This window comes from Rissa tridactyla, chromosome 3 (genome assembly GCF_028500815.1).
Source record: "Rissa tridactyla isolate bRisTri1 chromosome 3, bRisTri1.patW.cur.20221130, whole genome shotgun sequence".
Taxonomy (NCBI): Eukaryota; Metazoa; Chordata; class Aves; order Charadriiformes; family Laridae; genus Rissa; species Rissa tridactyla.
In genome coordinates, this window is record NC_071468.1 from 84,091,689 (window position 1) to 84,163,777 (window position 72,089).

Genomic DNA, 72,089 nt, shown 5'->3' on the forward strand with positions numbered 1-72,089 from the left:
TTCAGCTGTTCCTTAAGAATCTTGGGTGAAGTTAAGCCAGCATTAGAGATCTTGAAATACATTAGTTGTTAGGGTTATTTCATTCACTTAATTGTTCTTTCATTATTTCACTTGGTTTGTGTTTCTAGCTTTCCAGACTTGAAGTCCTATTCCTTTAAGTTACTAAAACTTCCTAGTGGTGTTTCATGCAACAGTATTGGAGAGGTCTGCTTCAAACTTCGGTACTATGTTAACTTTATTTATTTGTCTGAGAATACCAGCCTAGAGATGAGAAAACCTGAAAGAGTTCAAATTGTGAGTTTTATATGTGATAATTCAAGGTTTCTAAAATACCAGTTTTCTATGTTTTCTCTGCAAGCTTAGATTATGAGTAAAGTGTGGAAAATTATGAGACTGCAATAAAGTTATATACCATTGTGGAAAACAGGGAAGTTCCTTTGAATGAGGAGGAAAATATTATAGGCAGATAAACCTGTTCTGCTTGCGGCTAAGGTAGAGTTAATTTTCTTCATAATAGATTGTATGGTGCTATGTTTTGGAGTTGTGACTGAAACAGTGTTGATAACACACCCATGTTTTAGCTATTGCTGAACAATGTCTACGTAGCATCAAGGCATTTTGTGGTTCTCACCCTGCCACACCAGCAAGTCAGCTGGAGGTAGCCAAGAAGTTGTGAGGGAACAGCCGAGACAGCTGATTGCAATTGAACAAAGGTTTAACGCATATAATATGATGTCAAGCTCAGCAAGTAAAGCTGGGGAGGGAAGTTTGCTAGAGTTGCTATTGCTTGGGATCTGGTTGGGCATCAGGTTTTATTCTTGATTTTGTTGTTGTTGCTGTTATTGGGGTGGTTTTTTTGGGTTTTGTTTTGGTTTTTCTTCTTAAAAAACTGTCTTTACTCCAACCCACAAGTTTTCTAGCTTTTGCCCTTCCAAGTCCCTTCCCCATCCCTCTGAGGGGGTGTACTGAGCAAGTGGCTTTAGGGTGCTTAACTGCCTACCAGGATTAAACCACAATAACTGTTTATTTGGAAAAAAAAAAAAGTAAATAATCTATAACTGAGATTATCACAGAATTAAATATTTGCATATTACTGCAAAGCAGAATGATTATTTTTCAGAGCTACTCTTAGTAATAAATGTTTCCTAGTTCATCTATAATATTGAAATATTCTAAAATAAAAATATCTTGTTTTTCTTACTGCAGTTGTTTACAGGAAGAAAAGAAAAAAAAAGAAGCCTAAAGTCTCCTCTTCCAACAGAAACAATTTTCATGTCTTTCTATCCCCAAATAACTCTACCAATATGCAGGTGAAAAAGCAGATCATACATTTCTCCTCATTCTTTTAATAATAAAGTACATCCCATCTAATTTGGCCAGTCACAGTTGCTGACACAAGTGATAGATACATGATTGCCCTATCACAGGCAACTATCTTACAGAATAATTTGAATTAAGGTATAAAAAAGACAGATCCAGGCCACTGTTTAAATACAGAATTGTAAACTGACACTAAGTATTAGCTACTTAATCATGGTAGAAATGCAATTGCTAACAATCAAAAAATACAGAAATATAACAAAACCAAAAAGAACAATAACAAGAAAGCCCTCCTTGGTCAAATTAGAAACTCAATTAAAAAAATTTTAGTTGTAATGTTTTAAATGGACAAACATGGTATATGGGATATATAATTTTGTCAATTATTATTTGCTAGATTGACTGTTCTCTCTTGTAGCACTTCTTTATTAGACAGTTAAATGGATTTATTGTTGATACAGAGAAAGGCCATGATTAGAAAGTTATGGTTTCAGAAGCTGCAGATAAATCTCATGTGAAGGTTTTACTTTATTCCATAAATTTATACTGGAAAAGCCTTGTAGCAGAATTCATTATTTCTGTTACAGTGGAAAAATGCAGATGGACAGCATACAAGCTGTATCATCCAGATTAATTAGGAAAAAACATTCTGTAAGTATATCCAACTGCCTACTAAGCAGGTGCACGCTACTACATTAGCTGAATAGAAACCTCCTGGATTAGCATGATGTGCAATATTCTTTTGTCGTACTTGGTTGACAGCAAAGGAAACGGAAATAATAAAATGGAAAACAAAAATCTACTCAAACAAATCCTTAACTGGCAGTATTGAAACAGAGCTCTGCAATGCTTTATTTTCTTTGTTGTAAACCATTTAACTCAAAGAAAGTAAAAATAAGTGGGAGTTAATTTAACTGTTTCTATGGCATCTTCATGTGTCCAAACAGTAAGGAGCTGAAATTTAAAATAATCAAAGTGTAAATAAAATGTATATTTTAAAATTATCATAATAATTATCGACTGGAGCAAATTAGCAAGGGATGTCCTAGAGGGGTTGTTTGAAATGCTCGTGTCAAAACTAGGTGTTGTAGAAGTATGTTACAGTTATACAAACAGCAGGAATACAAATCATGGGATGAAATGTATGAACTATTTCACAGTGGAGGTCAATAAACATAATGTGAAATTTTGCCTTCACAATCTAAGAATCAGATGATTTCCTTATGTGCTTGATATGAAAATTCCTTATGTGCTGATATGAAAATAGTGTTTAATCAATAAAAAAAACATTCAGTAGTGATAGTGAATTGATAAATGTATAATAACATGATTTGCTTTACAATGTATCTTAATTAACAAAAACGGTAATGATAATTTTAACATGATCATAGGATATCATGAATCACAGCATCTCTAGACTAACAGTTACGGGATACTTAAAGATATAGGATACATTATACTAAATATGTAAATATAAAATAATTGACAAATTCTGAAAGAATTTTACAAAGATCAGTGAAAACACTTTCATCCACCACTGTAATGAAAATAAGTGAGAAAACAAAGGAGTATTTCTTTATTGACAATCCAAAGGTATATGTATAAACTTGCTTGTCATTTCTAAAACCACTTTTTAACAGAATATTATTTAATGATTTTAAAATTATGGCTACTAAGGAAGTGGATGTCATAGGGAGCATGGAGCAGTTCAAATGTTTTGAATGAAGGTTTTTTACGTTTTTCTGAAAGATGTTTATGTGACAAATAACAAGAATTGATGCCAATTACCTATGTTAAAAAAAAAGTAAGAAGGCACTTGAAATACTATAAAAATTTTAGTTTTCCCTCCTCAGATATACAACAGAGATATTGTAAGTGAAAACTAAAGATGGGTTGTTCATTATGAAAATGGAGATGATTGGATGGTTGGACACTTAATGACATATACTAATGAATCCTAATGAAAGCTAATTTTATTGAAAATAAAATTTAAGGAAGTTAAATATCTTGGAATAAATATGTCTATGGAAGACCTGAAGAAAATATCTTCCAATGACAGTGGAAGGTAGCTATCCATTGTGAGAGAAAAAAACAAATAAATTTTAAAAATCAGTAAGTGACAAACTGCCAAATGCTTCTATGTCTGACATAGACATATATAACCCACCAGTTCCAAATAAAGAATATATAATAAAAAAAATGTGAAAGCAAGCTATTAATATCTCACATAGTTAAATTAAGTTGATACTTCCAATTACAAGATCCTGTTCACAGGTGTGTAATTGCATTACCTCTTAAAATAACTAAGCTTAAGCAAGTTAGACGTGAAAAAAGCCTCATCTCAGACATACTGAATAAAGTAGTGTGAACACTTATTTAATAGCTAAAAACCCTGAAGATTTCTTCTTTGCTAAGGATGTTGCATCTCAGGACATGCAAACTCTGCACAGGGTTTGCAATTACTTTTTCTTATACAACCACAGTACACAGCACAAGAAAGAATAGAAAACTATCTATCTTTCATATGTATTTATTGCTTCTTTCCTAGTCCTCAAAGAACTGGCAAGAACTGGCCACCTCAATAACAGATGAGACTGGGAATCGAATTGAAGAGAAATGACTGGATTATGGAAGCCTAAAGGAGAAAACCTTGTCTCAAGGCTGGACATTTGGAATTAAATGCTGGAACTGCCTACATAGTAGATCTGAAATCTGCTTAAAAATGGATGGAAACTGGAATGTGTGAAATGGTATATAGAGTGGGTAAATCAAACCAGGATAGTTATAAGAAGTGATTGAAATAAGGTGTCATATCCTAGCTTTAGAAAGTCTCAATTAACATTCTCAATAAAGTTATGCGAAGATAGGTTCTGTGAAAGTATTCCTAAATTAAAAAAAAATAATTAAAAAAAGGAAACTATCTAGCTAAGGAGGAAACCATAGGGGAGTGGAAAAAGCTAGTGCCTATTCTTTTTTGTCTTAAATCTCTATAGTTCTAGTGTTTTTTCTATATCTACCTATATTTATATAGATCTGTATCTATCTACATGTACGTGTTTAATGCTGGAAGTTGCTACTCCCTAATAAAAGTGACAAATCTGATGAGAGGATTTCCTTTGTTAACATTGGTAAATCATGAAATATATTACATTCTGTTTCTCCCATCTGCCCCAGAATCCTGAAGAAAAACATGGTTGATTCTCTGGAACTATTCTCCCTGGGACTCCTCCTAACATATCATTTATGTGACTTTTTGTTCAGTTGTCTCCAAAAGTTATTTATAAAAGCACAGTTCCTCTCAAGCAGATTTTCTTTCACACAGTACCAAGTCTTTTTTCTTAATTTCATTGAATTAGTGTATTATGTTAATATCAGTGGTTCCTCTGTTGTACATATTTTGACGTTTTTGAACTATAGCCGGTGTTCTCCCTACTTTCTGCTTCAATAAGCTTTTACATATAGGGACCTGACTATGATAAAGGGAAGGTTTTCAGTAAAAGACTACATTTTCATGTAAGGTGAACGTCAGTCACTGGCATTTTTTCATGTCAGGGAAAAAGTCATTTTAGGTGGCCAGGCTTCTATTTAGCTCCTTGAATGATTCATCATAAATAATTTACTGTAATCCACCAATTTTGGGGGTTTTAGTATTTTATTTATTTATTTATTTATTTATTTATTTATTTTTATTACAGCTCACTGAACTCATATCAATTTGTCAGTATCTTTATAGAAATTTGATACCCAAAGCTGAATGCAATGTTGTAGGTCATATCACACCAGTGCCTCAGAAAGGGTTCTATTAGACCTTTGGTTTGTAAGGTAATGCATGTGCAGTCCAAAATTTGTATTAGCTTTTTTATTTTACTGCAGCAATGTTTCACATTGGAAACTGATATCTGATTTGCTGTCCAGTATTCCCAGAGTTAGTGCTTTCCAGGTTGTTGCCTCCCTTTCAGTGTTTGCAGGGTTTCATTTACCTCTTCGCACATTCTTAAGCTTGCTTTTTTTCAAGCTGATTTTTCTGCCCATGGTGCTAATTTCTGAGTCCCCATTGGTACTTTCAACTCTTCTAAATCTATCGTTGGCAAATTCCTTTAGCAATTTCCTTGTTTGCTACTTTCTGTTAAATAGAAATTTGAAATTATGTATCTAATTTCTAAGTCTTCAGTTTCTTTCTCAAGTTGGTATATAGCCCTGGTTTGAGTTAGAACAGAACTAATTTTCTGTTCAGTAATTTTACTTTTCAGTGCCATTCTCTTCTAACGAATGGCACACTCTGAAATTAACAGGGTATTTTTCAGTGTCTGTTTTCAGAGTGATAACACCTGATGTTTACAGTGAATACCAAGGAATCGTATGCAGAGAGGCTCTTGATAATTCTCATTCCTATAACAACCGAGGTCAGATAACTTTGTTATGTGCCACGGTAGATGGCTAGAAGTGGAAGAGTGTAAAGGGGTCGCATCTGTGGGGAAGATTGGACAGGACAGGTGACCTGAAACCGACCAACAGCGTATTCCATCCCATCTGCCTCATGCTCAGTAATAGAAGATAAGGCATCAAAGGGGTCAGCCTCTCCCTTGAATGACCAGCATCTGAGGCTCTATCTGTTCATCTGCCTTTGATCCCAATCCATGTATTCCTGAATCTAGTTGCTGAACCCAGTTGCTGCCCATTTCTGAGTCCAGTTTGGGACTTTCCCAGTGTCTGCTGGTGATGTGATTGTCATCGTGGGAGCTCAATACTGGCTTTGTATATATTGTATCTATTTTATTATTTTCTTATTATTATCTTCTCTTTTTATTATTAATGTTACATGTTCTTTTCAACCCATAAGTCTCTCCCTCCCTTATTCTCTCTCCGTTCTCTTCTGGGAAGGGAAAGAGAGTTTAAGAGAGAGCTTCTGTCAGTCATTTAGTGGCCAGCACAGCCTAAACCACAACTTATATGGAGATTTGCAAATAGTATGTCAAATGTATTCTTCATTCAGGTTTCATTGTACTATTTCTCTAAAGTAATTGTAAATGCAAAAATTTGTGAGATGGAAAATAAAAATCTTTCCTTATTCAATTGCTTGAGTTGAAATCCAGGTTCAGAATTGCCACTGACTTCAACAGCAGAAGTAGCATCACTACATACTATATCACTGAATAAAAAGAACACCTTGCAGGAGTTTTTTTTGGTTTGTTTGTTTTTAACATATGTACATTTTAAGAATGGGATTATTCATTTTATTTTATGGAAAAAAGAATACTTAACAGGTTTTTCTTTTACATAAATATGTACCCACACACCCTCACACAGGCAGAATATATTATTTTATTGGTTTGCTGAGCTAGCTTTCTGTGGATTGCCCTACTTGGTTAGATGTTCTTGATAATAGATATCTTCAGCCTCAAGGGTTGTTACTCTGTTCGCCTTTAATGAACAAAATAGATCTGTTCCTTAGCAAACATAAAATGGTTTTACCGAAATTAAGAGACTCATCGCTATTTATATGAGCTGAAGTTTACTTACGCATATGTGTGACTGAATTTTTTTTCACATTTCTATGTGACAGAATTCGGGAGATGCTGCTCTCTACAGTATTAAATTCAGCATACTGTCATACTACTTTAAAATGAATGTCATACAATCATATGTTAAGAATAAAGTGTTTTTATTGTCCACTGGGAAGTGGTATCCAAAATTATTATTATATATAAGGCACTGAAAAAATTGTATGTCTAAATCTCTGAATATCAGAATTATTCAAAATTGTTACTTTGGGAGTACAGGCATTTCAGTGCTATCTTAGTCTTGATATATAGACGTACCAATGTGTGTGTGTGTGTGTGATTTATCCTTATTGCATTAATAATTTTCATCTTTTATTGTATGAATAATGCATGAACTTTATTTTCTTTGTGCTTTGTCATTCAGAAAACAATATAAAAAAATCACACCTCCGGATCCATTCTCATTTGGACTGAACGCATTAAATATTATTAGCTCAGAAATATGACAGCTATGAAAACATGTGGAGCCCATGGATTCCAGCTGAGAATTGAAGTGAGATTTTGAGCAACACTACTAAATAAACCTGTTCACTAGGCATCTTATTTTTCCAGGAGTTAGGAAAATACAGAATTATAACATCTAAGCTGATTTATTTTTAACAAAAAATTCCATTAGAAAATATGGACTATGTAGTGAGTGTCTTTGTTATTAATTTAGAAAAAAAGTCTTTTGCTTGAATGTAGTGATCTCATCATTGTTCATGTGAGATAAGTGGGAATATAAGACTGTCAGGAGAGTAAAAAGAAGTTGAGATTTAGATATTTAGTAGTAGAATTATAACAATCTTTAAATGGAAAATATGTCGCTAGAGTGAATAATTTATCATTTTCTGAACCCATCTTGAAAGACGCATTTTCTCTATGAGGCTATTCTATTCCTAATGACAGCAGGAGCATTCAGATCTGTCCCTCTGTCATATAACCTAGTGGTGTCTAAAGATGGAAAGTACCTTGCAGAATGTAGAAGTTTTTGGGAAATGTGAACACATTACCTGTATTAGTGGACTAACAGCACAATGAGTGAATGAAGAACCTAAATACTTGTTTCACTTTCAGCATGAAATCAAACTAGTGGGAACATTTATGTTCCATAGATTACAATGTGTTGATGTTCTGCCCCAAACGTCTGTGATGTGGGTCAATGATCTGGGCCCTTGGTCCCCCAGGTGACCTACAAGCAGCTCAAATGCAGTTATTCTGCCAAAGTTAGACCAGGGATCCTGCAGAGATGTTTTGTTAGGGAGACTGGAAACTACTCACAGATATACATTCTTTGGGGAGGCAGTGAACAACAAAAAAACCCGCGAAGGCCAAAATAGCCAGTCACAGAGTCCATATCTGACACAACCATGACGTAGTTGGACATCTCCTACCTTCTAGCCTCTCTTGTAGGTCCTGATCCTCTGGATACGTGTATTGTGGTTCATAGATACAGCTCCTAGGACCTGGAAGTCATTTTCCTTGTTTATAATCTTACTTTGAAACTACATACATTTAAATACATTATCATAAAACTATTACACTTCCATAAACCAGTTTTCTATGTTGTTCAAGTAAAAGCTGGTAAAATTATATTGTTCTTAGGCTGCTTATTTGTTTGTGAAGTTCTCAGTTTTTTGCAAGTAATCTCAGAAACCTGAATTCAAAGTCTAGGAGCTAATGTTTTTGGAAGTGGCTGAGCATAGCCACCTTCTCATAAGCAAGAACCTGACAGAATTAAGCTCTGTGAACACATTAACCGGAACTTCCTAGTTTTGCAGCGCATCATAATAATTCACAAATGTTGCTTTATGCAGAACGACCCCAGTACACAAACTACCAAAATACCTTCTCAACAACTTGAGTCACTGAATAAAGATTAGCCTGCCTGGAAACAGAAAAGAGTGCACAATTTTTCCACATGGTTTTATGTTCTGAAGTGTTTACTAGAAGACAATAGCAGTGTCTTTTGGGATGGTAACTTGAAATTGTTAAGACGAGTAACAGAGAAGTTAATAACATGTGGGTGGAAAGATGACCAAAGGTCAGATGCAAAAGCTGAGTTATGAAGTACTTACTGAGGTGAAAAGAATAAAAGGAGAGCACTTGGGAGTTCTTCTGGTAGTTAATGTCCTCTCTGTGCAACTGAGGGACAGTCAGAAGAGTCCCCTACTTCTTTTCTTTTTTCTTCTTTTTATTTTTTTCCTCTTCTTCCTTTTCCTTTTCCTTTTCCTTTTCCTTTTCCTTTTCCTTTTCCTTTTCCTTTTCCTTTTCCTTTTCCTTTTCCTTTTTTCCTTTTCCTTTTCCTTTTCCTTTTCCTTTTCCTTTTCCTTTTCCTTTTCCTTTTCCTTTTCCTTTTCCTTTTCCTTTTCCTCCTTTCTTCTCTCTTTCTCTTTCTCTTTCTCTTTCTTTCTCTTTTTTGTACAGCTTAAGTTCCGTACCTAGGAGGCAGTCTGAAACACCATTTTCCCTTTTCTAAAAAGACTAGAGACTGTTCCAGTGATTATCTGCCATCTGTTGATTTCAGTGCTTCAGTTGCTTCAGAATCCTCTGGAAAACAACTCTTTCTTGGTAGAGGGTTGAATGTACATTCAAAGGTAGCTTCAGCTGAGCAAGTGCCCAAGTTAATCCCCTTAGCACACAGGGACAAGGCTGCCACCAGCTCTAATTGATTCTGAAATGAATCTGTATAGAAAATTAGAAGGTTTGGATTCCCATGTGAGCTTCAATAAAGAGCCGGGATGTAAGCCTGACAGCTGAATGGATTCAGAAATGAAAATCTGATAAGCGGCTTAAAATTGTACTTAAGTCCAGAAATGATTTGAATGCTCTTGTTAATAGCACATTGTATATTGTCACCTAGTTAATTATCTCTGAAGATGAGTTCTTGCAGTGGAGAAGATACGCCAGCCTTTCACAGCCTTTTCTCATCACATATTTATTAAATTCCACCCTCCTCGCCAGTAGCTGGAAGGCAGAAAGAAAGGATTAGGGGACTGCAGTTCCTCTGTGGCTGTCAGTTCACTGTGCCAAACTTCAAATATGAACTGTTGCATGTACTGTCACAGACATTTCCTTTACATCTTAATTTGCAAATGAGGAGCTGACATTTGTTATGCCTTGTATTTGCACACATGAAAAGCAAATACTGTCACTGCTGGCTATTTTGTTTATCCCTTTGGAGATAGTGTATGGCCTATTTATAAATTTTCTTCAGAGTTTTTTTTTACTAACCGAGATAGTCATGGAGCTACATGTCCTCATATTTTATTCAGGAAGCCTATCTGCAGTTTATGAAGCGTGCCCTGCATGCGGCAGCTATTTAAAATAGTATCTTTAAATCTTCTTTTGCTTTGCTGTTTTGCAATTTTTTGATAGATGTTCCTATTTTGTATATGTTTCATATAGACGGGTTGATGAGTTTTTGTGTGCATACACACTCTTTTTTTGTGTTTCATATGTGTTTATCTGCCTATCTGCATTTATATTAATAGTGGAGGGGTAGAAAGATTGTGCTGCAGGCAAAAACTGTTCTGTCCATCATATTACCATAATTTACTATCAGATATAAAATGGAGAAGAAATGAAGATGGAAGAAGAAGAAGAAATGAAATGGAAGGTTCATTAGAGGAAGGTATTACTAAGCAAAATAAATGATCAGAGACAACACTACGATATGCAGAATCATCATCTCAAATATCCAAGAAAGTATCATTGAGGAGTAAGATTTCCACTTTTGTTATTAATTACAAACTTCAATATATTTATCTGGAAAAATAGCCTTGTCTTTCTGCACTGAGTTTGAGGAGACTTTGTTAAATCAGCAGTCTATGCTGAATGTCTTAATCATAGAGAACTTGAGGAATCATCAAGTCCTTTCTTTCACTTCTGCCTCATACTTTGGGCATGACTTATTTTCATTTGACTGAATAGTTAGTGCAGCAAGGTGCAGAGTTAGGATACTTAAGTTTAATTTGCTCTGAAAACACACACGTTTTATCTGACATCAGACAAGAAGGTTTTTTTTCCAGTACTCAATTGTACATAAGAGTTGCCACTAAAACGGTATTTCTTTTCTTGCCTGACAAGTGTAGATGCCTAGAAAAGAAAGCAGAGCACCAAGAAGAGGATGACAGTCTATGTCACATGTAAATGTAAGTCTATGTTGATATATATACTTAGACATTTAAATCAACCTCAGAGGCCCTACGCGTCTTTTAATGGGTTTTTCTGGAGTTGTAGGTCCATTGATCATATATACGAGTACTGCTACAGTAAATGTTACTTGTTTGCGATTTCAAACATTCCAGTCCGTACTGCAAAGTTGAGTAGATTTTGAACTTCCTGGACAGAAAATAAAAACAGCAGGAATCATTCTGACCAGTACATTACATTCAGTGCAGAAACACCAGCATATGCCTGAGATTTCAAGTCTCTTACAAAGCCGATTCCCTTCCCTCCCTCCCCCGCATCTCCCTTTGTCATTTTCAAAAAGGGCTGAGTTGGGAAATTAGGAGCTAGAGCAACAGCAGCAGCTGCCAATTGCAGCAGGCGCTGTGTCTTCTTCATTTGGAGGGTAAGTAGGACCCTGTTGGGGACTGCTGAGTTCCTGGCTAGCAAATTAAGAAGTGGCAGACACAGTGATCTTCCTGAGTGAGTGAAAATAAAAAAAGAGCTGAAATGTTCTTTTATAATTAAACACTATTCATGGAGCTTGAGTCAAAGCCCAAGAAAGTCAATGGAAACATTATTATTTACTTTAATGAGCTTTGGATTTGAACCTAAGCAAAACTGTTGTGTATAAAAATATTTCTCATTTAAATGGATTCCACTTCAGCTTGTAAAGTGCCTGGGGATCTTGGGAACATCAGGAAGAACTCATATGAGAATTCTTATCAAACTGTCACCAGGGGTAACTGTTAGCATGCACAAATGGCTTTTCTGTTGTCTTAACATTGCATCTGCATTACCTAAAATAATCCTTTCAACACTCAGTGAGGTAGGGTAGCATCATTCTGCATCTGTATTTTACTGCTATAAAAGTTGCCAAAAATGTCTTCTTAAAAGGCACAAAAAAAAGTGCCTAACAGATATGTCAGAGGCATAAAAGACATGGAGGGAAACAAAATCTCTGTGCTGCTTAGGTATGTGTACACACATATATTAACTTCTTTAAAAGAACACCAATATGCTCCTGCTCCTATGGAAAATAAATGATTGTATACCAATTTTAAAGTAGGTGTCTTTCATATTAAATCATATCTATTTGTTTATAAAACTGTTCTGTAAAGGATTACTGACTTTACATATACTTTATATATGACACAATATATAAGCACAGAAAGTTCACAAGAAGTGCTCTGTTTGTGGAAGGCTGAGTCACTCAACAGTCCGAAACACTGAAATTTAATTTTGGTTTAAAATCCCAGTCTTTTGTGGAGATTATGTCACTGCCTCTGGTCTGTAGGAATACATTTCTATTAACTGTTATAGGCTGGAACTATCCGAGGGTGGAGCACTAGTTACTTCTACTCCTTTATAAAAAATTGGAAGAGAAGAAAGGAATATCCTGTTCTGTACATAAATTCAGTAAAATGGTTTTCAAAAGTTGGAATCTGGAATGCTGCACCCTCCATGACTCAGTCTCTATGTGGTTCCAACACAAGCCTCCCTTCTTTGAAAGAAGCTGTGTGACCCATTGCCAAAAAGCAAATAAATAAATAAATAAAGTGGACTCCCTGAACTGAGGGCAGGGTGGGGATGTGAAGAGAAAAGGAAATAGGTCTGTAATATGTTTTATAGTATAGCTAGGATTAGATTCTGGAATTTTCTGAAATTCAAATTTCAGAAGACAATGAATTTGAAATACAGTTTTTATTTGGGTGTCTAGGAAGCATTATTCCCTAGCTTGTACAGGATGGAGGAGCTGATACTGAACCCATGCCAAAGACAGTCAGTGTATTTTACAGAGAAAAGAGCATGGATCCAAAAGGGGGAAACCTGCTTACATATTTTAACCAATGATTGCTTTGTTTGGAATTAATTAACTAACTACCTTGTGTGCAGGAATCCATACACAGATCTCTTTCCAGAAGATTTCACTGACTGGAATGAAATTATTTTGGTGTCTGCTTTCAGGTAGTACAGTGAATGTAGGCTTCTTTTTTTTCTATCTTTATCTATCTGTCATCTGTCTATTGATCTATCATATAAATATATCTATAAAAATTATTCTCTCAGGACTGAGAGTAAGAGTATCTAAGGAGGTAAGTGCAGAGACTGCGTTGTGACAGTAGCAGTTCAAGATACATCTGAACGCAGGATGTTAGGCAGCTACAGACCTTTACCATTGGAGAGTTAAGCATGTACAGACTCAAGACAGTAAGGAGTAAGTAGGGAATGCAGTCATGGACTTCAGTACATCAATTCAATTTTAAGTATAAAAGTCTTATTATGAACCTAAATTGCTGATTCCTCGAAGAAAAATTTTTTGAGCTATGTGCCGTGATGGGGAACCAGTATTCTTTTTTCACAGATTCCTTTGTAGGGCTGTAAGTCTCCATATAAGTACTTCAGGATTTAACTCTCTTATTTTTACTATTAGAAAAGAACAATCTGTCATAGGAAGATATTAAAAACCATTTAGAAATAATTTTTGACTGTCCCTCTTATTTCCTTATTTTTGCACCTCTTTTTGTGTGTCTAAATGGGGACAAAAAAACCCGAACACCACCAAATAATAAAAATAAAAAAATAAATGAAAAGCAACAGACAAAACAATTCTTGGTTGAGGCCTTAGGCAATTATTTTTAAATCTTTAGTACTGGGCAGAGCCATAACCCAGATTTTTTAGGACAACTGCCAATCCCATCTGTTTGGCAAAAATCTTTCCTTTTTTTTTCTTTTCTCTCTCTCTCTCTTTGTTGTGTTTTGGTTTTTTGGTTTTTTTTTGTTTTTTTTTTCTTTGGACACAAATAGCCTCCAGGTTTTGTGTCAAGTAGGAGTTTATGACAATCTTTCAAAAGGCTATTTGTATCAAACACAGTCCTTGCAAAGGTCAAGGAGGGAGTTCTGGGGGTTTAGATGGTATCAAAACCATGTCCAAATGGATGTTACAGAAAGTGTCTGTGTGCTGCATTTAAGGATATATTCATTGTGTCTTTTACTCATCTTTACAATGAAGACAAGTGTACAAACCAGCATATGGTCTCATATGCAAAATGCTTCAAGGTGCCAGGATCCCCTCATGTCCTCCTCAGCCTGTCTGCCCTTTTTAAACCCCGCTATTTAACAGGGTATAGGATAGTATGATGTGATGTGTTTTTTATATACATACATACATACATACATACATACATACATACATATATATATATATACACACACATACATATATATGTATACCAAGTCAATAGTAACTTCATGGATAACTAAATGATATCTTAATTTTCTTAGGAGCTTTCAATTTCAATCACTAAAGTAAATGTTAGGTAAGGGAGCTGGCAAGAAAAAGGAAATAATAGTTCTGCTTATACTTTGCTGTTGTTGGTTTTTTAACCAATATATTATTTGCATTTGTCTTATCTTACTATATGAAGAAAGTGATTAGATCAAAGGCTGCCATGAAGAACTTCATTGAGTTTGTAGTAATAAAAATATGTGAGTGTTGATGAAAAAAGGAAGGCAATAAAGAAGTTGCTGAAGTATGGTCACTGATAAAAGTGGAAAGAGGGAGGTTACCGGCATCCATCTGGGTGATGAAGAGTTTACTCTTCAAAGTATCTTTACTCTTAAAAGTATCACACAGATAAGATCAGCCACATTTCTACCAACCTTTACAAAACTGGGTTCTTCAATGCAAGCAGAATTTTCTTAACACTGAAGTAGAAATTGAAAGTAGCAAAAGGGACTAAGATTGTTGAGGAATCTATGGTACAAAACAGGAATTACCAAAGAGAAAGAAATTTTGTGTTTTCTATTAATGGAAATGTAGATTTTCATTTCATAATTCAATTCTGAAATTCATAATTCATTCACCTATGGTGGGGGTTTTTAATAATCTTTATTTTTATTTGTATTGTACATTTATTTGTGTCTTATCTTTCAATAGCAAGATTCTACCGTGCTAGCAAAAAGCAATTCTTTGCTTTTGGGGAATTTCAGTTATTTTACAGGGAAACCTTGCTGGAAGGTACAGGATCCCAAATCTGTCCCATAGGAACTGTGGGCTTTACTAAGGCTGAATGTTTGTTATGTGATTAGAGGTTGCTGAACTTGGCTTTTTAATTTTTTTTGAGAGATGTAAACTGAATTTTTTTATAAATGTCAAGGAAAGTTCTAATTAAATAAATTCTTGTGGTTTGGGAGCATGGGTAACTTTTAGTCAAAAGGACCAGTTGATTCAAATGAGACTTTTCTGCTTGGTCTATCTGGCTGGTCATTTCCTTCCCTTTAGAAACATACTTCTCTTTTACAATTTCTATCACATCATGGAAAAATGTTTATTATAAAAAAAGAAACTCTAAATTATCTTTATATAAGAAACAGTTAACTGTATTGAAACATTTCCAGATGCAAGGAAAAGTGTTTTTAATGGGATATTTAATGCTCAGTTACATCTCTTATGCTTTTCTCCCCCTTCACTCTATTCTGCTTTCTGTATAGGCAGGAACAAAACTTGAAGTGCTCAATTTGATTTTATAAAAAATTTAGATTTCTTATAAGTAGGTGTAGGGAAAAGGCTTGTGGAGTTTCTTTCGTTACTGCAGCTTCTGTTTTTCAATTGAGTATGCCAGAAGTACTACCAGTAAATGGAAGAGAAAAAAAATAATTGGAAACTGGGATAAACATTGATTTGCCGAGAAAAGATGGAAACAGCATCACTCACATAAAGAGGATGAAGACCCATATGAATCACCAGGGAATGAGGGAAAGTAAGAAATACAGAGTCAGAGAATCTCAAGTAAAGGTAAAGATGGAAAGTAGAGTAGAGTAAAGAAAGAAAGAGTTGCGTGAAGGAGGAACTGCTGAGATAGTGGGAGCTGAGAAAACAGAACAGAGACAGACGATATGGAAAATGGCTAAATAATTAAATTGAATAAATAGAAGAATAAAATACAGAACAGAGAGAGAAATTAATAAAGAAAGTAAATGGAAGAGTCACATTACTTTGTATAAAGGAGTACATGGAAGTCAGATTTTCAGCTCTATTTCCAATTCCTTTTTACTGCTTCAGAAATACAAGGTAGTTATAAACTTGCTACAATTTTCTACTGGCATCTATTTCGTATGTGAAAGGGAGAAGTTTCCACACTGTAGTGAAATGAATTAGGATCCAGGCAGCTGCAGAGGTGAGAATTCGTAGTTATCTCTATGAAATTACCCATTCCTTCTCCTGAATAAAACACGTAACCTGACAGAGGAGAAGACCTGAACCATTTTTCTTATATTTCACAGTAATTTTACATTTGGGACAATGTTTAATTAAATCTAGATTTTTGGCAGTAATAGAAAAACTGAAGACAACAAAAAAAAAAGGAAAGTAATGGGAAGGAAAGGAAAGTAACGGGAAGGAAAGTAACGGGAAAGGAAAGGAAAGGAAAGTAATGGGAAGAACGGAAAGGAAAGGAAAGGAAAGGAAAGGAAAGGAAAGGAAAGGAATAAAGATGGAAAAGCAACCCCAAAGCTTTGGACACCTGGGCTTACTCCCAGAAGAGGACTAGGAATGAAGACCAAGTCTTCATAAGACTTTTCCATCCCAGCAGGAGTTACTGCTCAAACACCCTCCTCCATCTGAGGCTGACGTCAACCTGCCTAACTTTCCAAGTCTACGGCATAAGCAAATTGGGCAGCACACACAGGGCTTGTTTACTACTCCAGGAACTCTGGTGCTTCAGCATACACCCAGGTGGAGCAAGCACTCTGTCGGAAGCCCTACCACAACAGGAAAAGAGTAACAAATCGCAGTACTCACCTTATCTAACTGTGGATGTCTAATTTCAGAATTATTCAGAAATGATTTCAGAATTATTCAGAAATAATTTCAGTTTGAATGTCAAATTTTAATCTGCTCTGTTGGAACCTTCAGTTCCCCTCATTGTCAGCAGAGGAATACAGGCAGTTCTAAGGGGATAATTCATATCACTTATCCTGGATATCTATCTTACGATGAGATCTAGACAACTGTTTTCCTTCCTGATTTTAAAGGAAGCCTTGGGTGACTAACTCATTTTGAACCTTAAGTGAGGTGAAAGGACTCTTAGAGCAATACTGCCTCTTTCTAAGGTACATTGAAACTTCATGAAAAGCACAATAACTCTTTGCTAACATGAAGACATAATTTTTTATTGCAGCACATTTTGAAATTGGGCTGTGTTCAGCACTGACTCTGCACAAAGCCTCGAAATTCATGAAACAATCAGAAAATGCATTCTGCTTTCTATGGTCTCAAAGGGGTTGACTTAAAACAGTGAGCAAAATTTGAAGTCCTTACTGCTCTTAAATAAACTGAAATGAATCCATTCTTTGGAGGCAAGTAACACTGGAGTAAGAAGGAAGCAAGATCAAGGCAACCAGCAATTTTGTGATGCCATATCCTCAATGTATTTTAGTGAGGTCAGGATTTTCCAAGACTGCCTGCAGTACACACTATTCCACAAGACAGAGAGTATCACTTGCAAAAATTAGTGGGTGGAAGAAAAAAAACCAAGCGTGTCCATGTCATGCTGAGGTGGATTGGAAAGAAAGACAAGCAGGGAGGAGTTACATGCAGGTTTTGCAATTAGGGTTGTTCCTATAACTTGTAAACCAGAGGGTGAATTAAATAATTTGCCTTACTCAGTTTTAAAGTTTTACTCACTCTCATTTGATGGGGAGGGTGGGGGGACAGAGGTTGGTATCGATTTCATTACATGTAGCTGCATCAACGAAATGCATAGCACATCCAAAAATTATGGCCAATTTTTTTACCTAGACTCTGAGAAATAGCCTGTAGCTTTCTTTCCTTTCCAAAACTTTCCATTTACATCACTTGTGGTTACCCATAAATTATATTCGTTAAAACAGTTGCTCACTGGTGTCCACATTCGCAGCTGGAGATCAGTCACATTTTGAAGTTCTGGGATTAATCAAAAAAAGAAAAAACAAACAAACAAAACAACAAACCAAAACTATACTGTACAATTTGATCAAATGAGAAACAACTCATTAAAAGATTAACAAAAATTTATTTCTATTTTCCTCTTCTGTCATTGAAATGGTATTTCTTTCCATTCTCTATGGTCTGTCACTATTAGCATCTCCCACAGCTATTACAAAGAAATGGTGGAGAGACTGGGATTAAGATCCCAGTTCTTGAAAGACCAAGAGTTCCCCATCAAGGTTATTTGAAATTGAGGCACGCAGCACACTGGAAAATAGGGAACTCCACTCGTTCCCCTGAACTTCTGAAAAGGTTGTCTTTGCTGCAGCTTGATATACTGCATGCTTCCAGATGAGACAGGAGTTTTGTCACTTGGGCATAAAAAAGGCAAAATTCTTAGGTTTTGGTTAATTTGGTTAATTTATGTGAAGTGGTTGCAAACATTATATGAACTTAGAGTCTGGAGTCCACCATAGATAAAGGACACCAACTAGTGTTTGTAATGATATATTTTTTTAAATGATGGATGTGCCAACATGTTTCTTAAGAGGTTTGCAATAGAGTGTTTTTTTTAAAACAAATGCAGTTGTATACATAGGTACATCCTAAATTAGTCATATTCATGGAAATGTCTCCAATGCTTGGTTAGGTAAATTAGCAGAACTAAACAAATCAGTACTGCTATAATAACTGCTAAGTTTTTTGACCTTTTGTATGCAAAACTGAAAGAATATCTTTGGATATTAAGAAATTTTAATTAGCCGTGCATCTCTGAGTTATTCTCGTAATTTCCTTATTTTACAAGTGGGAAAAACTGATTGTCTAGGCAATTAGTAAGATTTTCCATGACAGAAATGACAGTCAGGCATCTAATTCCCATTTAAAGTGAGCAAGAGGCAGGAAGCCAAACTTTTCTTTTACATTAAAATTACCTTTGAATGACTTGCTGGGAATCGTGTGCGAAGTTGTGGAAGAATATGTTGAATAAACTATTTGTCTTTTGTCACACTCCTCACCTCAGCCACAAGAAAATCCTTTATGTACCTTTGTAACAGACTGGGATATTGTCCCACAAGTTATAGAATCATAGAATCATAGAATTTGTTGGGTTGGAAGGGACCTTAAAGATTATCTAGTTCCAACCCCCCTGCCATGGGCAGGGATGTCTCCCACTAGATCAGGTTGCTCAGTGTCCCGTCCAGCCTGGCCTTAAAAACTTCCAGGGATGGGGATTCCACCACCTCTCTGGGCAACCTGTTCCAGTGTCTCACCACCCTCATGGGGAAGAACTTCTTCCTAACATCCAGTCTCATTTGTCCCATCTCTAGTTTTAATCCATTCCCTCTAGTCCTGCCATTACCCGACATCCTAAAAAGTACCCCACCAGCTTTCTTGTAGGCCCCCTGGTAGACCGCTATATGGTCTCCTCAGAGCCTTCTTTTCTCCAAAATGAACAACCCCAACTCTCTCAGTCTGTCCTCATAGGAAAGGTGCTCCAACCCTCTGATTATCCTCGTGGCCCTTCTCTGGACACGTTCCAGCACGTCCATATCTCTTTTGTAGTAGAGGCTCCAGAATTGGATGCAGTACTCCAGGTGGGGTCTTATGAGAGTGGAGTAGAAGGGGAGAATCACCTCCCTCGACCTGCTGGCCACGCTTCTCCTGATGCAGCCCAGGATACCATTGGCTTTCTGGGCTGCTAGTGCACACTGACGGCTCATGTTGAGCCTCTCGTCTACCAGCACCCCCAAGTCCTTTTCTTCAGGGCTGCTCTCAAGCCAGTCACTGCCCAGCCTATATCGGTGCTTGGGATTGCCCCGACCCAGATGGAGGACCTTGCACTTGGTCTTGTTGAACCTCATGAGGTTGGCATGGGCCCATTTCTCCAGCCTGTCAAGGTCCCTCTGGATGGCATCCCTTCCCTCCAGCGTGTCAGCTGCCCCACACAGCTTGGTGTCGTCGGCAAACTTGCTGAGGGTGCACTGTATGCCACTGTCCATGTGGCTGAGGAAGATGTCAAACAAGACCGGTCCCAGTACTGATCCTTGAGGGACTCCACTTGTCACTGGCCTCCACTTGGACGTGGACCCATTGACAGCCACTCTTTGGGTGAGGCCGTCAAGCCAGTTCTTTATCCACTGAATTGTCAGTCCATCAAAGCCATATTTTATCGTCTTGGAGACCAGGATGTCATGCGGGACAGTGTCAAAGGCTTTGCTCAAGTCCAGGCAAATGACGTCAGTTGCTCTCCCCTTGTCTATTGATGTTGTGACCTTCTCATAGAAGGCCACCAGGTTTGTCGGGCATGATTTGCCCTTGGTGAAGTCGTGTTGATTGTACCCAATCACCTCTTTGTTATTCTTCTGCCTCAGCAGTCCCTCCAGGAGGATCTGCTCCATAATCTTACCAGGCACAGAGGTGAGACTGACTGGCCTATAGTTCCCTGGTTCTTCCTTCTTTCCCTTTTTGAAAATGGGGATTATGTTTCCCCTTTTCCAGTCAGTGGGGACTTCACCAGGCTGCCACGACTTTTGGAATATAATAGAGAGCAGTTTAGCAACCTCATCTGCCAGTTCCTTCAGTACCCGTGGGTGTATCCGACCAGGTCCCTTGGACTTGTTCACTTTCAGGTTCATCAGATGGTCACGAACCTGATTTTCAGTTACAATGGGCAGTTATTTCCAAACCCTGCCATTGTCTTCTGTGACTCCGGGAGTGTGGCTGGAGCCCTTGCCAGTGAAGACTGAGGGAAAGAAGGTGTTGAGAACCTCGGCCTTCTCCATATCAGTTATCACCAGCTCCCCCGTTTCCTTTCTGAGGAGGCTCACACGCTCCCTAGTCTTCTTCTTACCATTAATGTACCTATAGAAATTTTTGCTGTTTCCCTTGATCTCCTTGTATAGATTTAATTCTAACTGAGCTTTAACGTTTCTCACCAGGTGTCTTGCTGTTTGGACAGCTTCCTTACATGCCCCCCATTCTTGCTGTCCTTTTTTCCACTCCTTATGAAGTTTCTTTTTTGTGTGACAGTGTGTCCAGGAGCTCCTGGACACACTATGTAGGTTTATGTAGTACGTGTTTATGTAGTATGTATGTTTATGTAGTATGTAGGTTTATGTAGTTCTATGTAGGTTTATTTGAGCTCAGTACAACGTTGATTGTAAGCTATCAATGACTGGAGAAGAGGAATAAAATCTTTTGTGAAGCAAAGATGCATCACATATATCATAAATCTCTTTTAAGTATTGAAGACTCAGTATTCTCCCATTACCTTTTATCTAGTTATGTAAAAACTTCTCTTGGCAAAGATCAAAATGTATCATGGAATTTTTTATATTCAATAAATATATTACTAAAAAACTGACTTCTCTTTTTACAGTAATTACTTTTTTATTTCCTTACCTGTGCGTACAAAGGATGTGGATAGCTTGACTACAACCTCTCCACTTTCTTGCTTATCATTTTTGCACAATATAATCTTTTGAAAGATGAAATGTTTGACACCTCTCACAGGAAGTACTGCACTTATTTTGACAGTGCTATATCTAGCATGTCTTCTTTACTAGGCAAACTGTCTGGAAGGAAAAATAGAAATAACAACACATTGGCTTTTGTGTTTGTTGCTATGGCTAAACTGCATAGCAACAAGACTTAGGACACTTGCCTATATTCAGGAAAAAAAGTGAAAATTTAGCCTTCTGCATTGAGTGCGTAACACACGCACACAGGGCAAGACCTCATACCCAAATAAAGACCTCACATCTTATTCATACTTTTCAACAAGCAAGATAGATGGGCCTTAACTTTTTAGAAGCTTAATTAAGCGAAAGGTAAATTAACTTTGACTTGTCACTGAGAAATGCTTCTTTATATGAATTAAGCAACTATTATTATACAGAAAAAGAAAGCAACATAAGAGGAGAGACTGGTGGTGTGATATAGAAGTAGGAGAAATAAAGAAAAAGACAAACTTCTATTGACAGCCCAAATTTCTAGCTGTTTTTCATGTATCTTACAAGTGATGAACCTTTCCAGAAATATTCACAGAGCATAGGAATGATCAGGGTGTATTTTGCAGTCCAGTTTATTCGTTTCTCTGTTTCCATATTCATAGAATCATACAATAACAGAATCATGGAATGTTTCAGGCTAGAAGGTACCTTAAAGATCATCTAGTTCCAACTCCCTCCATGGGCAGGGACACCTCCCACTAGACCAGGTTGCTCAAAGCCCCATCCGGCCTGGTCTTCCAGGGATGGGGGATCCATAACTTCTCTGGGCAACCTGTTCCAGTGCCTCACCACCCTCACAGTAAAGAATTTCTTTCTAATATCTAATATAAATCTCCCCTCTTTCAATTCAAAGCGGTTCAAACTTCCTATTGTTTACTTCTAATTGTTTGGGGGGTTTTGATTAGGGTTTTTTTGTTTATTTGTTTGGGGTTTTTTTCCTCCAAACCTTTATGTGAGGCCTTTTCCAAAATCTACAGTTCTACATTCTGAATAAAAATCTTAACTCAGCCTCTATAACATGTTTAGTCAGAACAGCTATAGAACTAGTGATTTGAAGTAAGGCAGTAAAGATCAAAGTGATTTTCAATTCTTTTTCTTTACTGCTTTGAATGAAATGGAGAGCAGAGCCAGTTCAGAAAAAAAAAAAAAAAAAAAGATCAGCCTAAACTGTCATTCATATCCCCAATTTAAAATGTTGGTACCTCAGTTGGTATCTCAAGTTTCCATAAGACAACTTCACTGTCGCAGAAGAAACCAATCATAGGATATAGGGACTGCAGACTATAATTAAACATTGCTTTAGCATTTTGCTGCTCTATTTGAGCTATTCTATGACATTTTGCTCTGACATATTTTTCCTTTCAAATGTCTCAATCATTGTAACAAAAGTGAGAGTTTAGCTTCCAAAGTTGATTTTGTTCTTTAAGAATATCTCTGCCTCCTCCTTGATTATATACTTACCTACTTTACTTGACTAAAACTGTTATATAGAATATAATCTATTGTACTCATGTGGACAGATGTAAATGGAAACAAGGAGAAAAAAAATAACCCATGCTGAGGGACATGTATGTTTCCAAAAGACTGAGCAGGAGGTATGTAGACAAATCCTATTATTGGGTAATGAGATTTGTGCGCGTACCCGGACACTATTATGAAAATGTAGCCCTTTTTCAAAACAAAATGAAAGAAGGGGGCAATCTTTTCAGCTGAGGTCGAATTCTGCTTCCAGTAAGGATGTAGTAAGTTCCTTTAAAATCAACCTTATTAGTGTCCAGAAGTAGCTGAGAGAAAGAAATAGCCTTTACATTCACAGAAATTTCAGATGACTTTGAGCCTGATCATGCTCTCATTGAGATTAACAGGAATTTTGCCATTGGGTTGTAGCATCAAGCTTATGAATTACTAAGCTGCTAAAGCTCTCTCAGTGTCAAGAAGTTTGCATTCCTTACAATAGTCTTCTCCTATGAAGTGAAACAATTCATACAAAATCAGGAATGTTATGAATAAAAGATTCAACCATTACATCATTGATGGATTTAGAACAAAATTCTGCCAGTACTATGCATTTTAAAATCATATATCAAGATCCTGATAGTCACTTAAAATCATGAGTTTTAATATACAGCAAATGCTGTACAACTACTCCATGTCTTCTGCAACTGTGGAACAGAGATGTATGTTCTCAAATATTTATTTATAATCACAATGACTAAGAATATATTTTTCCATAAAGGAAAACTGGGACTCTTTAGTAATAAAAAACACTTTAAGGAAAACATACAAAATGCTAAAATGCAGAAACCTGGGAATACTGGGTCACTGTACATTTGGATACAACTATGTTTAAAAGGAAAAGACTTCAAGGTAGCTTTAGACAGTGCTGGTAGCCTTTGTGCTTCACCAGCTCATATGCCGAAAAATATTTTATTAATAAAATACGTCTTTGTTTTGTTTAATCTTCCTGATAACCCAGAACAATTTAGTAGTAGGAAGATAGATAACTCCTGAAAGGTAAGTAATTATCTACTCTTTCTAATTTTCTAAAGAAGCAGATGTTATGTGCTTCATACATATTGTATGGAGACAATAAGGTCTCCATACCTCACAATTTCTTTTTTACACTGCAAGGTTCCTTTTTCCCAGGGAAATTCCAAGGGAAGAGGACTGCACACTCCTCTCGCAGCTTGATGAGTTCCAGCTTCAGAAGCTGCAGTGACTGCAGTGTTGACCAGCGTGGGTAGGGTTTTCGCTATCATGTCCAAAGTTAAGTCATTCAGCAGAAAGCCTTCATGGTCTGAGACCACACTGTTATTTGTAAACACGGTGTGTATCTGTTATACGCTGTCTCCAAGATGTACGTCAGAACAGTAACTGTTCAAATCATTGGCCGATCAGTTTTAAGGAGTATTTCTAATCCAGGTAACAGTCCTATTTATAGATCCTTTTGGCTGAAATATATTAAGTCGGATAGCTGTAACGAATTGGATGGTTGGTAGAAAATATCCGGTGATACAAATGGAACAAATAAGTAAATTAATGAATTTCATCACTACTTGTAAGAACTGTGTATATATTTGTAACTACAGAAGCTAATACATCCGGTCTGTAAGTTGATCATGAATTCATGTTCAAACCAGATGACCTTTCTTTTTCCAACAACCATGTGATAGATTTGAGAAGACAGTCGTAGAACAAAATGAAAGAGGAATAATTTTGGTATTTAATAATATAGTGTGTCTCCCTCCCTCACCAGCTGGATTTTCAAGTAAGTGCTTACATGTGCAAATTGTGCAAGAAAGGGCTGAGCTATGAAAAATATGACAAAATCTTCTCTTGGTGGCTAGGATTTCCTCTCACCAGCTCAGGAGGAGGGAGACCTTGTTGTGAAAGGGGTGGCTTTATTCATATTCTGCTGGTGTGGGATATAGGATGTCTACTACTTTCCTTTTTCCATTTCCAATGAAATTGCCATTCTGGTGAGGTGATCTCCCAGTTTTTCCTAATGTGTATTTCTGGGCTACATGCGTCTATTACGAAGGAGTATGACTCTGTACATGAAGGAAAACAGCTGGAAGAGCTGCAAAATAAATTTTGAGTGATGGGAACTCTGGCATGATGTCAGTTACAACATGACCTTATTTCTGATCTGTTTTTCACTGCTGTGAGTCAGGCTGAACTTCTTTCCTATGTAAGGGTGACACCCCTGTAAAACTAGTGGAGGCAAGACCAGAATGATGCTCCGTGTCTCTAGGAAAAATTGGGATAGCACAAAATAATGATTCAAAATGAAGGCATAGGTGAAACATTGCTTTCACACGGACAGGGGCAATATACTAAGAATGTGTGACGGGACCAGAGTCCTACTGTTGTCATGGAGACTGAAAAAATTTTTTAACAACTTCTAGAAACAAAAATAAAAGTGTTTGGAATCTCTCCCACCATATTCCTTACAAGTACTAATGTGCAGTTCTCTGATACTTGTTTTAGACCCTGATGAAATAAACAACAATAAATAGCACTTTTTTTGTCTCTAAATACATGTTTTTATTTTACCAGAACCAATTTTAAATATAAATAATTGAAAAAAATCCTATGTATGATTTTAAATGCATACACAGCCAGCGTGCAGGAAGCATGCATCACAAAATCATGCAGAAATTACCGAGCCCAGCAGCTACCTTCCTTACACAGGGGAATCCACAAGTGGGAATCTGGCCCAATCCTCCTCGCACAGAGTTTGAGGGGATTTGAGGGACTTGGAAATAAATTTGCAGCAGACAATTTCCTGCATGAAGATGATACTCAAACTACACAGTACAAAAAGCTAAAGGGAGGGATACACCTTTTCAATTCTTCCCTCCAATTCATCCTGAAAATGTCAGCTTCTCAGCTTCAGCAATTTTGAGACATAGCATAGAGCTGTCACCTGCCATGCAAGGTCTGTGACATGCTTCAGCAGAGGTCACTCTTTTCTTTCAAGTCACAGCTAGAGAAGAGGATTTCTATTCCCCTTTCCCTCATATGTAAGAGATTAGTGGGTATTCACCTAGGAATAAGATGCTCAATTTATTTAATAAAATATGTAAACGATATCAAGGTCAACTAGAAGCAGAATGTGGGTTTCCAAGTTTAAGGTAAACATGAGGTGATGCAGGAGGATGGGATTTACTCCTTCTACCAAGACATAGTAACTAATAACTCCTCAGTGTAAAATGGATAATCTCAGGCCCAAACCTAGACTCTCCCCTATTTTAGGGAAAACTTTCAGCCATCCAGTGAGTGTTATGTGTTGCTATACTTTTTGCTGAGGTATGCTGTCATCCTGACACAGAGCTGAGGTAAAATGAATTTTCATAAAGCTCCTAACTTATTCTTGCCCAGCTGATATTTATCCCGAAACAAAGCTGTATTTCTGTGCTTCTCCAACAGGATTCCCTAGCAACGTGTAGGAGCCTTATGGGTAGTAAGTCATCATCTTCTGTGAAAAAGGATGTTCACAGAACCCATGCGAACTCAGGAGAAAAATCGCTTCATAAAGTATTCAGAAACAAATGCAGGTGTGTTAGTGATTAAAGACCATTTTGATAGGCTGTTATTCATGCAGAATAAGGCTGTAGCTTTGCTATGACAGCTTTTTGTTGTCAGAACTGAAGTTCCTGAAGGTAACTGTATAGCCTTTGGGTTTTTATATTTTGTATATTGACAATAAACTAAAATACACTATAAACTTCATTTGGACTGTAAAGGAAGTCTGAAATGAAAGAAAAGGGAAAATACTAAACAGAGTGTAACGATCGTTTGAAACCAAACCAAAGCCAAGACTTCGAATAATTGTATTGTCTGCTTGTGATTACTCAAAATTTAGCAGAACATCAAAATAAGATCAAAATTGCTGATTCAGTAGAGGTCTTTTTGGTATATCAGCTGGTATGTTATTGCAAGTTACTAGCTTAAACTAAACTTAAATTATTGTTTATTGTGTTTCATAGCTGAGACTTCGACTTCCGTTAGACAAAGCTGTTTTTTTAGCGTACAGGTATTGTTACCACAGCGGAAGGTCACTTGAAATCTGTTCTTTGGTCTAAATGATGCTTAAAATCAATAGTAACTCCTGAATAGTTTCCCACCCTTCTTGACTCAGTGGATAAACAGAGGCCTCGTTCAAAACAACATAGAATTTTCTGGCTCAAAGTCACCTTTCAAAAAGAGGGAGACATAAGAATTTCTTTCTGTTGATTTCATTTTGGAATAGTGTTGTCATTTATTTATATCACCTCAACAATTGCTGCCGGAAGGATGCCGCAGGACAAAAGAATATATTTTTACTGTTCAAAATTGATCTCTTTAGAAAGAAGGTTAACATTTAGTTCCACATAGATATATGCTGTTATGCAAATAACTGGGTGCAGTGAATCATTAAATAAAGAGACAAAGTCACAGCTAGTGTAAGAGGGCAGTACTCGTGAAATGAATGGAGCCAGGCTTGCCTTTTTCAGCAAAATATTTTGCCTGAGGCTTTTTAGCATCCAAAGTGTAAAGAGCCAGCATGCTATCATTCTGCCTGAGCTGTACAGTTTTGCTATGGAACAAAAGATCTTTTTCATTAACAACAAGCCCATTGAAAAGAGAAGCAATGGATCTTTTTAGCTATTAATGGAAAAAACATTAGCATAACATTAAGTACACAACTGGGGAAATCCCCAAATTAAAATTCCTCACTTGCTGTGGTTTCAGCCACACTCTGTATAATTTAAATCATACTTTAAAGCAGGGGGGTCTGATTTTCCCAAATTCATATGTATACAAGTTTAAGTGATTCATTTCAACCCAAAGCGTGAGTATAATTTCAGTAATTGTACACACAAATCACACGTTTCCCTGTAAATGGCCCCCTATTCTTTTACAGATGGTGAAAAACTGGCTTAATTAGAACTGAAATATTGCCTTTAGGTAGCCCATTTAACCTGTTGGTAAGCTCAAATACAGCAACTTCATGATGATGCTGGAGAACTCCTGCGTCCAGTCTTATTAGAAGATGTTTAAATATGTTCTTGAATTCTATTGGGTCAAATGCATGCTTAAGTGTTCTTTGGAGAAGGGATATTTATTTGAATTGGAACTTATATGCATAACTTCAGACTTATTTTGTGTGCCAATTATTTTGTTATTTAGAACCCACAGTGCAGTAGCAGGGAATTTACAATTAGAGAAAGGAGCTTACTGAAAATGAACCATTCCACGTCTGTCAGTGTTGTCCTGCTGATCCAATTGAAATGGATAAGATTTACAGGGCTGCCACCCTCAAGCATAAGGTCTTACGATTTAGCAAAAAAACACATATAAGCAAAAATTTCTGTTGGTCAGTTTATCTTTGCAGGCGGCTCCGTTACAGTTCATAGATCACTGGTAGAAAAAAGAATTCTTCACAGATTTCAGTGGAAGCTGGATAAGGCCCAGAAAAATCATCTTTTGACACATTTTGAGGAAAGCTAAAAGAACAGAACATGAGAGGAGTTAAACAGATTTCAGATCAGTTTCTGCTCTCTGACACTGTTAGAAAATTTTTAGAAGTAAAAGGCAAAATCTCCGGCCAGTTACATCTGTGTAATATTGACTTCAATGGCATTTCACAGGTAACAAAACACAGAATTAGATCCAACATGTCGCTTCTCACTAAACTTATCCTAATACCTTTGCCTTGCAGGGCTTTAACATCCTGTTTGCTAAAAAAGGTGAAATAGAGCCGTAAGATATTTCTATCGCCTTTCGCAATGGTATAAAGGAGTCAAACTACACAGATGAATAAAATCCTCTGGCAACAGCAGGAGCATTTGTTACCAATGAAAGCTATAATTCTTAGGGATGCTATAATCTTGAGTCTCCCATGAAAAAACATCCTCTCCCTTACCTGTCACTTTTGCTTTCCTTCTCCTCCCTCTGCTTTTTATTATTTAATTTTCTAATTATTTTATCTATTTTTCTGATGATATTTAGGGATCAGTTTGTTTGAAAGATGTTATGTACAAGACATTTGCATCGTATTGTGCTATCTACACATATGAATCTATTTTCTGTAGCTATGAAACCTGGTAAACCCAGCTGTAATAAAAGCTATAACAGAAAAAAGCCATCAGACACAGAACCTGTCTTGACTGCTGGTTTATTCCATTTTCTTCAGTGCTATCTGAAATTGGTGTCTTTCGCCTTCCAGAATAGGCAAATGTTTTTCGTCTTTTATCCTGACTCCTCTTGACTTACTCCAGCCATTCAGCCAGATTTTCTCTCTGTTGCTTAACAAAGTCAATAGATTTTGTATAGGTGTAAGAGAGGCAGAATTTGCTCCATTTGTTCCAAACATGCTGTGAAAATACTGATGTGTTTACATAAAAGCACAAGTCTGAAAACACAGTAAATCAACCCCATGCTGCTTCAGTGTCAAAAGCAAGAATTACTGAAAATGTTATTAAATTATTGTAAAAATGGTAAATTAAATCTAAACTATAAATGATGAACAAATTAGAAGGGCTTTGAGTACAGTTGGCAATGTTTGTTTTATGTCTCTGTAAATGTCAAAATTTAGACTTTAATCATTACAGTCTAAACTAGATTCAGATTTGGGTTTTGTTTACAAGTAAATATATTTTCTTCCTTTCTCAGGCTATAATGTAGGCAATGTTTCTTTTTTAGCAAGGCATTCAGACTGTTTCATTACCCTTTTGATAGTTCTAACACATTAGGATTTGAGGATGGTGGGTGAGTCAAAGTGGAGAAAGTAATATTTTTCACGTTACACCTTTAATGAAGTAAAGAAAAGAATGTTTTCTGCAAACCCATTGGTCTATTGCTTTTAGTACTAAATAGCATACTGGTGCAAACTGGTGCATTCTACCTGAAGAAAGAATAAATAAGGAAAGAGTATACAACCACGTGGCTGTAGGACAGGAAGGACATAAATTATTAAATTATCTTTAAGTTTGCATATTGCATAGAGATTGATTGGCTGCAATAAGCATATTGCTCATTTGACTTTTTCAACAGCAAATGCAAAAGGCTAACTGGCTGATTGTAAACTTTGCTGGAATAGGTTTCTTTTTTCTATGAAGAAATATGGGTATGTAATATTATGGAGAGCTTTTAAAATTCCTCCAAATATGTGACCTTTCATATATTACGCCACAATTCACACACAAATGTTAATGATACTGAAGATATTTAAAACTGTTTTTTAAAGATTCATGCAGATGTTCATTACTTTACAGGAGCAATATCTTCTTTTAATTGAATTGTGCTTTCAATTAAATTTTGTAGTGTAGGATCAATAGAAAAGCACAAGGTACAACAGAGAATTTTAACACTAAAATCCCAAAGGAAATATAGATATTGCCATAATCCGGGCTTCAAAGTTGAGGAACCTGAGGTAGTTGGTATATCATGAAGACTCTAAAATCCTGCCCTGTGATATGTTAGTCCCCTAAGTCCCATCTAGAATGTAAGGGATGAACCTGAAATTCACAAAACTTGATCTTATTTCAGAAGAGAACACCTAACCTAGGACAGACCATTCCTGAAAATACAGTGAAGAATCAGTACTGGGTTTATATCTAATATCCCATTCACCTACAGAAAACTCTGGTTTATCTCCCCTTTCCACTCTCTGCTTATTTTAGAGGAGGCATTTGTGCCTACTATCACCAGGAGCATCATGGCTATTGGACTGTAGAGTATTTTGGAGGAGGCTATTCTCCCTCCTTTCTGCTCAGTTTTTAAAAAACTTTTTTTTTTTTTTTAATAATAAAGAGAAGATTACTACAGTCAGATGATTTGTACACTCCTGAGAGAACCTAGGTAGGCTGAGACTGGTCCAGATCCAGAATTATATTATATGCTTTAATAACACATATAGTATAGATATCTCTCTATATAAACACATACATATATATGTATGTATATAAATAGTAAAATACATAGGTACATTGTATGAGGGGATACTAGAGGTATGCATGAGGTGATACTTCACTAGAAACGTTTACTTTTCTTTTCTCTGGCACGGATTTGAGTGACAGAATTGATGGGTAGTTACGTTAAGTCTGCCTTTAACAGAAACTTGATTCAGTCATATCAAAGCAAGTATTTATGTACTTATCCCCTCCATTTCCATAGAAATTCTGTACAGACCTGTTATTAGTTTAACTATCTAGCAGGAAAAATAAACATTTGTTCAACTACCTTGTTGATATAAGGAAAGAGGTGAATTATAAGCAAAATGTCAATAGCCCGGGTGAAATCAATAGCCTGACGAAGGGGTGGGGTCCATATCATAACTGTCATGTTATACACGTTATTTTTCACATGGAATGGTGAAAAGGAAGGTAGCTAATGCAGGAATATCTATACTTACTGAGACCAAAACAGCACACAGCCCAATATTTATTTTAGTTATTCAAAGTAGGTGAAAAATGAAGACTATACAATCAGGGAAAGTACCACAATACCACCTCTTAATGTTCTCAAACTATGTTCAGCTCAGGGACTACTACTACAAACTGCCTGTGGCTTCTGTGTATTTGATAATTCTCTGCAGATTTCTCTTCCGTAAATTTATCAGCTGAAATCTAGCAAACTTCATATCTTAATCCTGTCAAGTAATAAATATTAATTACCATGGGTTTTTTGTAGTATAGCTTTGCTAATCCTAAGATTTTTCCAGGTGTCTGGAGAACCTAATGAGCAAAAATGTAAAGAACTTTTTTGGTGTTTAAACTAGCAAGTTAGGCAGTAGCAAGGAATGTTCCCAGGTGTTAAAGTTTTATTATGTGCATCACTAAAGAGTTAAAATGGCCACTAGAATGGTTTTTGGCCTAAGCTACCCCCTTCTCAAGCAGTCCCTGGACACAATCAAAGAGTTAGGAGGTCGCAGAAACCCTTGCCAATGTGCCATGTCAATTAGATAGTTTCTCAGAGAACAAACCTGGGCACATTCAATTCACTGATATAAATGCAGTCACAGGATATCAGTAGGGACTGTCAGCGTCTCTGGCATAAATGCCTTTACCAGTGAATTCACAGATGCTTTGTAGAAAACAATAAGAGACTTTTCAGTGAATGTAGAATACTTAATTAATTCTCAGCATCTTATGAAAACGCAATGGAAATATTGGTACTGTGGATAATGTAGGACAAAAAAGAATTACAGGAATGTTCACATGAAAATGTTGATGCCAAAAAACAGTTAGGGGAAAGATGTTTTCTGGAAAGAGGATGTTGGTGTTTCTACGTTCAATTTACAGCTTGTGACAGTGAATTGTCATCTCACTTGGGTGCCTAATGGGCAGCTCAGTTTAGAATGTACCGTCTTTGGACAGATTTTTAAAGAGTTTTCTCAGCTGGAGTGTGTTTGCGCTATTGATCCTCTGTCTACGAAAATTCAGGAAGGGAGCAACAGAAACCAGGTTTATATCTCTACTAGCATTGACTAAACACAAACTTTCATTTCTAAACTGCAGAGAAACAAGTATTTCTACCGAATAGGTAGAGTTTATACAGACAATTTTGAAATTCCTGTGATAAGCCCAGAAAGTGTTTAGACTCTGCAGTATCCTGTGGAGAAATACTAAGTGCTGTTAGCTGTGGCAAAATGACCTGTGTGTAAGTGCTGACTTGACATAAACAAGAAATGGCCTAAGAACGACTTGACAAAGGGTGATGGTCTGGCAGTGACTTTCCTACTACAGCTCAGTAAGTTGTAAAATGAGACATAGGAGCAGTTCCACTGTGCATAGCAAGAATTAAAAAAAACAGGACAAAGGAAAGAAAAGAATCTCACTCTAAGAAACACTGAAGGAGAAATGTGCCTAAGGTGGAGGGTAATTACCTGAGCTGAGACCTGGAGCTGTCTGTGCCCTTTACCGCAAAAAGCAATACATGATTTCAAAAGCCAGCAAATAAATGACTGATAAATAAATGTATAAATTACATAGCTATGGATACCTTTCACTGAGAGGTCTCCAAAAGGTCTAGTAAAAGGAGACAAATATCACATACATGACTAGCCTTGCCCCAGCCTCTCAAGGAAACAAAGCAAAACACCATTAACTCCAGAGTCTTTTTCAGCTGTGATATTTATAAGGTGTTCTGAAGGGCACAGGGAGATCTGTACATGAATAACAGTTTTTCTTGATTGAGAAAGTACTTTTTTTTTTTCTGTGATTACTTTCTTTCATAATTTGTTTTAAAATAACTAATGTTTACTGAGTCCTCTTTGCCGATGAAACAACAGTAACTTCCAAGGAAATCAACAGTAATCAACCTGACATTACAAAGAGAGAAAGTTTGTTTGAAATTTTTTTTCTAATAAAATAGTAGACCTAGATTCTTAGGCTGCTTTGTGAGCACTTCGTAAAAGAATACTCATACCCAGTGATTACTTTTCCCTGTGCTATTGCTAAGTTCATTATTCTATTGAAGACTGAAGTCAGCATTGCTTGCACCCAATTTTGCATCGTAGTTTCAGTCAGTCCTGGGAGAGAAAACCACCTAGAAGGCTGGAGTGCCCTAACTGCACACCTGAGGAGTTACAGCTGAGCATTTTACAAATAAACAAAAAAAACCAACCATGGAAATGAGTCGGTGCAAAGGTTTAATTTTCCACATGGAAGCTACTCTATGGATGTGATTTTAAACAATATTTGAAAACAGTAACCATCAGTCATGTATGAACCGCCGTAGACTTAGGGGCAGCTTCACTCTGGATAATATCCAGCAAAATATCAAATTTTGCTGCCTTTTCTCATCCAAAACTGGAAATATCCTTTCAGCTAATCAGCATGGGGCCTGATCCCATTTCCAATGGAACTAAAGGCACGACTCCCATTAACATGAATGGTACTGATGTCATAAGTACAGAGACTTAGGACATGTTCTTCTCTCTGTGTAGGACTCGACAACCTGTTAAAGCATGCCTGCACATCAAGCTTCAGTTAACATCACCTCTTCTTTATTTACTTAGGTGTGGGTCTTGACGTATTTCCTCAGTTCACTAATAATGCTACAAGTTTACTCAGAAGCAGTAGAAAGCCACCTCTTTTCCCTCTGAGCTCTTGAAGTGTGAGAGCAATACCAAAGGTCTACTTGAATGACTGTGTAAGCACTGCAGAATCAATATAGAATGGTAGTTAACTGAAAAAAAGACTGTGCAAGGTAGAGTATATATATATTAAAAAAAAGACCAGTAGCTTGAGCTCAAAACGTATTCTGAAGGGCAAATGGAAATAGCCAAGCCTTATTTACTTCCTAACACATTCATCACTGACACATTAGTCACCTTGAAAGTATTGATATACCTACCTAAAAGCCCTTCAACTTAGAAGATGTAGCCCATGTGCACACACTGAGGTCTAGATTCATCTGGTCCAATTTTAGACGTCTAATTCAGTTGCCAAATTTGGATAACTAACCTGAAGTCTTCTTCTGTAGTTAATGGGAAGAGAAAAAAAGAGAATCTTCTGAAATGTGGTTCAGGCAGTCTGAGATCTGAATGATGAGAATCAAATGCCTGTTTCTCTCCATTAGCTTATTAGGATTAACTTCATCAGCTACCAGTGAAACCTACAGCATCTAACATAAGAATTTTGAATGCCTCAAGTGAAATGAGGTGAATCTGTGTCCCAAAACCTATTGGTTCTGTTGAAAAAGTCTAATAAAAAAAATGAGACACTACAAAACTGTATGACTTGTTTGACTTCAGAAATAGCATGTACATGTGACATAAAACCAATAGTAAAATGCAGTCGTCTACCTTGCCTGGTATTTCATTTATATTTCTATATATTCTCCCTGAGGTGACATTCATAGCTGATGAGCTGTCCACTTTAGTTGTAGAGGGTAGATAGAGAACAGGTACCACACTTAAAAGTCTTCAAAAATGTTTATGTAGGATTCAAGTGATAAGCCCATTCAGATGTTGGTGAGAACTTCATCAGAAGTTTGAGATGTTCTGGAGATGCTTTGCTTGCTTCTACCATGATACAGTTGGTCTCCCTCCTTGATGTGCTCCATCAATTAAGGCTGAGCCAGAGGTTAGTATGGGCTGCCCGTGCATTCTCACAGCTGTTCCTCTGCGTGTCTCTGACAGTGTAAAACAGACTGCAGAGGCAGCCAGGATCTGTCCTGTTTTTTTCCTGTTCAGCTTGGACCTTAGAAAGAGATCTGTTTGACTTGGTTGATTTCAGAAAATGGTTACCTGAGAGTATTTAAATGCCTTGTCAAAACTTGTATTCCTTGCTTTAAGCTATCTTTACATGCAGTAGAAGGTAAATGATTTTTACAGTGTCCTGGCTTGTCTTGTACTTGATTTTGTCATGTTGACAGCATGGTGCTCTTTCTGAAGAAAACACACAATGAGCTGTGTCGTGTTATATATGTCTGATGTTAAAAAGCAAAGTCACAAAACATATGCCCCTTTGAATGGGCATTGACTGCTGAGCTGCTAACGAGCACCGACAAGTCTGCCTTGTCAGAAAGTTTTGCAGGACAGTATGTATCAATGAGGGAGGAGGATATAAACATTTACAACTTTGCTTGTTGATTGTGAGATTCACAAGAGATAAAAATCAGCATAAATTTACCTAGACACCCGAATCTCCCAATTACAATATGACATTGAAAAAACATCAATGGCAATGCAATGTTCAAAAATGTACAGGTATCTGTGTTTAATACTGAAGAGATGTCTGGATAGTTCAAAAGTAAAATCATACCTTTTATATGCCTTTAATCAGAGACATTTTGGGGAAAATTTTTTATAGCATAAAGAAGCGTAATCTTGTCTTCTGTTTTTGTCCTATAGCTCCTAGGAGCATGGAATTTGGTAATCAGTCTATATGAAATGTCATTCCTTTACAATGGTTCAATTGTTATTTAAATTATCTTTTGAGACTACACTGTTTCTGCCTATCAAGGGAACTGTGGGGAAGAAAGATTTCTACTGTAACTGTTAATTTCGCCCACATATATGCGTTTGATTGTAAAAGCTAAAACTGGATGGGTTATTGTGCAAGAAGAATAATTTTAATTTAGGGGTGGAAGTAATATTTATTAAAAAAAAATGAAAAAAATCAAAGATAACAAGCGTTGTGAATTCCAAACTGATGTTATGTTCCACAAGCCTCCTTGGCACACCTTTTAGACTGACATTAGAAAAGCTGTTTATTAGCCTTAATTTTTATTATGTTTGATCACAAGTGTGGTAATTCTTGAATTTTCTCCTTTCTGAAGCATTATCAGAGCCCTTGGGAGTTCAAAACTTTTTGCTTATCTCTGACAGCAATTCATCTACCAAATAAACTTCAAAACAAATTTACTCCTCTTTGAAGTACAAAACTGCAATGCTGAGGTCATTTGCATTTACCCATTAAACTATAGTGTTTCTTCTTTTTTTTTATTTAATCAAAATGACAACCATTAATGACAAAAAAAACTATTGAGTCTTTCTTTCTCTTTTTGCCTAGCGTGAAACTTATAGAATGATAATAAGGAATCACCTCAGACAAGCACAGATGAAAATGAGTTCTGCCCACTACTGTATCTGAGCAGCTAAACATTTCCAAAGTGCTTTGATGGCTCTTACTTTTTAAAAGGCTTTATCTGAGCTTCCATATTCTCAACCACATTGAACTGTGTGTTATTAAAAAGTAGTTAAAGTTCTCTTTTCTAAAGTGATTAATCTCACCCCAGCTAATCTCCTCATCCACACTCTGCTTCTAAGGCATAACAGAAGCTATTTTTCATTGGATTTCAGTTGATTAGATAGTCTGATTTAAGGCTAGTTAAGCTATGTTTCAATTGTGGTGGGGAGAGATTCCCTCTGAGTGCTAAAATCCCATTGTATCTTCTGGGGATGTGGGGCCATGGGGTTGTTTTCCTTTTATTTTTTTTTTTTTTATCCATTGAGTGAAAGAAGAGACCAGTCCCAGCTGGATGTAAGAGCACATCCTTAGAAATCCTTTCCCTCGGGCTAACGCATTTACTTACTTGCTTTCTTTTCTCCTTCAAGCTTCCCATGACATTCACAAATAAAGCTGTTCCACTATTTGGGGAAGAGTTCCCTCCCCTCTCCTCTCCCCTACTTTTTGCTTTGATTATAAGTTCAGAGCCAAAAACGTCTGGAATAGAAAGCCCACACAAATAATTAACATTTGTCAACAAGAATTATTATGCTGCTGGGTGCAAAGCAAAATTGCATTTGCTACTGAAGAAATCAAGTATGTCCTGAGGAGGGGTGAAATTAATGATATTTCAAAAGTGACTGAGATACTGATTTTTTTTTAGCAAATAAATAAATAATAATAATAATCTAACTTTATAAACAGGTGATATGAATAGCGTGTTAAAATTTTTCCCATTCTGATGAGGAGCAGGTTAGGGAATAATGGGGAACTTAAGAAACTATATAGAAAATTTGAATATTTTGTATCCTGCTGTGTTGATGCATGTTACCTCAAAAATGTATTGTATTGCTGCTTCAGATATCAGAAAGAATGAAAGGGGCTTTGAAAGGTTAGTGCGAAACTATTTTTAAATGCAAAAGGAAATATGAGATGATTGGCACATGATCGTTTTGTATATTCATCACAGCGGCCTCGAGCTGGTAGATACTACTTTCAAGCATGCAAGTATTTCCATTGACTCCAGTGAGATTATGTCTGCATTTAAAGATGGCCATGTGTTTCATTGCTTTGCTGGATTGGGGCCATCCCGCTCACTGCCTTGCTTTGCTTTGTCCTTGTTCTCCCTCGAATAGTAAAGCTTATAGCCAGAGAAAACACCATGAATATCTACAGGCTAATTCACCTATCAGCAAGAGGCAGAATAGATGCAGAAAGAACAAAGGGGTAGAAGATAAATTTGATTTATTTTTTTTAACTAGAACTACAAAGAAAAACGGGGACATGAAAAACAATAGCTTTCATATATTTGGTTTGCAATACATGTTAAAATCTTTGTCAACATTAATTAAAATTGGCTTCGATAGAAACACTGTCTCATTGAAAGATTGAAAGAGGATGAAAGAGCATAAACAAAGGATAATGTCAGCAATATATCCAGATGGGAAGAGGTGTGTAGCACGGTGCTGCAGGGATCTGTATTAAGTCAGGGATTAATATCTTCACTAACCCAGGAGAGAAGTAAATAGCATTAATTACATTCACAGATAATACTAAAGAGATGCTTGGAGGACACGGAAGTAATACGGGAGACTTAATTATCTTAGAACCGGGATCAGAATATACCTGTGTGCTTGCACAATGCCTGATACAGCAGGTCACTGATCTTGACTGAAGCTCCTCAGAAGTAATATAAGAAAAAAAAGGGAATTGTTATAAAAATGAAGAAGAGTAAAACATACATTTTAAAAAAAATAAAGTTAGGTGAAAAGACAGAAAGCAGCATCACAAGCATTCAAGAGAAACAACAAATCGGACAACAGTAATTCTGAAAACAACTGTAGGTCTAAGAAAAGAGTAATTTACACGTGTATTCCATACCCATATGGTATGAAAAAAACAACTCATTTTTGAGGCATGCATGCAAAAAAACATGAGGGCTTGTAGCAGGAAGATAAACGCACTTTGGTGTATGGTCAAGCTATGACTGTCTTTAGAAAATCACATGTGATTCTGAGCACAGGAAAAGTGCTCAGATAAAATATACAAACATTTTAAAGTGACTGAAGCTGTAGTTATGCCTGTATGGTAATTTTTCTTGAATGATAGAATATATTCATGCTGGTTTTACACATTTATATAGTCACTTTGCATTAGAGGATGCTATAATTATACGAAAACATGCATTATATAAAAATCTAGAGTATTTAAGATAAAGTATAGGTAAGTATAAGTAAAATAAAAGGCACATTTTAAATAAGATTATTTTTATTTAAAGTTTTTGTATCTAGATAGGAAATGTATAAAAATATTGCTAAAAAACCGTCTTGCTTTTCTACAATTTCCTTTGGGTATGTGCAGAAAGTATTATTAAAGGTGATTCATTTGATCTATATTAAACATGCTAATTTTTTTTATATACAATTATATTTTACATATTGCATATTGCCAGAGGGGCATGTTTTACTTTATGTCAGATTGGTTATCTATTTCTTGTGATGTTTGAAAAATAAGTTACATTTATTATGGCTACCTTCTAAGTATTTGAAAATATTTAGAAAGGCCAATTTGGCTTGCTTCATCATGTAGATTTATAAGGGCAGTAAAAAAAAATGATAAAAGCCCAGATAGGTTAAACATCTGAAGGAAAAAAAAAACCCCAAACTTCCTAGCAGTTTACTAGGTGACTGTGTAAAATAGAATTCAGTTGAACATGTCCATCTCTTGAAACACGCAAACCAAAAATGAATAGCGCGCTACGAATATCCCAATGTGGTAAATCACAAATTGCCAGGGAGACAGGCAGCATGATTCAATAGCTTTTTTCCATGTCTAATTTGTAAGACTGATGTTATTATCAATATTCTCTGAGCAAGTGGGGTTAGGGGGTGTTTGAACCGTATGTGATCTATCACCTCCACTCCCCTGCAGACTGGTGAAGTGCTTTGCTGAACCAGGTCTTAATGCTTGCAGCCTTGTTAACCTGCAGGGTAAGAGCCCTGGGAGGATCAAGATCACTTCTGAACTCAGCCAACAGCTGAATTTTTAATAAAGTGACTGCCAGGCAGAGGGATTTGAAATTCTGGATTCGTTTCATTAATATTGTAGCTGACAATCATTTTTCCTAAGCTACCATTCTATAGTCTGAATTTCTCTGAATAGACTACTTTTAATAGCTCTGTCAATATGACACCTTCTTTCTTTTTTTTTTTTTTTATATAGGAAAGCAAAACATAGTGAAGGAAGACTAAGTGCTGTCTGAAGTTCAGCTTTTTCTTAGCCATGTGAAAATGCAGATTTATCTTCATTAGATACTATAATTCAGGGTTTCTTTGTTATGATCAGATTTAAAAAAAAATACAATTTATTTTTCTTTTTCTTAGAATAAATCCTTGAATAAAAGTGTTACATTTGATGGATAGTTTGAACCCTGCTATTTTAAATCTACAGCCAAGAGACAGGTCAAAATAAAAATACAACTAAACTGGCAACGCAGATTCATAAGAAACAGTACTGATGGCACCTCTCTGACTCATATAACATCTATGATCATTGTTTATGGGAGCTTAGCCACTTGTGGGAACACAACGATAATAAAACTATTTAGCAGTTTTATAGCTCACTGTATTTTCAGAGCAGTGTGGTGATGTTAAATAAAGATGCCCGACAATTCTCTTTGCAGTAGATGATTAGACTGCGTTATTTCCATTGTATAGGTACAACGATCAGATGAGCTGTCCAAGACAGAAATAATGGTAGAGGCAGAGGCAGGATTAGAAGACAAGACGGCAACCTAACAAGTGTGGACTTACTTAGCCAAATAAGAAGTTTCTTCTTTTTGCTTATAAAACCTTTATCATTGTTCCTAAACCCAGATGAGTATTTTAAGAAAAAAACTGAAGTCAAAGTTGTTCTTATGTATTCTGCTTAAGATAGGGACAGACTTCAAAGTCCCAGTAATTGTATCTTTCTGCATCTGATTTCAGTCGTGGCATATAATTCAACAGGATCACTTTAAGTGGTATTCAGAGTGGCTGGCAGCTTCAGCGCCGGTACGTGGCATTTCCAGTCAAATGCAGCAACATTTCGTCAAAATGTGGGGTCATTTATGTTGTGCAAAACACAGAACCAGCCTGTCTTTGTAGAAGTGCGATTTGTGATGTGAGTTACAAACATGACAACAAATCTATTTCTATTAGGTTAAATATCTGTGGAAGATCTGTGTCACAGAAGGTGAATTTTAATTCAAGTCACTAATATGCCATCAGTTATTAAGGAGGAAAGGAGGTTTACTCTGTGTTTTAAACCACCTCGAGATCTGGGGTTATGCACTATTCTCACATTTTTAAAAAAAAACTGTAACTTGCTTTTTTTTTATCCACAGGTCACATACTGTCATTTCTGAGCTGATATCAAGTAAGACATAGAGAGAGATGACAACACACTGCACAGTTTGCAGTTGAATTACCTTGTTTTCATACAATCTTTGCTTTAGCACCAAGGAAACAGTTTAGGGATACAACAGAGCTTCAAAGAGTTCTTGGAAACCCCAGTAAAGCTATTTGTACTGGGTTCTCTGACAACTGTGCTTTGCAAACTCTTCTGTAGACGATTGGCCCATTTCTTCATCACTGATACAGATCAAGCCTTTGCTTGTCTCTGTAGATTGCCTGTTTTCAGATGTCTTCTTTCAATAGCACTAAAATAAATTGCAAGTATGACATTTGTATCTCTCCTACTGATTTAATCTCCCTGTTGCTCTCTTTGAATAGAACAGGGATGGGGGAAGGTGCCCTCAAATTAATGTGATTTTCAGTGCTCCTCTTTATAATGTTTATATGGCCATAAATTTTGTATTATGAATGATTTTTTTCTACTTGACGATGATTACAATGTATTTTTTACCTTTTGGCCTAATTTTCGCAGTGAATTTACTGCTCATGAAAATTCCTGAGTTAATCACTTAGAGACTGAATTACACTAATTTACACACAGGCTCCAGCAAGCTGCAGTGTAGAACAAAATATTCAAGTCATTAACAATCCCCCGTCCCCTTTTCCATCCTCTTTAATTAAGCGATTCCTCTCAAAAGATAATACAGATTGAGGTTATCCAGTGTTTTTGCAGCATTCGTGACTGTGGAAACCATCCACAGTGGGAGCTGTCTGAAAGGGAAACTCCACCGGGATGAGGTTGGCAAGGAACCAGGAAAGAGGGGGATACACGCTACAGTCCTGCCACCAAAAAATCGCTTTATGCATGGCCCTGGATTGTTCTACATCTCCTAGTGTCCTCCATGGAAATGAGGGGATAAGAGAGAGAGAAGGAAGGGCAAGAGAAAGGTAAATGAACTGACGGTGCAGTAGATTTCCAGGATGCTTAGGAATGTCTCACACTGATAGCTAAGCATTAAGATATATTGTGATATATTAAATGTCTCTCCCACAGGCTTTCCTCTCAGTGGTGCTGCAGCCATGAATGGTGGCCAATGATTTAAAGCAGATGGTCCCCTCTGCTTGGGGAGATTGTGCTTGTCTGGTGCTGCACCAGCCCCTGCAGATACGGCGAGACTCTTTTAGCAAAAGGAGGGACTGGGAAGACACAGGGGCGGGTATGAGCCTTGCCCCAGTACGCGTGCTATACCCCAGACTTTTTGTACCTCTATAGTCCACACCAAAGGCAAATGCTTTGAGCTGGTTTTTTTGCAACTCTACAATTTTGTTATCCTTTCCTTTCTCTAAGGGAGATGGGAGGATGTAGAAGAAACTCAAGTGCTCTTTTGCTTTGGTGTTTGCATGTACTTTAAGTGGCAGAAAGAAAAAAAGGAAAAAAAAAACCTTAAAATATATTAACTGTTAATGAAAGTGTCTTGTGGTAATCAAACATTTTATTCACAGTAGTATATTAAGATTACAGGGTGAATCCTCTTTGTCAGATGTAGCAAAACACTGAGGAGTTCCCACTTGCAACTGCAAAAACTGTTCAGCTGTTAACGGAAAACTGTTAATGAATAATAAATCAAGGTGCATACTTACGTATATATATATATCTCCAAAGTATGGTTTTGCTTATAAGAATATCTTTCATTGAAACTGTTTTTTAATGAGAAAAGTGTCTCAAAGGTTTAATGTAGAATACTGCATTAAAATGTACTTCCACACAGCAAAATATTAATAATGTATAAATTGTATTTTACAGTTTCACAATAGTTCTTATAGGTGCACATTTTTTAACTTAGATTTTAGTTTTTCATATACTTAGCCCCATTTTAAATATAGATGTCAAAATATGATTAAGAGAAGAATTTTTTCCCCAAACATTTTCATGCTGAGCACAGCAGTTAAAGTAATTGCTTCTCTCTCCGAGAAAAAAACATGTGGGTTCTTAAATTCTAAAGTAATAGACACCTTCTCTAGACTGAAATAATATGGCTTTCCTCAGGAGGGAAAATTGCTGTGCCATGGAGAAGGTTAATCTCCTCTGAAAGCTGTTCCAGTTTGGAATTCCGACAGTTTTCATGGATAAAATTCTCCTTGAGAAGCAATATAGGATGGGGAGGAGAGGGCAGTATGCAGAATAATGCCCTTCACCTTTTAGAAATTGCCCTAGCAGTAATTCTGCTGTGGTTTGCAGCTTTCATATTTAGGTGTCATTGAGTATGGAATGATTCAAACTCATTTATACAGATGTTAACTGTGAACGTTTGGGATGCATGTGAGGGTCTGAGTACACATCCCAGATAAGGTTTTGACTTGTTAAGCTACCTCAACAAGATACCACGTGTAGCTCGTGAGCTGGGGTTCCAGTGTCAGCATTGAAACAACTGTATTACGTTCAAGTCTGGAGGCAGGTAGTTTGGCATGAGTTCAGAGATAATTGCTCAGTGCAGGCATGCTGCTAAACATGTGCACAGTTCTCCAGAACTAATAGAAAATAGAGTTAACCTAAATTAGTCCACATCCCAGGTGTCTTAAATAAGGCTGTAGGCAGAAACATGATCCCACTTGGAACCTTGGGCTCCAACCCTTCCCCAGGAGATACACGTCTATGTATTTTTTATCCAGCAACTGAATGGGGAACAATGTCTTCTTTGGAAATGCTGCTGAAAGAAATAAAAATTAAGTGACAGCTGCATTTTACTTGGTGATTAGAAAACTTGCCCAGCAAAATATGCAGGTGCAATTTGCTCCTTTCCCTCAGACTGTGTTAAATCACATCTCCTTTAAGCAGGAACATATCCATGAGCATCTAAGACACTCTGGATAGTCTCAGCCTCTTTTTTTTATTAAAGATGTGGCACTACATAAGATATAATTCTACATCTGCTGGATCAAAATAGAAGTAAGACTAAGACAGGACATAGCTATTTGACCTTAATGGTCATACTTACTATAAGATACTTTGAGCTGATCTTTTTTTCTTTTTTTTTTTTTTTGCCGAGTATGTTTCAGTACTTTATTCAAACCACAGGAGGAAGTGAGTACCGTTATTACTGGACAAGAGATGGAATCTAAGGAATCTAGCTGGAGAATGCCCCATTTCCTTGCTCTGAGTAACTGACTCAGTGTTGGGCAGTCCCATTTTGGAAGTTTCAAAAGAGGGTTTACATTGCCCCAGAAAGAATGACACTGAGGTGGATCTCTCCATTTCTACACAAACTCAATGGCTCCTGGACTAATAAATAAAAGTCATACAAGATCAGCATCTCTTAAATAAGTTGGAGGGATGCAGACTTCTCTGAACAAAACGCACAGGAACTTACAGTAGAACTTTAACAATTGGAATGAATGACAAAGAAGTAGTATAGATTGGAGAAAACAGATTGGATACCACTTTCAGTAGTAGCTATATGACAGCTATATTTAGCTAAAAGCCTTCCTCTAGAGACTCTAACAAAATAAATGAAACTGTCTGGGCTGCACCTCCAAAACCAGTACCTGCAGGAAAGTAGAGGAGTGGGAAGGTAAAAAAGAATTAACCCCCCCAGGACTTCAGTATAATTATTTATTTATTTATGGTTTGGAAATCTTGTTTATACTCTGTTACCTGTTTGCATTGTTATACAGACACTGTTTTGTTGCCTGTTCTGAGACATTTTGGTTCTCTATTTTCTTGCAGAAATGAGAACATTGTAACGTTTTCAGTTACTTTAGAGGAGTTTGGTACATTAAGTGCTGTTTAATATGGCAGTGTAGCTCATACATTTGTTGTGGTTTAAAAAATGGAGAGTAATTTGTGGCATATGTTTGTATCACTATAAAAGAATTGAGCAAAGCAAGATTAATGCAAATTAGGCATTATTGTGCTCAGAGGCATCTACTACTAACAGTGTTCAGTGTAATGAAGGGTGAACGTTGTGCATGATTAAACTAGTCATATACAAACAATAGCACAAAGAAAAAAAAACCATAATTTTAGGATGTGATTTTCTTCTCCCACACCCAGTAATATGCCCCAGTAAAGACAGAAAGAACGTGAGGAAAAGAAGAGCAGGTAAAACCAGAACCAAGAGCATGCACTTCACTACTGAAAGCAGAACTGTTCAAGGTGAAAATGGACCCAAAACCAGTGATTGTAACTGGGTTTCTATGAAGTTTAGGGACAATTTTGAGCTGGTGTACCGATTCAGCCTAACAGCCATTAAGCGAACAGAAACCTGCACCCAAAATCTGAAGTATTCTTCTCAGTTTTTATATCCCAGATTTTGTTGTGTAAGGCAAAGTTGGTTTCTGTATGCTCCCTTTACAGTAAAGAGAAAAATAGCACTTCCAGAACACAGTTCACCTTAATGATCTTAGACACTCCATAGAAGTGCCTCTTTATCTCTGCTGACTATAGAAGGAGCATTTGAGGACTACCTTAGACTGGGATAACTAACTTCTTGCTGTTTGAAGGAGGGGAGATTAATCCCTTTAATCTCCCCTTGATATCAACTGAAATCTGCTATATAAATAACTAAACAGATAATGTCTGGTCTTGTAATGACCTCGGTACATGCTGAGTTTTCTGTCAATAAGGATTGGATCATATTGGTCACGTAAAGAGTAGAACCAAGACAGAATCTCAGTATCAGTCTCAAATTTCTGAATTATTCAGTTACAGGGATTTAAATCCCAGAGCTTCCAACTGTTGGTTTATATACCAACTAGTGAGTGTTAAAGCAATTTTCCCTGTTCAGAGAACCTTGTAAGATTATATCTAAAAGCTAAAACCACATATACATTCCAGTGACAACAGTACCATTTAAACATTGCGCTTCAATGGTCTCGTGAAAAAAAAAAAATTACCAAATTAGGATTTATTTGGATTAGGTTTTAAAAATTCTATTTTAATTTTCTGAATAGAAAGATTAAGGATTTCTTGATTTTTCTTCTATAGTTTATGTATTGCTCATTTTCTTCTCAATTGTTCCAGAAGTAGAATCAGTTGTTCAATTATGCTTAGGAAATTTTATTTAGAGCAACACTAATGTTCATGATTTGTTTCTTCTGCACTTACAAAAAAAAAAAAATCTTCTGATTTCCACAGCAACCTGGACTCTGGTTATTCAATAAGCTTTTCCCTTATTCACTGAATATAAAAATTTCTGGTGCTTTCTTTTGTTCAAAATCTGGGAGCTGGAACCTTACTGTCTGATTTCATAAAAGGATTCAAGGCAGTGAGACACTTCTGGACATCTTAAAGATAAAATGGTATTCTCTTTATGGAGGAGCTGCCCTCTATTTATGGCATGGGTTCTTTATATTAATGCCTTAGTTTGGTTTAGGAGTTCATCCAAGAAACAAATCTCCCAGTTCCAATTTTTTCTGTACTTCTGCTGTCATTGTAGAGAGGTATTGGAGCGCATAAGCTGGATGCCTTTCTGATGAAACTAAATCAAAAGACACACGCCAGGAGCACATGTAGAATCCTACATCCATTAATGGGCATTCAGACTAGAGCTAACCCTCAGTACCCTCCTCTTCCCCCCACCCCAAAACACGTACAGAATGCTCACTGGGTCCTCAGCACTGTTTCTTTACGGGATTTCACTGCAGGTCTTCTCTATACACTGCACAGCCTGCTTAGGTGGACATAACTTCAGTCATTTGATGTTTCCTCTCTTGCTTGTCATTTAATGGTACTAATGAATTTTGAAAGACTTGTATTTAAAATTCTTTAGCTTTTTTTTTCTAAAGTTACATGTTTGGGTTTTTTTTATGTTCCCTCCTCTCCACACGCAATTTTTTCATTCTCTTGTTCACTTAGCTATCATTAAATTCAAATAAAAGAACTTAACTCTCTATGACTATAATACAAACATGCATTGACAAAGCTTTCAATAAAAAGTATTCTGTATCTTCTTTCACATTTAATATGTGGTTAGTTTTGAACAGCATCCCACTTTGCACTGCCTTTAGGTAGTTACACATGAATAAATTATGTTCAAAAAGCACTGATAGCATGAACTGAACTCCTCAAAGCCCAGAGCAGTTGGAGAATCTCCATCTGTATTCCATCTTATTTTTCCATATGTATTGCGAGATATAAACTATCTTTACCTATATTTTATTTTTGTTCCAATTTGAAGATGTCACTAAAATCTTATGGGAAACACTAGGGTTTTTTTGATTTTCTCTTAGACACAAGTAAAATTCTTTCCACTTTATAATTACTAATTATTTACCATATCATTACTTTACAAAATTTCACTAATATTTACTTAAAATTAGAGTTGATTTTCTTTAGCCATACACCAATCTGATATTTGCTTTCCATCAGCATTCAAGGAACTGAATGTTTTTCTGCTCATAGAAAAGCTTATTTTAAATTCAGAGAGTAGATACACTGTTCTAAAAAGCTAATGAAGAAGTTTTCAAGCACTTGATAAGAAAAGAAATAATGACCCAAACAATGCACTTGACTGCAACCTTTTCATTTCAGATGTACGCAGACAGGATTCTTAATTTTTAGTCAGTAAAATAATAGTCTGATGCTGATTCCAGCTCTAAAGGAATTTTGTTGTTCCAAAAACGGCGTTATCCAACTGGACTTGCTGCTTCTCCCAGAGAAACGTATTTCCCTGAGCTCCAGTTGTATTTCAAGGATGGCCCATACTATCTTTCACTCAGCTTCAGCCTGAGGACTGTGGAAGAAGACAAGGGAAAAATCCGGGAACAGTTTGAAGACTGCATCTTAAGGGAAATAAGGCACATTATGTCAGAAGGCCTGTATTATAAGGAAGTGAATAGAGATATGAAGAATGACATATACACTCAATTTCAAAGTACGAGTGGTAAACAAGACAGCAAGGTTGTAGTCCAGCATGTTTCTGATGGATAGGTGGAGGGAAAGTTTTTGTGTTTAAGTTCTTTTGGAAACCAGGTTGTGTCACCTGAGTATTAACACGCTTGCGCTCTGGGACTGGCAGACACAGCCCAGGGTCTCCACTGAGTGTTTTGAGCACAGTGCTCTAGTTTAGTCAAATTGCATATTTATATTAATTAACTCCACAGGGGCTTAAGGATTAACCATATCAGTGTTAGAAACTGTGGAGATCCTTGATAATAGTATTTTAGCTATTTTTTGAAAACAAAGAAAACATTTTGTTTACAACTGAACATGAGCCCATATTCATAACTGAGTGACCTCTATAATTGAAATATTCCTAGAACTCATATGGAAATGTAATGGTCTTAACAGTACTAGCAGGAAAGAGAACTGTATTAATTGGGCTTGAAATAAAGAATCCAAATAGTTTTCTTTATTCAGCATGATGATTTCTCTTCAGAATATATGACATTATGAAGATAAAGAAAATAAACTAATAGATCTCTTACAGCACTTTAAGCAAAACAATATAATGAAAATTTTCAGCATCAGAATCTATGTACACAAGTCCCAAGGGTAGAATACAGTGGGAGTTATTGACCTTTGAAAAATCTGATACAGCAAATATTTTCCATGCAATAGTGTACCCAGGAGACACAGAGTAAACATGTTGAAATATGAACAATGATTTCAAATTTACTTCTACAAAAGAAAAGAAAAACTTTAGGCCAAATTCTTCCTTGACAGCAGAAGTTTCAGTTCCATTCGTTCAGTTTAATCGAGTTCAGTTCTGCTGGTTTCTAACAGTCTTTGTCCACAGACATTGGAATTCTAGTCTAATGACTGTCTCCATTAAATGTGATTGTGGCCTGTTCTATCTCCAACACTTTGTTAGGGCAAGCAGAGGACCAGGAAAATGCCCACATCTTCCTTTCGGAGAAAGCCAGAGGATTTCCATATATCTCTGCTAGTAAACCTGTTGTTTGAAGCTAGCTGTCCCATGATTATTACTATTAGTTATCTTTCCTAATGTCTAGCCAATGTTAGCTAAAGCTCAGCCAGGTGATGTTGTCAGAAGTGAAGATATATTTTGGAGAACTTTCTTCCTTCTCTTTCTATTGATGATTCTCACTTTCAAGTTGCATGAAGCTTTGAATTCTAAATGAAGACCCTGGGCATGTTTGCATGCTTAGTTGGCCACAGCAGACAGAAAACCAACAAAAAAAATTATTTTTGTCACCAGTCAGAAGTAGCAATAGAGATACACATATTTATATCCTCTGTGCTCAATTAGATATTCTTTCTCCTGGATTGGTCAGTCTGGTGTTTTCTGCACATCCTCTTACTGCAAAAATGTCCTACCCAAACCCTATAATGAATGTACTGCATCAAATTATTTACTGTAAGATGAAGATACTTGACTTATGTGCAAAGATGTTCAGAGTGAAGGAAATCCCCATTTGCAGGGAAAACAAAACAAAACAAAACAAACACACCTTCTGCAATTTTTCTTAACATCAAATAAATCCTAATTTTAGTGGAATTATTGGACATTGAATAAATGCCATCCACTGCCTCTGATCTATGTCTTTTCCCCCTCATTTTTTATGCTTTATATTCTATTTATTTCTTGAAAGGTAATGTGCAAATGAGATTAAAAACTGTGGCCTCATTTTGTTCTTTGTGATACATGATTTTTAATTATTTTTTTTTTAGAATGTGTGTCTTTGATTTCTACTTTTGAATGCTAGGATTTACTACAGTCCTGGATTTTTCAAGAAGCTCTGGTAGAATCTCACAGTCTTTGGCCTGAAGGAAAGGAATGGATGCATCTGTATCAGTAAGTTGTAATGCTTTAAAGCAGCATTAGTAAGAGGGAGGAATTATATGAGCATACATTTTCTTCTAGTAGAATAACTTCTACACTAGAATCTTTATTGTCATGCAGTCTCATCCTAGATGGAATAGTTGCACCGATTCTGTGTTTTACTGCAAACTGGACACTCTGCAAAGCCTCCTTCCACAAAAACTGTTCTCTTTCAATGAAAAAAATTAAACACTTGATGTATTTGGAACACAATTAGCCTCTCAGAAGTTATTATACCTGATAATTGTGTTAAATCAGGAAGTAGATTGTTTCTACACTAACAGTGCTTTCTGTGACAGTGTAGGAGCAGTAAAATGGCACAGCATCCCTTATGTTCCTGAAGATAAACAGTAAAGTGTCCAAAGTAAAAGCATAACAAACCTACACGCAAAAGAGCCAAAATTTTGCTTGTGTAGCTGAAGCCACACTGAGAGGGAAGAGAGAGAATGACACTAAAACATACCAAATTATGCTCACTGTTCTTCAGCACTTCTGGCTGGTAGAAATCATTCAAATTGGCATAAACTCCTGCCAGATAAGCAAACATTAGCTAAAAAAAAAACCAAAAAAAAACAAAAAACAAAAAAAACGCCAAACATATGTTGTTTTCTTTGTTTGCTTGTTCTAAGCTTGTTTAGACTTACTTTCCTCCATGTTGTGCAGCATTTTCTTAATTCTAATGCAAGAATTAGCCTTACCAAAGAAAAGCACTATATTTCTTATGCTAAAAACACTGTACATTAAAGTAGCTAGTGTTAGAGTGTTTTTTCCAACTCTTCTCTGATCACCTAAAGACACAGAATCTAATTTCTCATCTTGTTTTCTCTTCTACAGAGATATAAATTAAAATATGGGATATTAATGAAAATAGTCATGTATGCTGCAGCTGGTGCTCCGCTTTTCTACTATGGAAGGAAACATTCCCACGTACATAGCTGAACAGTTTGTGCTGTGATGTCTTCATGAGTATGTGTCTGTATGCATACACACAGATACAAAACTGAAAAAAAACAGATTCAGAAGAGAAAAAGGATAAACAGGCTTTCATGTGAGAAGATTTTGGTCAGACTGGGTTTTTCCAGCTTTGAAAAGAAATTACTTAGAGGGGAGCACAAAAGGGATCTATAACACAGTGGATTCAGTGGAGCGGGTTGTATTGGGTTTACGTGGCAAGGTTTTGGTAGTGGAGGGGCTACAGGGGTGGCTTTTGTGAGAAGCTGCTAGAAGCTCCCCCATGTCCGACAGAACCAAAGCTAGACAGCTTCAAGATGGACCCTCCACTGGCCAAGGCCGAGCCTATCAGTGACGTTGCTAGCGCCTCTGGGATAACATATTTAAGAAAGAGAAAAAGAACTGCTGTGGAAAAGCAGCTTGAAAGAGAGGAGTGAGAGTATGTGAGAGAAACAACTCTGCAGACATCAAAGTCAGTGAAGAAGGAGCAGGGGGAGGTGCTCCAGGTGCCAGAGCAGAGATTCCCCTGCAGCACGTGGTGAAGAGCATGGTGAGGCAGGCTGTCCCCCTGCAGATCTTGGAGGTTAGTGGTGGAGTAGAAATCCACCTGCAGCCTGTGGAGGACCCCACACCAGAGCAGGTAGATACACTTGAAGGAGGCTGTGTCCCCATGGAGATCGCCTGCTGGAGCAGGCTCCCAGCAGAATCTGTGGCCCCATGGAGAGAGGAGCCCATGCTGAATCACGTTTGCTGGCAAGATCTGTGACCCTGTGGGGGACCCATGTTGGAGAAGTCTTTTCCTGAAGGACTCCACCCTGTGGAAGGGATCCACTCTGGAACAGTTCATGAAGAACTGCAGCCTGTGGGAAGGACCCACATTGGAGAAGTTCATGAACGACTGTCTCCCATGGGAGGGATCACATGCTGGAGCAGGGGAAAAGTCCATGGGAGAAGGAGTGTCAGAGTCAATGTGTGATGAACTGACCACAACCCCCATTCCCCGTTCCCCTGAGCACCTCGGGGGAAGAAGGTAGAGGAAATCAGGAATGAAGTTGAGCCTGGGAAGAAGGGGAGGGTGGAGGGAAGGTGTTTTAAGATTTGGTTTTATTTCTCATTATCCTACTCTGATTTGATTGGTAATAAATTAACTTCCCTGAGTCAAGTCTGTTTTGCCCATGACGCTAATTGATGAGTGATCTCTCCCTGTCCTTGACTCACAAACCTTTCATTGTATTTTTCTCCCTCTGTCCAGCCAAGGAGGGGGAGTGCTGGTGCGACTTGGTGGGCACCTAGTGTCCAGCCAAGGTCAACCCATTATACAGGTGAATAGGGATGGAGCAATCAATGTTTTTCATAAGAGACAAAGATGAACATGATGAAATTGTATGGGACTACTCTAGAACAAATTAGACATACAGTGCGTATACATTGAAGAATGCACTGCCACAAGACACTGCAAGATCAGTTCAGGAAGAACTGCACAGCTTTGTGAAAAACAAGATGTATGGCTGCAGTCTCTTTCTTCAGAAGTTAGATTTCAGGTTTCAGAAAGCTGAGAACATATACCTCTTGTTCTCTCTCCTTAAACATTGACTGCTACCACTGTCAGAAATAACCTATTGGCACAGGTAGACCTTTGTTCTAACAAAAAAAAAAAAAAAAGAAAAAAAAAAGAAAAAAGAACATGTATAAACAATTTATGGAAGACACATAGACTATATCTAGCCTAATAAATTAAACAGTGCCTGGGTCCGTTTTCAGATGTTTTGCAACAACCAGCACGAAGAAGCATAAGTCTGTTCTATTAAACTCTCTTATCCTAAAAAGAGAGTGGCCAAATCCAAACTGTTTATTCAGAAAGGTTGCTGGTTGGTGTTAAATCCCAAACGATGTCCAGGAATTTTTTTTCAGAGTACCAGTTGGCCCAGGCCAAAAGCATGCCATGTACTGTTCAAACAATTTAATGGGAGAGATAATTGTATGCCATTATCCAAGAATTGTTTAATATCCTACTGTAGACATAACCTTCTTGTACTGCACATGCACCACTAAAAAGGCAGCCAACAATAAATATAGCAGGAAAGTGAATTCCATTCTTCATTAATGTACAACAGATCATTTATATTTTTTGTATAATCCTACTAAGCAGGAGAGTACTGTTGATAGAAATAAAGAAAATTACTGAAGATTTTGTATCTTTTTTTAAACATTCCTTTCCCATGCTTCCTCAAGTTTATCATCAAGCTCCACTAGGAACATTAAAGCAACAGAAAGGAGAGCAAGACCTTTAACAGTACCGTTTTAAATCCACTTGCATTTTCTACTGAAGTTAGCAATGACAATGCACCAAAACTTATGTTACACAAAAGCAGAAGTGCTAAAATTATATAGGTAAAGCACAATATATTTAATTCCGTGGTTACTGAGGTATTTGGGCTATTCCAAATACTGTGCTCCAAAACTAAATCTTGGGACAGTAATGTTATCCCAGATAAACCCTGGACAAGGCAAATCATAGCACAAGCATCACCCTCAGGGCACCTCATATTTATCATACCCACTGAAATATGGAATAACAAAATAAAACCTAACCCAATTACATGATAATGAAATAAAGTTTCAGTTTTAAAAAATGCTTTGGCCTTCTCTTTGTATCCTTATCAATCTGCTAATCTAAGAGTGGCTGGTTCTACACAGCCCAAATGACTCTAATTGCACAATTACAGCATTAAGACTATTCCATTTACCCAGCAAATTGATTGGCTAAACATACCTAAGTACTTTATTATAATATAGAATTTCATAAGAAAATAAAAACAATGTTGGTGTTCAGGCCTGCTGAGAGGAAAATGCAGGGCCAGGGTTTTAGCTAATGTAGATTGGTAAGAATCCACTAATGTAAATGGGCTTTGTTGATTTACGCTAGCTGAAGAATACAGCCATACTTACCAGTAGAGTCTGCATACTTTTTCTTCTTCAGTGTAATCATGCTTCAGCTGCTCATGATGTTTGTGTTACTATGTCTAAGATGGACTAAATTCTAAAGGCATACTGCTTACAGGAAAGGTTTTATATAAGGCTGTCAATTTGCACAATCCTGTTAAAATTGCAACTAAAACATTCCAGTAAGTGAACTCTTAAAGATTTTGTTTCTTTGTCATTAACCAACCAGAATAAATTAAAATGTAAACCTCTAACTTGCAAAGCATTTAAACGATCACACTAAAACATTAGTGTAGGATAAACTTAATCTTGGCAGTACAGGAATGGTGCTTTAATAGTATGTGTCTTTGAAGAACCAATAAATGTTGCAGAACAATATTAAGTGATGTGTTTTGCAGTCAGAACTTTAATACAGTTATTCTGTGTTTCTGAGAGGAGGAGTAGGCTCGTATTAGCTCATGTTTCTTTTGTGTCTTGGACTGTAAATTAAGCCTCTGTTTCTTAGGACTGCTATTTTTTGACTACAAAAGCTAAGAGTATAAAGGCTAATGTTGCTTAAGTAGGGAGAACATAATTTATCTTTTTATTTGTAGGGTAGTGAAGCAAGATTCAGGAAGACTCTAATGAGAGGTCTCTCTTGTGATGTCACTGCAGTATTGGTTGATATTGTGGCAGTTATAGTTCCACGATTTTGCTAGTCTTCATAATTATCCTATAATGGAAAATTCAATTACATAAAAACAATTGAGTAATTTTAGATCTCTTAGGGTACTGTAACTGGCCTCTAACAGCCCCTCTTGAAAGGCATCTATTTTCTGCAGGTCCCATGTCATATTTGTTGGCCCTATACTGAAGTACAGATACACAAACAACTAAAGTAGTTCTAGATAACCGTGTACCATGTTCACACACTTGACTATAATATATCTATAATGTAAATTATAGCTAAATAGAGATGTTCTGAGGATTTATGAAGATGAGAATTCCAGAATTGGACATCTAAAGTGGCATGTGATTGAGGAATTTGAATTGCCTTCAAATCAAGTAACGAAGTCATATGTAAACTTAGCCTTAGGACCCTGATATTGTTTGGTTTTGTGCTGAAATAACAAATTTTATATACAAAGCTCAGGAAATAAGTACAGCATAAATAATTTTCAGAATTTAAAATTGATCTATTTTTCAAAATTAAAGTAACATTACTATAAATGATGTTTATAAAGACCATAAGATTTCCAGAACAGCACTGGGAAATAAACACTGCCAAAAAAAACCCAGTATAGACCCAAAGTTACCACAGAGTGTCATGCAATAGTGTAACGTTATCTTCTGCTTTGGTTGGAAATCCAATTTGATACATCAGAGGCATGTCTATAGCAAGAAAGACAGAATTCTGAGAATTAGGCATTATAAGTGGGATTCAATTAAACACTAAGACACCAAATCTTCAGGTGTCTGTGGGTGAGATAGATAGGTGTTAAAGCTTCCCTTACAGTCAGTGGAAGCCTAATCAAAACAGTCAGTGAAACCTAGAGTGTGTACATGGATGGCACACAAGAAATTTGATTCAATTGCCCACAGCCAAGAGGTGGATTAGGTACCCGGGAGCACCTGTGTGCGTAGCAACCGAATACCACCCTGCTTGTCCGATGTCCTGTTATAATTTATGGAGATCTTGTCAGTGAAGCCTAAGGACGGATTTATTTCCCACTGTTGTAAACATCTAAGATTGCGTTCAGTTAGTTACCTACACAAAGGCACCTTGTGCTACTTGAGATATGGCTTAGGTGGCCATGCAAAATGTTGAGACAAAACTGATGGATATGACACTCAGGAAATTAGTGCCTTTCTGGTCCAACAATTAGAGGCCATTTTGGGACACTTTACGTTCATCTCAAAAGACAGTAAATGTTTATGATTAAGTTAATGAAGCACATCTTAGATGTTTACATTCAGCTGAGTCGAATTACTCTGCTGATGCTATCAGCTGGACTTCCTTCAAGTATAAATAAGTAGGATGGGGTTCAGTTGCTAAAACATATGCAAGTAACACCATTTTAATGACCTTGTGCATCATCATATATTTACTGAGCATCCATACAGGGATGGCAGTATTTAACACAATAACTGCAGGTGATCCATACCTCCTGGAACAAGAACCAGAAGCCAAGCGGATTACATTAGGAGCTTTCAAACATCATTAGATGCCTCTGTTTAAGCAACTGGATCCTACCTGCACATCAGTAGACAAGCAAACCTAGGTGTCCAACAGATTGAATTCCATCCTGTCCTGTGCCGAATACTGTTCTTCATAACAAAAGTAAAACAGGGTCAAAAAAAGTTGTTTATGGCTGATAAGGTAACAGTTACAACTACTTGTGCATTTGTTAAGTCTTTGATATAACCAAAGGAAATCGACATTCAAAACCTGTTAAATTCTTGACCAAACCCTGAAATCTATGACATTAGGGTCTCATCTTAACAAAGGATATGCAAAATATCTTAACTAATACTTTATTTTTCTAATTTCTGCTTTCACGCTTCAAGCGTGAGCTGTCATAGCTTGCTGAGTTTACACAATGATTGTATAGGACTATTATGAAACAGCTATTACTTGAGAAAAAATTTACATACTCAGAACCATAATTTTAATAATTATGTAACAGTAACAGTACCAAAAGTTTAATATACACCTCATATATAATATGAGCCTTATCCTGCTTGTCTAAGCTTCTTAAGGCTTTAAGGTAGATCTTGTTTTAGGCAACTGGACAGAGATCAAGCTCACCTTAATACAAACATTTCAGATGGGATTCCATTACTTACAAGGAATATGTATACTTAATAAATAAAATACATATTATCAATATAAATTTCAGGAGCAGTCTGATAAAAGGCTTCAGACACAAGATTTCAGGAAGAAGATTTGAGGAAGTAAGGCGGTACGTTTCACTAATTCCTAGAGCAGTCTTTTGAGATGTATCCTTCTTCCTGCCTTATCGCAGGTGTACAGAGAAGCCATTTTCTGCTGGCCTGTGCCACTTTTCAGGACAATACCCCAAGTCTTTTGATGACAGGGACATGAGTCTGCAATGAGGTTACATTTTCTTTATTCCTTTCTGTCATCTAGTCTGGATATGGATATTTTCTCTTTGCATGTCACAAGCCACCATCCTTATAAGCACATGGTGGTAGATGCTGTGCAGCCCAAGTCCCATCTAGCTTTCAGTAAGAGATTAAATAAGAGGTTCAGCTGCACACCAGCAGCAGCAGAGCATTCATGAGCCTGATTCTGACTCTGTCCCTCGTCAAAACTAACAACTTTTTAACAGCTTCATTAGCATTATGGAGAGCAGTTCACTCATAGGGTTTGCAGGATCAGGCTGATGACTAGCAAGATATGTTCATGGAATAATTAGAGAGGGGAATAAACACTAACATTCAAACTTGCATTTCTGCTTCTTAATACACCAAAGATTGAAAGAATTTTAATTTAAGTAGTTAATATGACCTACCATAGAGACAGAGACAACTACTAATTTGGGATTCTGTTATGATGACTTACAGTGTAATTTTTTAAAAATAATAGATTTGTATAAATATATTATTCAATATATCATTCCATATATGATAATATACTCAGTATATTATGGTTTCACTGGTGTGTTTTTTAAAACAATAAAATTAGGATTACTTATTGTTGTTTGGAAAGCATATCTGGGTACATATATTTTATTAAAAGAAAACTTCATCTTGTGAAAGAAAAATATTAAGCATCAATTTATTTTCTCTGGTTAATTATTTTTCCTGACCTATTTTATATTTTTAATCAGTGATTATATTTAATTCACAAGCTTCAATATATTCAAGTTTATTAAAAATGCCTTTTCCTTAATTCAATGTTTACATTAATTTTTCTTACTTTAAATCAAGTACGGGTGAGAAGTGCTACTTCCTTGACATGAACCGGATTAATTTCTGGATCCTTGATGGAGAAGTCTGAAGTTTAGTCTTGTTTCCTATGCTACTTTCCCCATAGATCTCACAGGAAGCAAGCATGAAACGGACTGTTTGAAATCACAGATTTTTAATCAAAATGAGAAGTTTGGGATTTTCCAGGTTTCTTTTCAAAATTTACCTTTGTCTTACATCAGACAAAGCTCAGTGAACCTTCTATTTTCAAAATATCAAAGCTGATCCCCTCATTTAGTTCTATATGGGACAAGATTTCACCCGAAGGCTGAGAATTTGGAAACATATGGATAACGCAGTTTATTTGTGAACTTTTAACTATGTAATTAGATGGATTGACAAGAGTAAAATTGAGCACAAGTATGAGAAATAAAAATTTATGGCAGTGTAGAATATATGCAAGGCAAAGAGAGATACTAATATCATATAGGGAAAGAAAAAAATGCCTACTTACTGTGCTAAACTAAAAATGGTACGACAGAAGGGAATTATTTGATTTTTATCACCTAGAAGAGCTTTTCTCTCTCTCTCTTTTTTTTTTTTTTTCTGAAAGGTCTCTTATGTTTTCCTTTTTTTTCCCCGATAATGTACAGATACCTACTGTAGAAGTGTAAAGATCTGAAATTAGTAATTTGATGTGCTCTCAAAAAAAGAATGAAAAAAAGAAGATGAAATTTCTTCCTTTTCCTGCATTTTACTTCCTAAAGGGTTTCCTTGCAAATTAAACAATGTATGGGCTGCTGAACTGGCAGTATAACAACTGTGTTTTGGTGAATAACAGCAGGAGAAATTCTGTAAAAATGTGTTTGTACTCAAACTATGTTTTTCTCCAATAGAGTGAGAACCTTTTTTGAAATCTGCCTTTAACAATCTCTGATGCTTCTGTTTGACCAGTTAAGTTATCCAAGCTTCTGTCACCCAAAAGTTAGATGATTGTTTTTTCCTACATGGGGAAACAGTTCAAAAATGCAGAACATAGCTGCTTCACATTCTGTGGAAGAAAAAGGACAGTATCTGAGGGCAATTTAACTTATTCTAAAATAAATTTGTAGTTTGTTAAAGATGAATGATCCTTTGGAGGTGACTTGCTCCTTCTGAGTTGACTGCAAAACACATCTAGAAGAGCAACTTTTGTTAGATGCTTGAGGTTATAAATGAACCCCATCCTTGAACATTACAATTTTAACTTCAATGCCTTCTAAAGTTGCCTATTTCTTTCTATATAAATATGATGCGATTGGATTTAGAAGATTATCCCTAATCTAATCTAAAAACAACTAAGATTAGTTCTTTCTAAATGCAGACTTTATTAACAACATGGTTTCACTTGTGAAGTTTCAAACAACATAGGACATCCTACCTTGCAACATTGCCTGATTATATTGTTTAAATAACTGAAGTTAAAAAATGCAGTCAAAATGCGATACACTTGGTTTAAAAGAATTGAACTATTTAAAGTATTTCAAAGTGAGTCCCTCAGCTTTGAACTATTTGATTTGCAACAGGATAGGTCTGCTGACATTCAAGATATACTGCAAAGTCAGCCTGTTGGTTATTGCACTTAGTAAGGACATGACTGTTTAGAGATATTTATTTTTATAAATATTTGTTACTTTATTGTATGGCAGTTGTACTATATTGTTTGATATTTGTTACCCCCTTTTTGACTTCCGCTGCAATATCTCTCAGGGTGCCCAGGGCTACTGATGGGCGCCTTTGCATGTGTGTTAATTTAATGAAAAAAAAATATAAAAAAAAAAAAAAGAAAATGTTAATTTTCAGCTTCAATGCTCTGATTTTCATCAAAACCAAATTTCACCTGTAAAATGAATAAGTACATAATTGGACTGTGAGGTGCAGCTGGTTAGGGAAGTTTGTCAGTTTTGTTCTTCCTCATTACTTTCTGCAACCGTGATCCAGAATGCACTCTTGGAAAAGTTTCATGTAATATATTGTTCAATAGATAATGCTGAGAAAGCTCTTTTATGTTTTATCACATATTTTATAAGGTTTTCTTTCCTTACCTAGTCCAGCTCAGCAGATAGACACACATTTAACCATAAATGTAAAAGTCCCTTTAAATCAATTGAAAACACTGAAATATTTTTTGCCACAGATGGTTTCAATCTATGTTCGTATTTACAACTATGGCTCACAGTGGTCGTGTGAAGAAAACTTCTGGACCAAGAAAGATTAGAAAATATTTTGATTCTGACAGCCCCGCCCCTCCCAAATCTTTTTGCTGCTTCCCCTTCCAGAAATAAATCCTAGCAGACTACTATCTATTTACTTCCAAATTAGTTCATGGAACTATATAAAGGCATTTTCTCATTTCTTTTCTAGGTGGTCTTCACCTTTCTACTAATGGTCCATTTGATCTAAACTCTAGAACTTTAGTTTTTTATTTATACTTATTCTCAGATTTCATAATGTGTGGCAGTTCTCAGCGGTTTCTACTTGATAAGTTTATTATAAAAGGTGGTTGATATAATACATGTATTTTTTCTTTCTTTTATATCACATATCTAGTGGTATATGACTAGAAAGAAAATATTGCATAGTTAAATAAATATATTGTAATAAAAATACCATTCCTGGATGGTCCCTTGTTTGAATTTCACATTTTTATCCTGGCAAATAGTACCATTGCATTTCTAGTCCCCTAGCATAAATTTCAGGACATCATAAAGATCATATTGTCTTGGCTGATAAATTACGTTGTCTTCTATGCCTGAACAGAACAGAAAGGGAAGAAAGAGAAGAAAGAAATACTGTGACGTGAAGATAATTACACTGGAGAAATTTGAAAAATTTCCTGTATCAGCAAACAAACTCAGAAAGGATGCAGTTCCCTACTGTGCATCAGGAACATGTAGATCTGATTTAATTTCTTAAAAAAGATTTTTGATGAGACTTTCAGGTAAAATCTACATGAACACATTACAACTCCCTGAAACAGAAATCTGTAGAACAAAACTGATTAAAAACCTTGTTCACTCTTATGCTGATGTTATGTCAAAAATACTACGGTCAATTTACTTATCTTGGTTTTAATATTCCAAATGCCGTGGTTATTATGAATGGGCACATCTAGAGTACGGTTTACTTCCTCCTGATATAGACTTCTACAACTAGAGGAGATTATTCTTATTGCTGAAGTTTTGAAACACAAAAAAAACCAAATAAAAAAACAACAAAAAAAGTCTAAATAGCGCACTTCAGCACATTAGCAAAATAGAAGCACATTGTAGGAGCACATTGTAGGAATTAGAAGACAGGCAATTCGGAAACATCAGACTGAGAAAAATTAATTTCAGAAAAGCATGAAGGAAGTCAAAAGACAAATCCCTGTGAAAAATCTGTCATTCACAGGCTGAAAAATAGTACCTTCTTTTTTTTTTTCTTGACTTTAAAAAAACAGGCTCATAACCTCAACAAAGGAGTGGCAAAAGGATTTTGACTTATCAAGCTGACAGAGGTGGACCAAGACGGATTACAGAAGTTGAAATCAGTGCAGTTTGCCCACAGCTCAGTCTCAGGAGTTCCTGAGAAGAAAGAAAAAGATATGAAAAAATGATATGAACTCATCAGAAGTCACATAGATGTACAAATCCTCAAGTTCTTATCAGAAGGAGGACATGTCTGAAAGGTACCTGCAAGTTTTAAGGGCAGCACAGAGGACACCTCAGAACCTCATAATCACTTTATTAAACTTGATTTGAGACAGAAGATATCATTCATTTTGTAAGAAGGTGAATGTGGCTTCAGAACTCTGAGCATGAACAAAATCTTGGTCCTCCATTTTGTTTAGGACTGTTTGCAGAATAGCATTATTGAACAGTGACAAAATTTTGTTTCAAAGTCAGGTTGTAGGGAAGACATAGTAGCTGCATACTGCTGTAAGGGGAAACAGTATTGGTAGTACAAAGTCATATAAAATAACTGTTGTTTGAGATCCCTTTGCCTAAAGAGAACAGCCTTTTTAGCATGTTCAAGCACTGGAACAGTCTGTCTGAAGAAATTGTGGCGTGCCTGTCCTTGGAGATATTCAAAACCCAACTGGACAAGGTCTTGGGCAACCTGCACTACCTTTATCCTGCTTGAGCAGGGAGTGTTGAGACTAGATTATCTACAGAGGCCCTTTCACACTTCAACCATACTGAGCTTCTGTGATAATTCTTTTTTCCTCTAAAGTTTTTTTTTTTCCTCTATGGTTCTTTTACTGGAGTGAATAGGCATACCCAAATTCTGTTTCTGGGAAAAGATCACTTAGTTTAGTCAAGTATATGGAGCAAATGACAATAAATTAAGAGAAGTTAGACAGAGTTGGCAAATCAGAGATTATTCATGTCACCTAAGAAAATCATGACCTATATCACAATCTCTAGGACTGTCAAGAATACAAGTAAGAAAAGAGACTAAACTGAACTGTCACTTCTACAATGAGATGATTACAGGACAAGATGTCTCAAACCTTTCTTAATGAAGTAATTGATTCCCAATAGCTAAGTCATATTAAATTAATTTACTGGACTAGTGAAAGCAAATGTCTTTCACAGGCAATTTAAATTCTCAGTGCTGAGCCATATCTTGACTCTTGTGCAGATATAGAGAATTTAAGATTATCTTCTAAAATCTACTTAACTTTTTTGTTCTTTGGGATTAGAACTAAAATGAGTATGTTAAAGATAACCTTTATTTTTTCCATTGTGTTAGATATGCAGATTATAGTCCCTTAAACACACAGAACAGCATCAGGGGGAAGAATAAATAAATAAAATAAAATTGGATGATGCAGTCTGGAGTATGCTGTAACCAGAGCATTAATATATACTACAGGAGAAGTATCAGAACTGGCTCATGCAAGTCCAGAACTCCAGGCAAGTCAGATGTGGGTATTTGCACACAGGCCTCCCACATTCCAGTTGTATATAGGGGACTGGAAATGCTGTCTCCTGGTGTGTGTTATGGAATCACAGAATCACAGAACGGTTGAGGAGGGAAGGGACCTCTTGAAATCATGCAGCTCAAATATCCTGCTCAATGAATACTTCATCTTTATTTCCTCCCACCAGGTACTAATACACAGTAAAATCCCTCTGAGCCTTCCCTTCTCCAGGATGAGCAGTTACAGCTTTCTCAGCCTCTCCTCATCTGAAAGGTTCTCCAGTTGGAAGATGTAGGTCATAAAGTGACTGCTGAAAATGCTTTCTCAGCCTAGACCAAGTTGGGTGGAATACCTACTTTAAGAATCCCTTTGGATTTAGGGATCAAACCTTTTAGCTATCTCAGAACTTGGTGGACATGTAGTGGAATTAAGTAACCTCAGAATTCACCTGCAATCACTGGAAAAAAAAAAAATGCCTTAAATTTTGGATTTAATGTCCTAAAATAAGGCATAGTCTACATCTCTGTGTAATCATAACCCAGAAATAATTCCTGTTGTTTGAAAAATGTACTCAGTACATTCTATCTGCTAAATATACACAGACCTTCAGTATCATACTGTATAACTAATCCCTCTAAAATAATTATGCATCATTTACCACAATATTTCACACCTCTAAATATGATGATTAATTTTTTTTTTTTAGGTCATCAGCAATTATTTTGCAAAGAGAAAAAATTACCTGAAAGAAAAATGACATCAGTAGGTATAAGAGAATAAATACAAATGCCAGTCTGTTTCTGATCAGCATGAAACTTCCTGATAACACCATGCAAAATCTAGTATTAATTTCACAAATGTGGATAATGAAGATGTGAGTGGCAAAGCACGTGTCAAAAGTATGTAAATGAATTGATGTTTAATCTACCTATGACTAAGAAAAACAATCACCTCCTGCAGGAGGATTGCTTTTATTTAAGTACTGCTATCTGATGAAATCCCAGCACTCTAACAAGGGTTTATAATTTGATAAAAATTACTGGTGACTGGATCTGCATTTTCTTCAAACTGCTGCCCTGCTTCTTGCTAAGTGCACTGCTGACATGTTTGATATTGAACTTGAACTTAAAAATTACTATCCCAGTAGATGTTTATTAGATTTAGCTGGCTGAAGTAAACCTAGACACAGTGCCCGCAGTACAATGTAAAAACAGATCTTATTTATGTGTGCCGGGAAATGTTGCACATTTCTTCCAGGAAAAAAGGGAAAATCAGAAATAACAAGAACAAAAACACCCACAAAACAAGGTATTATCCATGCTATTGGAGGACCAGAGAAAATTGACCTGTGTTAGACTAATGTAATGTCATCTTTGAAAACATTACAATACTGTGTAATGCAATTTATTTTTATATAATCATTTTAATACACATTATTGGGAAAAAGCTTGACAGAAAGAAGCAGTTATAAATTCAATACACAAGCTGAAGCAGAAGAATCTCAGTACGGGGATCTAATTTTTCATGTGAAAATATTGCATACATTTTAGTAGGACCTCAATGCATATAGCTCATTTGAAATTATTTTAAAGAAAACGTATAAAGTTAGCAGAAGTGGTAATTTATGAAAGAAGATACTCATAGAAATATTTTAACTCTAATAAAATATACTCATCCCTAGACAATCAATATATTTTTTGAAATAAAATATTCTGACAAATACTGCAGAACTTTTTTTCTGCCTGCAGATGACTGGAATGCTACAACCTTAACAATCATGTAACTGTCTGCTGGTTTGCTAAGACTTCTGTTCAGGTAGACACATAATTATTTGCCTATACCTGCTAAAGTCAATTGGAGAAATATACATGGTAGTGACCTGTGCTCACTGTGCTCACTGTGTTGAATATCTCATGTGTCTGCAGGAATCTTTCTGCTGGTGTCCTGCAATGCTTTCTGTCTTCCCACCATCTCCTTTTGTTCTATAGCTCTTTGCCGTCACTGGTCAGTAACATTGAGCTAGTATGAGTAAACCATATCTCAGAAGTATTCAATGTTGAATTGCAAGTGAAGTTTGACAGTGTTATATATCATTCAGTGTCAACTGTTGTACAAATATCACAGGATTTGTCTGGACGAAGGAGAAGTAATGATAAATACAGAAAAGGAAAAAGAGGCAAATAGGCGTAAAAAGGCAAGTAAGGAAGAAAATGTGTACCTAAAGGGATCAGGAGCAGTCCCAGGTGAATTGTCATGGATAGGGAGAAAAGAAGGAGAACGCAGAGCATTCTCTGGCACAGCAAACACAAGACTCATCCCTAAAAAAAAAAATAAAATAAACAAGCCAGAAAAAGAGTTATGTGAAATTAGTTATGTGTTTTTAGCAGGTAAATGAAAAGAAACTGACCATAATGTTGAACCATATTAAACCTCTAAACTCACTGTGGTGTAAAGACAGCTTTCTGCTTTGTTACTGTTTTCTCTTTCTCCTTTTCTTTTCCCCCCTGAAACATGGGTGTAGAAGAAATACCTGTGTTACACGTACGTCAGTGATTTACCTCTAAAACAGTTTGATGAGACCACATAAGAGAATTCTAAAAATGTTAACAGTGATATTGGTGATTATCAGCTCATTAATATGGCTGACTGGGTAGGACTGCTGGCAAAATTCTCCAAAAAGGAGAAAATCCCCAAAAGGATTCACATCTTTAAAGTATTTCACTGCATTTAATGATTATCTAGAAAATTTATGCTCAGCTGCTGCTTCATTAACAAGAAAACCTGATTCACAGCTCTAATATGAACCTGCCTGGACACCGTGGAGTTTCTCTGTATGTTCAGAAACATTTTAGTTTAGTGTGGATAATACTGACAATTTGGACCTTACTTTAGGTCCAGCCTTGACTGAGACCCAGAAAGTACACATTCTACAACTCATTCCAGGAATTAACGTCAAAATACAGCTCTTGGAGCAGGATCCATTAAAAAAGCAGTGACAACAAACTTTTAATTTCCTGATGCAATATTGCAACACGTGGAATACCCATGGAGAAGGAAGCTTGTCTTCAAATTTATCCTTTCACTTAGTATTTAAAACCTACCTTTCATAACCTAAGAAACAGGTTATACATCATGTTTCGAGGAAGGATTCAGAGTTGTTAGCATGAGGTGTAGTGAAAATAATTATAACAGTGCTTTGAAGCACTCTGAAGACAAAAGTGTTTCAAGAAACACCTGTCTGTAGCATTTCAAACAGGTCTTCATACCTGTCCTAGTCTATCTAAGCTGTACCTTACTCAGTTTGCTGACTTCTAGGACTTTTCTGAGATACTTGATTTTTGTCCCAGCACCACTGTGGAAGCTTAACACAGGATAATGCTTCCTGTGCCAGACGGCATCCCAGTTATACTCTTGTTATTAATTTTGAAGGGATTAAGTTCCTCTCTGAATTTATATCTAAATTCCAAACAGAAAAGTAGTTTAGATCAGATTTTTGTTCTTTTATGTATTGGAACTCTAAATTACTGCTGACTGCAAATCTTCAAACACAATTCCTTAACGGTTATTGATTTGTATTGGAAATGTTGACTTTCATGCTTTTGAAAGATATTGCATGTATTTTTCACTATTTTTAATGGAAGAAACATAGTTCGGCACTTTTGTAAAATATAATGCATGTTGTCCTCATTATCAACCTCATTACATTATCTGTTTTTCTCTAGGAGGGTTTCTTGGTATTTCCTGACTGGCCACTAAGGTCTCAAGTGCATGTGAGTATGTATTTGACAGAGGTTTCATTCTCTTTCTGAGGTTGTTTTTTTTTGTTGTTGAGGGTTGGTTTTTTTCTTTATCTGTTTTTAATTTAACTTAGTTATAAAATTTTATTATGATTGTTCATGACAGAGGAATGAGCACATTTCACATTTTCTTTTACTCCTTATTGCTTATTTCTATATTTTCATATGAAATGCATATAACCCACTATCTGTAGTTTTCAGTAAGCTACCCTAATTAGATTTAAAGCACATATTTTAATATGTTTTCGGCAACAAAACTTCTACTCCATCACTGTCAATTAGACCAAAAGAATTCAAGAGTAAATCAACAATATGGTAATTGTGCAAAGCTCTGAATATTTCTGTTTGTTGGGAACTTCCCAAGAAAGATAAGAGTGCTGTGTGTTCCATGCTAAAAATCAGGGCCCTGCAGTTCTGGGATTTTTTCACAGATTTTACAGTGATCTGACTTGGCTCCAGGCAATCACTATTTACTGTGAATACTTCTAGTTAGTAAGAGAGAGAGTAAAGTTTGAGTGAAAGCAGCTTAGAGCCTTGTTGTATGTGACACTACCTGGAAATGTATTGTTTGTTTTTCCAAGTGTTTTCTGAAAAAAAAACCATTAGGTGATCAAATAATTTCATATTACTGATTAAAATCAAGATGAAAGCTTGAAAAACAAAAGGTTTAAAAAAAGATAAAAGAGAAACCAAGGAAAAACAGCAATATGTGTCTAGCTTCTGAATGTAGAAGACAGACCCACATTTTTTATTTACATATTTTAGGTAAATACTTTACTGACTAACTGCTTTAGATAACCCGAATCTTTTGCTTTTCTATTAAAGTTTTAAGAGTTCTTGTGAGCTTAAAATTTGTTTCTTTATAAATGTAAATGTTTCCAGTGTATCTTAATAAAGGTTTCTGTCTTATCACCCACTATAACCAAATTTAATCAGCACAGCACCCATGGTACTTAAAAAGCAGGATTCTTTTTTATGTGCTTTGGTTGATATTACATGTGCCAAACTTTATTAGAAACGTGTTGGAGCAGAGCGATATCTTAGTGGTATCTCTTAAGAAAATGTAAATTTTATGCTGATGTGTGTTTTTTCCATCTTAGTTGGCAGTCCTGGAAAGACACTAAGACCTAGGGTATTTTCAAACATCAGTTTCTTTTTAATTTGAAATAGCTTTTCTAATAAATTTTCTCTCAAAAATCAAAGTTTCTGATCTGATGAGTGAAGAGGACAACCACCTTATTTAAGAAATTCCTGTTTCTTTTTAGTACAAAAAATTTTAGGCAGATTCATAAATGTCTAAACTCTCCTGAGTTCATCAGATCCTGCTGGACACATCTGGTAAATTCCTGTGAGGCATGGTCTTATCCAGACCTGGTAAACATCTGTAACCTTCTTTTCTTGTGGGATGGGTAGGCAAAGAAATCAGTATACTGCATGATCTCTAAACCAGTAGATGTTTGAATGTGTTTTTGCAGCTCAGAGAAAAATTTGGTTCTGCATTATCCACATGTTTACGGTTCTGGGAAGAATACTTATTGAAAAGGTCCAATCAGAGCCACTCTCAGCCTTAACTGAGCAATAGTAACAAAAAACTGCATCCGTTCAGAGGGCTACAGTTAATTTTCTATGCAAATCCCACCTATGTAGTATCAGAGATTTTTTGTTTAAGGCCTCTCATCCCTTTTCTTCTTTCTTACCCCACTTCTGTTTGGGAGTATGCCCTGTCTTGTTACAGGGGCTTTTTTAGGAGAAAACTTGAAATGAAATTCAAGGATAATTCAGATCTCTACCATAGTCCTTCAGCTATACTTAGAAGACAGCTTGATATTTTTCATGATTAAGACTCTTTGCATGTACAATGGACACATGGCGATGAAGCAAAGTAGAATTATGTGCTCAGTTGCAAGCATATATTGCATTCAGTGAAGTCACTTACAAATCTTGAATGAAGCCAGTGAAATGAAACTGTGTCCTAAATATTTCAGTTTCTGAGAGGGCTGGACGGCAGAAGACTGTAAACGAGACAGAGTAAGACATTTGTAATAGTGGTACATTTGTTCACACAGTCTTAAAAACAAATGGTAGAAATTACACAGTCTTAAAAACAAATGGTAGAATTTAGAATCATTTTTGGATGGCTTTATTATATGATAGAGGACATATTAGATGTGTAATTTAATAAAACAATAGCATTACAAAATAAATGACAAAGTGGAAAAAATATTATATTGCACTGAGTTACTGATATAAATTACTTCCTTTAGGTAGAATCCTTCTTAAAATCTTTGAGTTTAGGGAAAAAGGAAGCATATGTCAGAAAAAAAAAAGAAACCCAAAACAAACTACTCAAAACCTTAAAAGAGATTGTGATAAAAATGCATACTCTTTGCAGAAGATGACAGTAATTCCAAATGTTGCTGTTGGTAATTCATAGAGTGGAGGATGATCTTCTGTTCTCAGCATTCTGTACATTTAGTTACATAGTGTGAAATTCATGCCTGGGTAAAAATATCCTTTTGTGGGCTTCATATCCTGAATCTTTGTATTGTGGAGATAAATGGGACCAAGCTAGACCCTAGATCTTGTGCTAGAATTCTTGCAAAAGGAGGAAAAAATTCTTCATAATTCATGATGAATAAATTTTAAAACTATAAAAGTAGGACAAAATATTGAATAATTAAAAAAAAAATCACAGTCATAACTGTTCCAATGGAAGTTTAGTTGCTGTGGCAAAGATCACTATCATTTCGGTCTTTATTGTCCTCGTATTAACATACAAAATCATGGTTTCATACGTGGAAGATTGTCAGTGGTTCCAAAGGCACATTGACTCATCTGAATGTATAGAAGAGATGCTAATGTCCTGCAGGACTTACAAATCCTAGCCTGCAAAATCATCACGGTAACATTTCCTTATCCAGTGCAATTTATATGTGCTTTATATTTGATTGAGTATTCACCAGTAAAAAGTGTGTTCTGTTTGCTTGCATGGGAACAGGGGAAAGAGTAATGGTCACTGGTGAGAAAGGGAACTCTGTCCCCCACACAGCCTCATGTCAGCGGGAAACACTCTTGGCCCTCTGATATAATTTAGACACTCTACCTCTCTTCTCATCTCTGACCCTGCAATGACATCAGCTTTTCTCACTCTGCTATAAAAGGACCTTGGAACAAAGGAAAGTGTTTTTTCGCCTAGTTTCTCCACTCACATAGAAATAATTGTATGGGAAAACCTCTTGAAAACACATTTTTAGAGAAAGTGATTGGGTTCATTCTGAATGAATTGATTCAGGATGTCTTTCCTGCTGTTCATCCAATGAAAACATGGAAAAATCCTGTTTCATAGAACATGGTGCTTTTTTTTTTTTTCTTGATTTTCCCTCCTGTTTACAAAATTTTAAATGAGAGTGCTTGAGGGATCAACACTTGGAAAACAAAAAGGGAATACAGAAGCTGCTGGCTGCATAATCCTCTGTTGTATTACAATATATCTTGAAGTATATTCAACTGACAGTCAAATTAGTATTTACTTTTGTCACAAAAAACGCTGATTCTGTCATGTATCTAAAACCAACAGTGATTAGAGTCTTAAGGATAATAATAGCCATAATAATGACAAAATGGTATATGCTGTTAAAATTCAAATTTTCACAAGACAAATCTGCTATCATAAGCCCAGCCTCATAAGATCTAGAGAAGGCGTAAGGTTTAAGGGATTTTGATTTGGACCCAAAGATTCAAAAGCAACTCACATCATGAATTTGTGCTAAAGGGGTCTGTCTGTCCTTCTCAGCGCACATGGGCATTACTTCACCAGGGTTAGGAGTCTGAGGTGGCTGTCTGTACCACAAGCTAAATCACCCCATTTTCTGCTGTTACTCTCAGCAGCGGAACATTTGTCATGCTGCCTGACAAAATGCACAGAGTGCTCGGATTTGAACAACAGGGTGCTTCTGCGGCAGGTTTTTCACTGTCCCTGGCAATCCATGTTTAATGCAGGATTTAATATAAATACTGGGTCTTCAACAATATTATATACTCTCAAATAACAACCAAAAAAGCCACCACCAACTTTTATAGTGTGCTAAAATTGTATATTTGGAATGAAAGCAGAGATACGGATTTATGTCTCCTTGACTAGTGTTTTTGAAAATACGATATCTCAGATTATTTTATACGTATATTGCAGTACCATGCAAGGAAAGAAACCCAAACAAACACAAAACCTCTACTTTAGAAAAAGTACATTTGGAGCTATAAGAAACAGAAAATTCTTTTCATGTATGCTGCTCCTGTGTTTTATTACAAAGTTTGGTGAATACTGCATTCCAGCTTATGCAGGTAATAAGGCAAGAAAATGCCATATAAAAATAATTCTACCATACCTTCTAGAAATAAAATACTTTAACTTTTGCTTGTTATTAATAATAAGAAATAAAAAATAAGCAGAAGCAACAGAATTGGTCTATAACCTTTCATGCAGTTTATTTCATGACAAAAAAGTTAAATGCTGTCATTTTCCAAGATTAATCCACAGGATGAATCTTGATAAGCAAAAGCTTCATATATTGAAAACAATATATCAACATATTCTAGTTTGAAAACAAAGCCGTTAATTCATTGCTGAAAACAATGCATTTTTCCCTACATCTAGCAGAAATACAAAAAAGTTTGTGATCATTGTTCCACGATGCACACTTGAAAGGAGAATAATCTACCGTTGGCCTGATTATCTTCAGGACATCAATGAAACTGAATTAGGAGTATCTGAAGAAAGAAAAATTTTACTACAATCAAATGGTTTGAACTTTGACAACATATCATCATTTGCAACCAATACCCCTAAGATTAATTTTGGAGGACATCCCTCTGACTACAGAGTTAATAGGAAATGAAAATGAATATTTGCTTGAAGTTAATTTCTTGCCTCATATATTGCATAATGCAGTAAAGTACACTACAGACAAGTTCTCACTTGGCTTTAAAAGCCGTGTAACAAATTTTTTCAATTATTTTATCCTCATCCACCAAAGCAATTTCAGAACTAGGAGAATATTTCACTTTATCAGTGTTTGACATGCTGAAACGTTGAAGCACATCTCCAAATTGATAATCTCCCCATAGATTGAAATTATTCTACACTTTCTACGTGAAGTCCGTTTTGTACATTAGGAAATTGCCATTTTGAAGGTCTTTAAGTATGGTAAAAAGTTCTCCAGTGCCAAGTTCACCAGATTTAAAAAAGAAACTAAAATCCTTTGAATAATCCATTTTTGGCATACTATAGATATCTTATCATTAATGCATCAGATAAGACTAAGTTTTAAATTGTTTCATATGTACATGAGTTGATTTTTAAAAACTTCTGGAACACACGAAAACTGAAAAATACCTTTTAAAACAATAAATAGAAGTATATGATAATATAATGATGCATGTAAGGACAACAATAATAAGTAGGTGAGTAAATAATATACTATGCTAATACATTATTTTTCTTGAGTCTGAAAAGAAAAATGTTTTCACTGTTTTCTATGACATGCAATGAAAGGTGTTGAAACCTAGACCTGTTTACTTCAGAGGCTATGCAGTTTTCTAAGCTTTCGGTTTCACGTGTATAATAACTTCTAAATACTATTTTTCTGCAGTATATTTTATTTATTTTTAAATAAATTTTATTTATTT